Genomic DNA, 72,089 nt, shown 5'->3' with positions numbered 1-72,089 from the left:
GATAGATCAACACAACCAAACCAAGTACTAACATAGCATGCACACTGTTACCATCACACTATGAAAGGAGGAATAGATCACATCAATACCATCATAGTAATAGTTAACTTCATAATCTACAAGAGATCACAATCATAGCATAAACCAAGTACTTCATGATGCACACACTGCCAACATTACATCATGGAGGAGGAATAGACTACTTTAATAACATCACTAGAGTAGCACATAGATGAATTGTGATGCAAAACTAATATGAATCTCAATCATGTAAGGCAGCTCATGAGATCATTGTATTGAAGTACATAGGAGAGAGATTAACCACATAGCTACAGGTACAGCCCCGAGCCTCGATGGAGAACTACTCCCTCCTCATGGGAGACAACAGCGGTGATGAAGATGGCGGTGGAGATGGCAGCGGTGTCGATGGAGAAGCCTTCCGGGGGCACTTCCCCGTCCCGGCGGCGTGCCAGAACAGAGACTCCTGTCCCCCAGATCTTGGCTTCGCGATGGCGGCGGCTTTGGAAGGTTTTCCGTATCGTGGCTTTTCCGTCTCGAGGTTTTAGGTCGAGGGGGCTTAAATAGGCGAAGAGGCGGCGTCAGAGGGTCGAAGAGGCGGTGAGATGATAGGGCGGCGCGGCCAGGGCCTGGGCCGCGCCGGCCTACCTCCTGGGCCCACCAGGGCTCCCCTCTGGGACTCTCGGGTGTTCTGGAAGCTTCGTGGAAAAATAGGATGCTGGGCGTTGATTTTGTCCGATTCCGAGAATATCTCCTTACTAGGATTTCTGAAACCAAAAACAGCAGAAAACAGCAACTGGCCCTTCGGCATCTCGTCAATAGGTTAGTTCCGGAAAACGCATAAATATGACATAAAGTATGCATAAAACATGTAGATATCATCAATAATGTGGCATGGAACATAAGAAATTATCGATACGTCGGAGACGTATCAGATATGTCTAAGTATAGATTTCCATGGTATTGCCAGAGGTGGAGAAAGTCATGGTGACTATGATCGGAGGTTTGTAATGAGAAAGAGGTGTATTGCCTGTGAATAAGACTTGCGGCATAGGTTCTTCATGGGTGTCGTGTGTTTGGTGACTTGCAACATCGACCTTGAAAAAAGAGGGTGGAAGCACAGTGGACTGCATTTTTGTGGTTCTCCTCGAGTACCGAGTCGCAATTTGTAGGGTGAAAGCCCAAGGTCTGACATTCGTTGGTTGTACCTGGCAATGACCTTATTGGAAGCATTGTTTTGTGAACTCGTATTTCTCCAGGGTGAAAAACCCATATCTTCAATTGGGTGACGACAACTCTTGTGCATTATTTCTTTCTTGGAGGCGTTGCTTTTATAGAACTTCTTATGTAGTCCAGGTGTTGTTTCTTCGGTGGTGGTTACAGTGATGTTGTTGCGAGTGTTTTATTACCGTGCCAGTGTCTTTGTTTTATATTTCTCTTTTTATTTTTTAATGGTTGTGTGTATTCTTGATGTTTTTAAACATCTTGCCGATGCAGTGTCTTGGTGCAATTGGTATCTTCTTCATATCAATTTATTTCCTTTATAAAAAAACACTCGGCAAACATAGGTGCCACGTGGCACCGCCGTCTCCGTCCATCCTTTTTCTTTTCTTCTGAGTACCCAAATTTAGCATGCTTGTGTACCGGTGAAGAACATATGTAGAGCTATCAGTTATATACTGAGTTGTCCATATAAATATGGTTGTAGCATGATACGCTCCTACGTATCGATAATTTCTTATGTTCCATGCCACATTATTGATGATATCTACATGTTTTATGCACACTTTATGTCATATTCGTGCATTTTCTGGAACTAACCTATTAACAAGATGCCGAAGTGCCGATTCTTTGTTTTGCTGTTTTTGGTTTCAGAAATCCTAGTAAAGAAATATTCTCGGAATTGGACGAAATCAACGCCCAGGGTCCTATTTTGCCACGAAGCTTCCAGAAGACCGAAGAGGAGACGAAGTGGGGCCACGAGGTGGCCAGACTATAGGGCGGCGCGGCCCAAGCCCTGGCTGCGCCGACCTATAGTGTGGTCCCCTCGTGTGGCCCCCTGACCTGCCCTTCCGCCTACAAATAGCCTCCGTCGTGAAACCCCCAGTACCGAGAGCCACGATACGGAAAACCTTCCAGAGACGCCGCCGCCGCCAATCCCATCTCGGGGGATTCAGGAGATCGCCTCCGGCACCCTGCCGGAGAGGGGAATCATCTCCCGGAGGACTCTACGCCGCCATGGTCGCCTCCGGAGTGATGTGTGAGTAGTCTACCCCTGGACTATGGGTCCATAGCAGTAGCTAGATGGTTGTCTTCTCCCCATTGTGCTTAATTGTCGGGTCTTGTGAGCTGCCGAACATGATCAAGATCATCTATCTGTAATTCTATATGTTGCGTTTGTTGGGATCCGATGAATAGAGAATACTATGTTATGTTGATTATCAATTCATGTCTATGCGTTGTTTATGATCTTGCATGCTCTCCGTTATTAGTAGATGCTCTGGCCAAGTTGATGCTAGTAACTCCAAGAGGGAGTATTTATGCTCGATAGTGGGTTCATGTCTCCGTGAATCTGGGGGAGTGACAAGAACCTCTAAGATTATGGATGTGCTGTTGCCACTAGGGATAAAACATTGGTGCTATGTTCGAGGATGTAGTTACTGATTATATTACGCGCAATACTTAATGCAATTGTCTGTTGTTAGCAACTTAATACTGGAGGGGGTTCGGATGATAACCTGAAGGTGGACTTTTTAGGCATAGATGCATGCTGGATAGCGGTCTATGTACTTTGTCGTAATGCCCAATTAAATCTCACTATACTCATCATAATATGTATGTGCATGGTCATGCCCTCTTTATTTGTCAATTGCCCAACTGTAATTTGTTCACCCAACATGCTGTTTATCTTATGGGAGAGACACCTCTAGTGAACTGTGGACCCCGGTCCAATTCTCTATACTGAAATACAATCTACTGCAATACTATTCTATTGTTTTCTGCAAACAATCATCATCCACACTATACATCTAATCCTTTGTTACAGCAAGCCGGTGAGATTGACAACCTCGCTGTTACGTTGGGGCAAAGTACTTGGTTTGTGTTGTGCAGGTTCCACGTTGGCGCCGGAATCCCTGGTGTTGCGCCGCACTACATCTCGCCACCATCAACCTTCAACGTGCTTCTTGGCTCCTACTGGTTCGATAAACCTTGGTTTCATACTGAGGGAAAACTTGCCGCTGTACGCATCACACCTTCCTCTTGGGGTTCCCAACGGACGTGTGCTGTACACGCCATCAAGCAATTTTTCCGCGCCGTTCTTGGGAGATCAAGACACGCTGCAAGGGGAGTCTCCACATCCCAATCTCTTTACTTTGTTTTTGTCTTGCTTAGTTTTATTTACTACTTTCTTTGCTGCACTAAATCAAAATACAAAAAAAAATTAGTTGCTAGTTTTACTTTATTTGCTATCTTGTTTGCTATATCAAAAACACAAAAAAATTAGTTACTTGCATTTACTTTATCTAGTTTGCTTTATTTACTGTTGCTAAAATGGGTACTCCTGAAAATACTAAGTTGTGTGACTTCACAACCACAAATAATAATGATTTCTTATGCACACCTATTGCTCCACCTGCTACTACAGCAGAATTCTTTGAAATTAAACCTGCTTTACTAAATCTTGTTATGCGAGAGCAATTTTCTGGTGTTAGTTCTGATGATGCTGCTGCCCATCTTAATAATTTTGTTGAACTATGTGAAATGCAAAAATATAAAGATGTAGATGGTGACATTATAAAATTAAAATTGTTCCCTTTCTCATTAAGAGGAAGAGCTAAAGATTGGTTGCTATCTCTGCCTAAGAATAGTATTGATTCATGGACTAAATGCAAGGATGCTTTTATTGGTAGATATTATCCCCCTGCTAAAATTATATCTTTGAGGAGTAGCATAATGAATTTTAAACAATTAGATACTGAGCATGTTGCACAAGCATGGAAAAGAATGAAATCTTTGGTTAAAAATTGCCCAACCCATGGACTGACTACTTGGATGATCATCCAAACCTTTTATGCATGACTGAATTTTTCTTCGTGGAACCTATTGGATTCAGCTGCTGGAGGTACCTTTATGTCCATCACTCTTGGTGAAGCAACAAAGCTTCTTGATAATATGATGATCAATTACTCTGAATGGCACACGGAAAGAGCTCCACAAGGTAAGAAGGTAAATTCTGTCGAAGAAACCTCTTCCTTGAGTGATAAAATTGATGCTATTATGTCTATGCTTGTGAATGATAGGACAAATGTTGATCCTAATAATGTTCCGTTAGCTTCATTGGTTGCACAAGAAGAACATGTTGATGTAAACTTCATTAAAAATAATAATTTCAACAACAATGCTTACCGGAACAATTCTAGTAACAACTATAGGCCATATCCTTATAATAATGGCAACGGCTACGGTAATTCTTATGGGAATTCTTACAACAATAATAGGAACACACCCCCTGGACTTGAAGCCATGCTTAAAGAATTTATTAGTACACAAACTGCTTTTAACAAATCTGTTGAAGAAAAGCTTGGGAAAATTGATATACTTGCTTCTAAAGTTGATAGTCTTGCTGCTGATGTTGATCTTTTGAAATCAAAAGTTATGCCTAATGAGAATCATCATAATAAAATTGTTACTACAGCAAATGCCATCCAAGTTAGAATTAATGAGAATATAAGATTGATGGCCGAATTGCGTGCTAGGTGGGAAAGAGAAGAAAATGAAAAAGAAGAGAATATAGCTAAAGTTTGGACTATTACCACCACTAGTAATGCTAATGCTACACAAGTTGCTGCACCTCCTACTAATAACAATAAAAGAATTGGTGTTAGCAATGTTACCACTTCTAATGCAAAGCGCGAGAAACTGCTAAAACTGCTGAAACTGCCTGTGATAAAACTGCTGAAATTTTTTCCAACATTGGGGATGATGATCCCATTGCTTTAGATTATAATGGTTTGAATTTTGATGATTGCCACATCTCTGAAGTTATAAAGTTCTTGCAAAAACTTGCTAAAAGTCCTAATGCTAGTGCTATAAATTTGGCTTTCACGCAACATATTACAAATGCTCTCATAAAAGCTAGAGAAGAGAAACTAGAGCGCGAAGCCTCTATTCCTAGAAAGCTAGAGGATGGTTGGGAGCCCATCATTAAGATGAAGGTTAAAGATTTTGATTGTAATGCTTTATGTGATCTTGGTGCAAGTATTTCTGTTATGCCTAAGAAAATCTATAATATGCTTGACTTGCCACCGCTGAAAAATTGTTATTTGGATGTTAATCTTGCTGATCATTCTACAAAGAAACCTTTGGGGAAAGTTGATAATGTTCGCATTACCGTTAACAATAACCTTGTCCCCATTGATTTTGTTGTCTTGGATATTGAATGCAATGCATCTTGTCCCATTATATTGGGAAGACCTTTTCTTCGAACTGTTGGTGCTATCATTGATATGAAGGAAGGTAATATAAAATATCAATTTCCTCTCAAGAAAGGTATGGAACACTTCCCTAGAAAGAGAATGAAGTTACCTTTTGATTCTATTATTAGAACAAATTATGATGTTGACACTTCGTCTCTTGATAATACTTGATACACACTTTCTGCGCCTAGCTGAAAGGCGTTAAAGAAAAGCGCTTATGGGAGACAACCCATGGTTTTACTACAGTACTTTGTTTTTATTTTGTGTCTTGGAAGTTGTTTACTACTGTAGCAACCTCTCCTTATCTTAGTTTAGTGTTTTGTTGTGCCAAGTAAAGTCGTTGATAGTAAAGTTCATACTAGATTTGGATTACTGCACAGAAACAGATTTCTTTGCTGTCACGAATCTGGGCAAAATTCTCTGTAGGTAACTCAGAAAATTATGCCAATTTGCGTGAGTGATCCCCAGATATGTACGCAACTTTCATTCAATTTGAGCATTTTCATTTGAGTAAGTCTGGTGCCTCGATAAAATTCATCAATACGAACTGTTCTGTTTTTGACAGATTCTGCCTTTTATTTCGCATTGCCAGTTTTGTTATGTTCGATGGATATTTCGATTCCATTGACTTTCAGTGGCTTTGTGCAATATCCAGAAGTGTTAAGAATGATCATGTCACATCTGAACATGTATATTTTGATTGTGCACTAACCCTCTAATGAGTTGTTCTAAGTTTGGTGTGGAGGAAGTTTTCAAAGATCAAGAGAGGGAGATGATACAACATGATCAAGGAGAGTTAAAGCTCTAAGCTTGGGGATGCCCCGGTGGTTCACCCCTGCATATATCAAGAAGACTCAAGTGTCTAAGCTTGGGGATGCCCAAGGCATCCCCTTCTTCATCGACAACATTATCAGGTTCCTCCCCTGAAACTATATTTTTATTCCATCACATCTTATGTGCTTTTCTTGGAGCGTCGGTTTGTTTTTGTTTCTGTTTTGTTTGAATAAAATGGATCCTAGCATTCACTTTGTGGGAGAGAGACATGCTCCGCTGTAGCATATGGACAAGTATGTCCTTAGGCTCTACTCATAATATTCATGGCGAAGTTTCTTCTTCGTTAAATTGTTATATGGTTGGAATTGGAAAATGATACATGTAGTAATTTGCTATAATGTCTTGGATAATGTGATACTTGGCAATTTTTGTGCTCATGTTTAAGCTCTTGCATCATATGCTTTGCACCCATTAATGAAGAAATACATAGAGCATGCTAAAATTTGGTTTGCATATTTGGTTTCTCTAAGGTCTAGATAATTTTTAGTATTGAGTTTGAACAACAAGGAAGACGGTGTAGAGTCTTATAATGTTTTCAATATGTCTTTTATGTGAGTTTTGCTGCGCCGCTTCATCCTTGTGTTTGTTTCAAATAACCTTGCTAGCCTAAACCTTGTATCGAGAGGGAATATTTCTCATGCATCCAAAATACTTGAGCCAACCACTATGCCATTTGTGTCCACCATACCTACCTACTACATGGTATTTCTCCGCCATTCCAAAGTAAATTGCTTGAGTGCTACCTTTAAATTTCCATTCTCCACCTTTACAATATATAGCTCATGGGACAAATAGCTTAAAAACTATTGTGGTATTGAATATGTACTTATGCACTTTATCTCTTATTAAGTTGCTTGTTTAGCGATAACCATGTTCACTGGGGACGCCATCAACTACTCTTTGTTGAATATCATGTGAGTTGCTATGCATGTTCGTCTTGTCTGAAGTAAGGGCGATCTACCACCTTATGGTTAGAGCATGCATATTGTTAGAGAAGAACATTGGGCCGCTAACTAAAGCCATGATCCATGGTGGAAGTTTCAGTTTTGGACATATATCCTCAATCTCAAATGAGAAAATTAATTGTTGCTACATGCTTATGCATAAAAGAGGAGTCCATTATCTGTTGTCTATGTTGTCCCGGTATGGATGTCTAAGTTGAGAATAATCAATAGCGAGAAATCCAATGCGAGCTTTCTCCTTAGACCTTTGTACAGGCGGCATAGAGGTACCCCTTTGTGACACTTGGTTAAAACATGTGCATTGCGATAATCCCGGTAGTCCAAGCTAATTAGGACAAGGTGCGGGCACTATTAGTATACTATGCATGAGGCTTGCAACTTGTAAGATATAATTTACATGATACATATGCTTTATTACTACCGTTGACAAAATTGTTTCTTGTTTTCAAAATCAAAGCTCTAGCACAAATATAGCAATCGATGCTTTCCTCTTTGAAGGACCATTCTTTTACTTTTATGTTGAGTCAGTTCACCTATTTCTCTCCATCTCAAGAAGCAAACACTTGTGTGAACTGTGCATTCATTCCTACATACTTGCATATTGCACTTATTATATTACTCTATGTTGACAATATCCATGAGATATACATGTTACAAGTTGAAAGCAACCGCTGAAACTTAATCTTCCTTTGTGTTACTTCAATGCCTTTACTTTGAATTATTGCTTTATGAGTTAAATCTTATGCAAGACTTATTGATGCTTGTCTTGAAGTACTATTCATGAAAAGTCTTTGCTATATGATTCACTTGTTTACTCATGTCATATACATTGTTTTGATCGCTGCATTCACTACATATGCTTTACAAATAGTATGATCAAGATTATGATGGCATGTCACTCCAGAAATTATCTTTGTTTATCGTTTACCTGCTCGGGACGAGCAGGAACTAAGCTTGGGGATGCTGATACGTCTCCTACGTATCGATAATTTCTTATGTTCCATGCCACATTATTGATGATATCTACATGTTTTATGCACACTTTATGTCATATTCGTGCATTTTCTGGAACTAACCTATTAACAAGATGCCGAAGTGCCGATTCTTTGTTTTCTGCTGTTTTTGGTTTCAGAAATCCTAGTAAAGAAATATTCTCGGAATTGGACGAAATCAACGCCCAGGGTCCTATTTTGCCACGAAGCTTCCAGAAGACCGAAGAGGAGACGAAGTGGGGCCACGAGGTGGCCAGACTATAGGGCGGCGCGGCCCAAGCCTTGGCCGCGCCGACCTATAGTGTGGGCCCCTCGTGTGGCCCCCTGACCTGCCCTTCCGCCTACAAATAGGCTCCGTCGCGAAACCCCCAGTACCGAGAGCCACGGTACGGAAAACCTTCCAGAGACGCCGCCGCCGCCAATCCCATCTCGGGGGATTCAGGAGATCGCCTCCGGCACCCTGCCGGAGAGGGGGATCATCTCCCGGAGGACTCTACGCCGCCATGGTCGCCTCCGGAGTGATGTGTGAGTAGTCTACCCCTGGACTATGGGTCCATAGCAGTAGCTAGATGGTTGTCTTCTCCCCATTGTGCTTAATTGTCGGGTCTTGTGAGCTGCCGAACATGATCAAGATCATCTATCTGTAATTCTATATGTTGCGTTTGTTGGGATCCGATGAATAGAGAATACTATGTTATGTTGATTATCAATTCATGTCTATGTGTTGTTTATGATCTTGCATGCTCTCCGTTATTAGTAGATGCTCTGGCCAAGTTGATGCTAGTAACTCCAAGAGGGAGTATTTATGCTCGATAGTGGGTTCATGTCTCCGTGAATCTGGAGGAGTGACAAGAACCTCTAAGATTATGGATGTGCTGTTGCCACTAGGGATAAAACATTGGTGCTATGTTCGAGGATGTAGTTACTGATTACATTACGCGCAATACTTAATGCAATTGTCTGTTGTTAGCAACTTAATACTGGAGGGGGTTCGGATGATAACCTGAAGGTGGACTTTTTAGGCATAGATGCATGCTGGATAGCGGTCTATGTACTTTGTCGTAATGCCCAATTAAATCTCACTATACTCATCATAATATGTATGTGCATGGTCATGCCCTCTTTATTTATCAATTGCCCAACTGTAATTTGTTCACCCAACATGCTGTTTATCTTATGGGAGAGACACCTCTAGTGAACTGTGGACCCCGGTCCAATTCTCTATACTGAAATACAATCTACTGCAATACTGTTCTACTGTTTTCTGCAAACAATCATCATCCACACTATACATCTAATCCTTTGTTACAGCAAGCCGGTGAGATTGACAACCTCGCTGTTACGTTGGGGCAAAGTACTTGGTTTGTGTTGTGCAGGTTCCACGTTGGCGCCGGAATCCCTGGTGTTGCGCCGCACTACATCTCGCCGCCATCAACCTTCAACGTGCTTCTTGGCTCCTACTGGTTCGATAAACCTTGGTTTCATACTGAGGGAAAACTTGCCGCTGTACACATCACACCTTCCTCTTGGGGTTCCCAACGGACGTGTGCTGTACACGCCATCATAGCATCAATAAATGATCTAGGATGGGATGAAACACGAATCAGTACAACTAAGTTGATATTGTGGGATGGAATGAAAAGCAAATGAGTACAACTAAGTTGATATTGTGGGATGAAATCCCACTCACTAATGGCGCGTTTGGTACCACGCAACCCCGCTAACCTGGCCTGGGGGAGACAAATATGGGTCATTTAGATTTCTGGGCACCCCCGCGTTGTAGCCAGCACCAGTTTTAAAGCAGCCTCTGACATGCTGAAAGTATAGAGATGGTAAACCTAGAGGGGGGTGAATAGGTTTATACAGATTTTAATTCTTTCTTTGAAATATTAGGCTTTGCGGAATATAAAGGTGAGCCTAAATGCAAACTAGGTGAAACAACCTATATGAGGATACAACTAACTCGAGCACGAAGGCTCTCACAGGAAGTTAAATCACAAGTAAGGAGTTCGGTTAGAGATAACCGATAGCACGCAGAGACGAGGATGTATTCCCGTGTTCCCTTCCTTTGCAAGAAGGTACGTCACGTTTGGAGGGGTGGAGGTCCCACGAAGGATTCCCCACACCACGAAGGCTCACCCTATTCTCCGGAGCCTATCCCACGAAGGAATAGCTCACTCACTTGTGGTAGACTTTGAGGTAGCCTCCAAACCTTCACAATCTTGCCCGGAGCAAATCCACAGCCCGGATGCTTCCGGACTCCTCTTGCCCACCTAGGGTTTCCAAGGAACCCTAGGAAGCAAGCTTCTCGATGAATACAAGGGGGAATGAGATTTGGCTTGGTAGAACAGTAGATCGGGTCATCCTCTAACATTTCCCCGGAGGGATTTGAGTTTGGGTGGAGGAGGAGGGATATCTGAGGCTTTTGGTGTTTCTAGCAATGGAGCATGAGAGAGAGAGCTCAAGAACAACTTGTAGTATAGTGCCTAACTGTTCAGAGGTAGGAGAAGGGCTATTTATAGTGTTCTTCGAAATATGGCCGTTGGTCACTTGCCACATCATCCTTTCTCCCGACAAACCCGGTCAACCGGACCACAGACCGGATCGTCCGGTGTAGAGGCCGGTCGGACCGGATCAGGGACCGGACCAGCTGGTCCAAACCGGTCGGCAGGCCGGACCCCGACCGGGGTCACTTTGCGACGTCCAGGAGCTCCTCCGGTTGGCGCCCGGTCGGCACGCCAGGCCCGCCGGTCTGTAGGCCGGCTGACCGGGCAGCAGACCGGATCAGTTCGGCGCATGTTTGGCGCCCGGTTGGCGCCCGGTTGACCGGTCTGCACACCGGACTGGCCGGTTGGGAGGCCGGCCGACCGGGCAGCAAACCGGATTTCTGCTGTAGACCCCTTTTTGATTGTTGTTGAAGTGGGGGGTCTCCTTTAGCCTTCTTGTTCCTTTGATACACCATTTATGCCTCTTTGCCTAATACCTGAGATTATCCTTATAAACGTATTAGGTCAAATACTCTAGCACGGTGTCATTGTTACCAAAATAATGGATAAGGGTAAAATACCCTTACAATCTCCCCCTTTTTGGTATACGATGACAAACCGAGTTAGAGTCACATATAGATATTATGATAAGCTCTAAACCTTGATTCCATATAAGATACTACGACAGCTCCCCCATAATGTGTGCACTTGGAGAATTTGCGTTTGAATGCAAAGTGCACCATTTGTGGAATATGAGAAGCTCCCCCAATATCTTTAGGAAACAAGCATGGTATGGACAAATATATCAAGATATATAAGCATAAAGCATGATCATCCTAATAGAGTGATTAAGCATACAAATAGTTGTCCATACACGTTCATACATGAATTATTCGAAGTAGCAAATGGTTCTTGAGAAATCAAAGCAAATAAGCACAAGCCATATAAGAATCAAATAAAGCAACACCCATGGCTTGTGACCATCAAAGAACCCCGTGGTCCTAGACTCTACTCCCTTCTCCCCCTTTGGCATCGGAACACCAAAAAGGCAAAGAAAAGAGGAGAGATGCTAGCGCACCCATCAATAGAACTCATGCCCAGTGGAGTAGGAGCTCTCGCCATCATCACGCGCAGCCGCATTCGCATCACCTTCATCCTCATCACCATCATCATCAGTAGGAGTAGGAGCACGAGCATTCCGAGGAGGAGGGCCACCATGAGCATACAGGGATAGGTCGAAGTTTTGGAGCATCTCATCAGTAATGGGAGGCATCTCACAAGCAGGTGCAACCACATGCTCCATCTCAAGGCCAGAAGGAGGAACAGGAACATTCCGTGCAGTCATGAACTCATTCTGTCTCCTCCGTGTCTCCTGGTTCAAAGCAAGACTCTGATGTACAACATCATTGGTATTCTTGCACATTTGCCACATGCTGGAGAAGAAGCAAGCGGCACCATTTCATCATCCTCTTGAGCGGCATGCTTATCCTTCCTCTTACCAGCAACTATCTTGGTTCTTCCCCTAGCGGAGCTGCCAGTGTCAGTGGTCTGAGGTGCTTTAGTGGGCATGCGGCCACTAGAACGACGGGGTGGAGGCTCAGTTGGCCTTCCTCTCTTGGCAATATTGCCACGTTATCCACCGCTCCAACTATCTGTGAATAAGAAAATAGAGCGAGGATAGCAGTGGGGTAAGTGTACATGTCATCAATAAGAGGGAAGCCAAAAAGCATAGCATATATCCAAGTGTTTTGATGAGATTGTGCGAAAACTGGGCGATCCGGCGCACAGGCCGGTCCAACCGGGCGGCAGACCGGACGAGCCGGTTGTCAATCCGGTTGACCGGGTGGCACGCCGGGCCGGCCGGTTGAGAGGCCGGTTGACCGGGCTGGTGACCAGATCTGTCGATTTGTGAGGTGTTGCCCAGAATTTCTACCACAAAATCATGCAAAAACTCATAAACTTTAATATAGACTATAGCAATAGAGTGGAATATGTGCATTGTGCTGTGAGACACTCTAATGGCATGAGGACTTACAAATCCTAACCCTAACCCTAAAATTTCCTCAAATATTCTCAAAGATGTGCAATGTGTGATGAGGACTAGGAAATAGAGAGAAAGAAAGAACAAATTACCCGAAGACATGGTCCTCCTTGATCAAGAGAGCAAGAAGAACACTAGGTAGGGCTGGAAAACCAAAAACTCCAAGATCTCCCAAAATAGCTTGAGAGGGACCAAATCCTTTGGTGGAGATGTTCCAAGGGACCCGATCTATGGTTTGGTGGAGTTTGGGAGGATTCTCGTGGTGGGAAGGGCCTAGAACATGGTGGAGGTGGTGGAGGCGGCGGCCATGGAGGTTGTGGAGATGGGGGATAATGAGGAAGAAGACCCCAAGGGGTATCCTCTCCCAACACATAACCAGCCGCATGGCCGATCAGGCGCCCGGTCGACCGGGCCTGGCGCCGGCTGGTCCGGCCCAGAGGCCGGTCCAACCGGGCTAGAGACCGGCCAGGGACAATCTGCCCAGTTTTGTCTCTTTTTGCCTCGTTTTGCCCCTATTCATTGTGTAAATGTGTATGAATGCTCAGATGATGACATGTACATATAGATAGATAGATGATGATGAGATGAGCATAGACATGGGGTTGGAAACACAAAGTTCTCTAGGCATACCCATTGGAGAGAAAATCCAAACAAGATGTAAATAGAAACAATGGGCATGATTCGAAATATGTATCAAGAATCATAAGTTATTTTGAAATGATTTTTTGCAATAAGATCATTTGGCCTTATATAGTCAAATCAAGTTGTAATAGAGGCTCAATGAGGGGCGGGGGATTACTCCCCCTATGTGAAAGCGCAAATGTCATGAGACCTCGAAGAGACATGCTTGGGTCCATATAATGACATTGGGTCTATTTATGTTGCACACATATGTATGCATCATACCAAGACATGGTAGGATGACTATCCCCATATGTGCTATACCTCTAAGCTAGAGAACAAGATAAATGCAAGAATATAGTGCAAGAAGTTAATCAATCCAAGTTTTTAGGATCAAGAATACCAAGTTCTCCTCTCAAGTTAACAAACTGGGCTTCATCCAAAGGCTTAGTGAAAATATCCGCCAATTGGTAGGTTGTTCCCACATGAGTGAGATCAATATCCTTATTGGAAACATGGTCACGTAGGAAGTGATGGCGAATGTCAATATGTTTGGTGCGACAATGTTGAACCGGGTTATTGGCGATCTTAATTGCACTTTCATTGTCACAAAGAAGAGGCACCGTACCAAGAGACACACCATAGTCTTTCAAGGTTTGCTTCATCCATAACAATTGAGTGCAACAAGATTCCGCAGATATGTATTCGGCTTCGGCGGTGGATAGAGCGGTGGAGTTTTGTTTCTTGGATGACCAACTCACCAATGACCGGCCAATAAATTGGAAAGCCCCGGAAGTAGACTTCCGGTCAACCTTATCACCGGCCCAATCGGAATCCGAATAGCCAATGAGTTCAAAGGTTGACCCCTTTGGATACCATAGCCCGAGAGTAGGAGTGAGAACAAGGTATCTTAGAATCTGTTTGACCGCCATTAAATGGCTCTCCTTAGGAGCGGATTGAAAACGAGCACACATCCCTACACTTAGCATGATATCCGGCCTAGAGGCACAAAGGTAGAGCAAGGATCCTATCATGGAGCGGTATACCTTTATGTCCACATCCTTCTCACCGTCACATGAGCCAAGTTGCCCCTTTACGGGCATGGGTGTCTACATTGGGCTTGCATTGGTCATGTTGAATTTCTTGAGCATGTCCTTCACATACTTTTCTTGAGAGATGAAGGTGCCTTTTGCAAGTTGCCTCACTTGGAAGCCTAAGAAGAACTTAAACTCTCCCATCATGGACATCTCAAATTTCCTAGTCATCAATAGCTCAAAAGCTTTGTTATGATTGGGGTTAGTTCCACCAAAGATAATATCATCAACATATATTTGACATATAAATAGGCCACCCCCTTTAACCCGCTTGGTGAAAAGGGTGGAATCGACCGTACCCATGCAAAACCCATCATGTAGTAAGAAATCCCTAAGGAACTCATACCAAGCACGTGGAGCTTGCTTGAGACCGTAGAGTGCCTTATGGAGTAAATACACGTGGTTGGGTCGGCATGGGTCTTCGAAACCCGAGGGTTGAGCCACATATGCGGTTTCTTTTAGGGGACCATTCAAAAATGCACTTTTCACATCCATTTGATATAGTTTGAAATTGTGGAAAGATGCAAATGCAAGCAAAAGACGAATAGCTTCAAGACGGGCTACCGGCGCAAAGGTATCCTCAAAATCCCTACCTTCTATTTGAGCAAACCCTTGCGCCACTAACCTTGCTTTGTTTCATATGACAATGTGATACGTCTCCAACGTATCTATAATTTCTGATGTTCCATGCTTGTTTTATGACAATATCTACATGTTTTGTTCACACTTTATATCATTTTTCGCGTTTTCCGGAACTAACCTATTGACGAGATGCCGAAGGGCCAGTTGCTGTTTTCTGCTGTTTTTGGTTTCAGAAAACCTACAAAGGAAATATTCTCGCAATCGGACGAAATCAACGCCCAATATATTATATTTCCCGGAAGCTTCCAGAGCACCGAAGAGGGGCCAGAGGGGAGCCAGGGGGGCCCCACCCCACAGGGCGGCGCGGCCAAGGGGGGGCGCGCCCCCCTATGGTGTGGCTACCCCGCAGCCCCTCCGACTCCGCCTCTTCACCTATTTAAAGCCTCCTGACCTAAATCCTCGACACTGATTGACGAAACCAGAGAAAACCTTCCAGAGCCGCCGCCATCACGAAACTCCAATTCGGGGGACAGAAGTCTCTGTTCCGGCACCCTGCCGGGACGGGGAATTGCCCCCGGAGTCATCTCCACCGCCGTATCCACCGCCATCTTCACCGCCATCGCTGTCTCCATGATGAGGAGGGAGTAATCCACCTCCGGGGTTGAGGGCTCCTGCTGTAGCTATGTGGTTCATCTCTCTCTTTATGTGATCTAGTTGAATATCATCTATGTGCAACTCTAGTGATGTTATTAAAGTACTCTATTCCTCCTCCATGATGTAATGGTGACAGTGTGTGAATCATGTAGTACTTGGCGTAGTTTATGATTATGATCTCTTGTAGATTATGAAGTTAACTATTACTATGATGGTATTAATGTGATCTATCCCTCCTTTCATAGTATGAAGGTGACAGTGTGCATGCTATGTTAGTACTTGGTGTAGTTATATTGATCTATCATGCACTCTAAGGTTATTTAAATATGAATATCGAATGTTGTGGAGCTTGTTAACTCCGGCATTGAGGTGCTCTTGTAGCCCTACACAACTAGTGGTGTTCATCATCCAACAAGAGAGTGTAGAGTGGTTCTATTATGTGATCATTGTTGAGAGTGTCCACTAGTGAAAGCAGGATCCCTAGGCCTTGCTTCCAAGCATCGAATCTCCGTTTGTTTACTGTTTTGTTGCATGTTTACTCGCTGCCATATTTTATTCAGATTGCTATTACCACTCATACTCATCCGTATTACTTGTATCTCACTATCTCTTCGCCGAACTAGTGCACCTATACATCTGACAAGTGTATTAGGTGTGTTGGGGATACAAGAGACTTCTTGCATTGTGATCGCAGGGTTGCTTGAGAGGGATATCTTTGACCTCTTCCTCCCTGAGTTCGATAAACCTTGGGTGATCCACTTAAGGGAAAACTTGCTGCTGTTCTACAAACCTCTGCTCTTGGAGGCCCAACACTGTCTACAAGAAAAGAAGCGTGAGTAGACATCAAGCTATTTTCTGGCACCGTTGCCGGGGAGGAAAGGTAAAAGGCACTCACACTCCGGATCTCGGCTACTAAGCTATTTTCCGGCGCCGCTGTAAGTGCTCGAAGCTATTTCCTTTAGATCCTGCAATTGCATCTTTTTGTTTCTTGTTTTACACTAGTTTGGCATAATGGAAGGCAACAGTGAGCTTTTAAAATTATTTCCTGAGTTAAGACATGGATGGTTTGATGCGAAAATTAAAAAAACCATGGAACATATTAGTATGAATACTTTGAACACCATTGTTGCTAATGATATGGAAAATTCTAAGCTTGGGGAAGCTGGTTTTGATGAGCATGATCTTTTTAGTCCCCCGAGCATGGAGGAGAAAATTTACTTTGATGATACTTTGCCTCCTATTTATGATGATTACAATGATAGTAGTCTTTTGGTGCCGCCTGTTATGGAGGATAAATTTGATTATGATTACAATATGCCTCCTATATATGATGATGAGAATAATAATGATAGCTACTTTGTTGAATTCGCTCCCACTATTACTAATAAAATTGACTATGCTTATGTGGAGAGTAATAATTTTATGCATGAGACTCATGATAAGAATGCTTTATGTGATAGTTATATTGTTGAGTTTGCTCATGATGCTACTAAAAGTTATTATGAGAGAGGAAAATATGGTTGTAGAAATTTTCATGTTACTAAAACACCTCTCTATGTGCTGAAATTTTTGAAGCTGCACTTGTTTTATCTTTCTATGCTTGTTGCATTATGCTTCATGAATTTGTTTATTTACAAGATTCCTTTGCATAGGAAGTGAGTTAGACTTAAATTTGTTTTTAATTTGCTTTTTGATGCTCTCTTTTGCTTCAACTCTTATTTCTTGGGAGTGCATCGTTAAAATTACTGAGCCCATCTTAATGGCTATAAAGAAAGCACTTCTTGGGAGATAACCCATGTGTTTATTTTGCTACAGTACTTTTGTTTTATATTTGTGTCTTGGAAGTTGTTACTACTGTAGCAACCTCTCCTTATCTTATTTTATTGCATTGTTGTGCCAAGTAAAGTCTTTGATAGAAAGGTTGATACTAGATTTGGATTACTGCGCAGAAACAGATTTCTGTCTGTCACGAATTTGGGCAGGATTATCTGTAGGTAACTCAGAAAAATCTGCCAATTTTTGTGTGTGATCCTCAGATATGTACGCAACTTTCATTAAATTTGAGCATTTTCATTTGAGCAAGTCTGGTGCCTCTTAGAAATTCGTCTTTACGGACTGTTCTGTTTTGACAGATTCTGCCTTTTATTTCGCATTGCTTCTTTTGCTATGTTGGATGGATTTCTTTGTTCCATTAACTTCCAGTAGCTTTGAGCAATGTCCAGAAGTGTTAAGAATGATTGTGTCACCTCTGAACATGTGAGTTTTTGATTATGCACTAACCCTCTAATGAGTTTGTTTCGAGTTTGGTGTGGAGGAAGTTTTCAAGGGTCAAGAGAGGAGGATGATACAATATGATCAAGAAGAGTGAAAGCTCTAAGCTTGGGGATGCCCCGGTGGTTCACCCCTGCATATTTCAAGAAGACTCAAGCGTCTAAGCTTGGGGATGCCCAAGGCATCCCCTTCTTCATCGACAAATTATCAGGTTCCTCCCTTGAAACTATATTTTTATTCGGTCACATCCTATGTACTTTACTTGGAGCGTATGTATGTTTTTGTTTTGTTTGAATAAATGCATGCTTGTGTGGGAGAGAGACACGCTTCGCTGGTTCATATGAACACATGTGTTCTTAGCTTTTAATTTTCATGGCGAAGGTTGAAACCGCTTCGTTAATTGTTATATGGTTGGAAACGAGAAATGCTACATGTGGTAATTGGTATGATGTCTTGAATAACTTGATACTTGGCAATTTTGTGCTCATTATTAAGCTCTTGCATCATATGCTTTCCACCTATTAATGAAGAACTACATAGAGGTGGTTAAAATTTGGTTTGCATGATTGGTCTCTCTAAGGTCTAGATATTTTCTAGTAAAGGTGTTTGAACAACAAGGAAGATGGTGTAGAGTCTTATAATGCTTGCAATATGTCTTTTATGTGAGTTTTGCTGTACCGGTTCATACTTGTGTTTGTTTCAAATTGCCTTGCTAGCCTAAACCTTGTATCGAGAGGGAATACTTCTCATGCATCCCAAATCCTTGAGCCAAACACTATGCCACTTGTGTCCACCATACCTACCTACTACATGGTATTTCTCCGCCATTCCAAAGTAAATTGCTTGAGTGCTACCTTTAAAATTTCCATCCTTTATCTTTACAATATATAGCTCATGGGACAAATAGCCTAAAAACTATTGTGGTATTGAATATGTACTTATGCATTTTATTTCTTATAAGTTGCTTGTTGAGCGATAACCATGTTCTTGGGGACGCCATCAACTACTCTTTGTTGAATATCATGTGAGTTGCTATGCATGTTCGTCTTGTCTGAAGTAAGGGTGATTTACCATGAGTTGAATGGTTTGAGCATGCATATTATTAGAGAAGAACATTGGGCCGCTAACTAAAGCCATGATCCATGGTGGAAGTTTCAGTTTTGGACAACTATCCTCAATCTCTTATGAGAAAAATTAATTGTTGTTGAATGCTTAAGCATTAAAGAGGAGTCCATTATCTGTTGTCTATGTTGTTCCGGTATGGATGTCTAAGTTGAGAATAATCAAAAGCGAGAAATCCAATGCGAGCTTTCTCCTTAGACCTTTGTACAGGCGGCATAGAGGTACCCCTTTGTGATACTTGGTTAAAACATATGTATTGCGGTGATAATCCAGGTAATCCGAGCTAATTAGGACAAGGTGTGGGCACTATTAGTATACTATGCATGAGGCTTGCAACTTGTAGGAAATAATTTACATGATACATATGCTCTATTACTACCGTTGACAAAATTGTTTCTTGTTTTCAAAATCAAAGCTCTAGCACAAATATAGCAATCGATGCTTCCCTCGTCGAAGGGCCATTCTTTTACTTTTATGTTGAGTCAGTTCACCTATTTCTCTCCATCTCAAGAAGCAAACACTTGTGTGAACTGTGCATTGATTCTTACATACTTGTTTATTGCACTTGTTATATTGCTTTGCACTGACAACTATCCATGAGATATATATGTTACAAGTTGAAAGCAACCGCTGAAACTTAATCTTCCTTTGTGTTGCTTCAATACCTTTACTTTGAATCTATTGCTTTATGAGTTAACTCTTATGCAAGACTTATTGATGCTTGTCTTGAAAGTACTATTCATGAAAAGTCTTTGCTATATGATTCAGTTGTTTAATCATTGTCTTTACCATTGCTTTGAATCGCTGCATTCATCTCATATGCTTTACAATAGTATGATCAAGATTATGTTGGTAGCATGTCACTTCAGAAATTATTCTTTTATCGTTTACCTACTCGAGGACGAGTAGGAACTAAGCTTGGGGATGCTGATACGTCTCCAACGTATCTATAATTTCTGATGTTCCATGCTTGTTTTATGACAATATCTACATGTTTTGTTCACACTTTATATCGTTTTGACGCGTTTTCCGGAACTAACCTATTGACGAGATGCCGAAGGGCCAGTTGCTGTTTTCTGCTGTTTTTGGTTTCAGAAATCGTACAAAGGAAATATTCTCGGAATCGGACGAAATCAACGCCCAATATCTTATATTTCCCGGAAGCTTCCAGAGCACCGAAGAGGGGCCAGAGGGGAGCCAGGGGGCCCCACCCCACAGGGAGGCGCGGCCAAGGGGGGGGCGCCCCCCTATGGTGTGGCTGCCCCGCAGCCCCTCCGACTCCGCCTCTTTGCCTATTTAAAGCCTCCTGACCTAAATCCTCGACACCGATTGATGAAACCAGAGAAAACTTTCCAGAGCCGCCGCCATCGCGAAGCTCCAATTCGGGGGACAGAAGTCTCTATTCCGGCACCCTGCCGGGACGGGGAATTGCCCCTGGAGTCATCTCCACCGCCGTCTCCACCGCCATCTTCACCGCCATCGCTGTCTCCATGATGAGGAGGGAGTAATCCACCTCCGGGGCTGAGGGCTCCGCTGTAGCTATGTGGTTCATCTCTCTCTTTATGTGATCTAGTTGAATATCATCTATGTGCTACTCTACTGATGTTATTAAAGTACTCTATTCCTCCTCCATGATGTAATGGTGACAGTGTGTGCATCATGTAGTACTTGGCGTAGTTTATGATTACGATCTCTTGTAGATTATGAAGTTAACTATTACTATGATGGTATTAATGTGATCTATCCCTCCTTTCATAGTATGAAGGTGACAGTGTGCATGCTATGTTAGTACTTGGTGTAGTTATATTGATCTATCATGCACTCTAAGGTTATTTAAATATGAATATCGAATGTTGTGGAGCTTGTTAACTCCGGCATTTAGGTGCTCTTGTAGCCCTACACAACTAGTGGTGTTCATCATCCAACAAGAGAGTGTAGAGTGGTTCCATTATGTGATCATTGTTGAGAGTGTCCACTAGTGAAAGCAGGATCCCTAGGCCTTGCTTCCAAGCATCGAATCTCCGTTTGTTTACTGTTTGGTTGCATGTTTACTCACTGCCATATTTTATTCAGATTGCTATTACCACTCATACTCATCCATATTACTTGTATCTCACTATCTCTTCGCCGAACTAGTGCACCTATACATCTGACAAGTGTATTAGGTGTGTTGGGGACACAAGAGACTTCTTGCATTGTGATCGCAGGGTTGCTTGAGAGGGATATCTTTGACCTCTTCCTCCCTGAGTTCGATAAACCTTGGGTGATCCACTTAAGGGAAAACTTGCTGCTGTTCTACAAACCTCTGCTCTTGGAGGCCCAACACTGTCTACAAGAAAAGAAGCGTGAGTAGACATCACAATGCCATTCTCATCTTGCTTGTTCTTGAATACCCATTTGGTCCCAATAACATTGATGCGATGATCCTTGGATCTCTCAACTATAGACCATACTTCATTACGAGTGAAACACTCCAATTCTTCTTGCATGGCAATTACCCAATCCGGATCAACCAAGGCTGCATGTACCTTGAGTGGTTCAAAACTAGACACAAAAGCATGGTGTTGACAATAAGTGATAAGTAATGCATGGTGTCTACGAGTTACCACTCCTCTTGAGATGCTACCAAGGACTTGATATACTTTCATGTCACTTGCCCTTGTAGCGCCTTGATCTTCCGAATGGTTCCTTCATGATCAATGAATTCATCTCTTGCTAGTGCTTGATCATGAGGGATCACTTGAGCTTGATCATGAGTTGAGGATGTTTCTTGATCATCATCATGATCTTGCTCTGTGGAATGAGGACTTTCTTCTTGTTCTTCGGAATGTGACTCATCTTGAGTGGAGGATGGTTCTTGTGTTGCACTTGATGGTTCGGCTTGAGTTGAGCTAGGCTCCACTTGAGCCGTGCTTGATACATCTACTCCATCATCTTGATCATCATTATGAACTTCCATGGGCCGGATGTGTCCAATGCCCATATGCTTGATGGCACTAGATGGATCATCATTATTACCAGCAACACATGGAACAACTTGCTCCACTTGGGAGCCATTATCCTCCAAGAACACCACGTCACAAGATACTTCAATAGTACCAGTGGACCGGTTGTAGTATCTATAGGCGTGAGAGTTCTCTGCATATCCAACAAATATACCCTCTATGGTTCTAGTTTCAAATTTACCGAGCTTTCCTTTGTTGTTCTTAACAAGACATTTGCATCCAAAGACACGAATGTACATGACATTAGGCTTGTTACCGGTAAGAAGCTCGTATGGAGTTTTGTTGTGGAGGGGGCGGAGGAAGAGCCGATTGGAGTAGTGGACGGCCGTAGAGATGGCTTCTCCCCAAAAGTTGTGGGGTGAGTTGAATTCACTCAACATGGTTCTTGCCATCTCAACGATAGTCCAGTTCTTCCTTTCAACAACACCATTTTGTTGAGGGGTGTATGGCGCCGAAAACTCATGCTTGATGCCCTCATCGTCAACAAACTCTTGCATGGTGTAGTTCTTGAACTCGGTGCCATTGTCGGTCCTAATCGCCTTGATCTCGGATTCATACATACATTGATCTTTCTTGGCGAAGGTGATGAACTCTCTATGGCTCTCGTCCTTAGACTTAAGGAGAAAGACCCAAGAGTATCTTGAGTAATCATCAACAATGACAAGTCCATACTTGCTCCCACCAAGAGTATCATAATGTGATGGTCCAAAGATATCCAAATGAAGGAGCTCCAAAGGCCTAGATGTGGTAACAATACTCTTGATAGGATGTTTCTTCTTGAGTTGCTTTCCGGCTACACATGCACTGCAAACACGATCTTTCTCAAAAGAAATGCCGGTTAGTCCCACAATGTGCTCACCCTTTAGGAGTTGTTTAAGATTTCTCATGTTAACATGACCAAGGCGGTGATGCCACAACCAACCTTCGTCATGCTTGGCCGCCATTAGACATGTGGAGGGAGAGGAGCTCTCTTTCGAGAGGTCAACCACGTAAAGGTTGTTCTCCACATATCCAACAAGGACCAATTTGAGATTGTCACTGCTAAAGACTTTCACACAATAATTAGTAAAATATGAATTGTAACCGGCATCGGCAAGATGATATATAGAAAGTAAGTTATAGCCAAGGGATTCAACAAGCATAACCGTCTCAAGGCACAAGTCCTTAGAGATTGCCACCTTACCATACCCAAGTACCTTTCCCTTTGAGTTGTCACCAAAGGTGATGCTTGACTTCTTGTTGATATCTTCAATGAATTGATCAAGCACACCTCTTCCTCCGGTCATATGATTGGTGCATCCACTATCAAACACCCATTTTGGACCACCGGAGGAGTACCCCTACAAAATCAAGTAGAGGATTTAGGAACCCATCGATTAATGGGTACATTCCTTTGCAATGGCAACAATATCTTTTGGTACCCAAATTGAGTACTCTCTATAAGCATAGCCATTAGGAGGGCCAACATAGTTAGCATAGACATCACCATAATAATCAACAAATAATGCATAGTGATCGTTTGGCCCCGTGCGGTCACCACTAGTGGCTTTGCCCTTTGAGGCTTTGCCATTATTAGTGACATTCTTGTTCTTATCTTGAGCGGGTTTCTCCTTCTTGTAGTTGTTCTTCTTGTGAGACTTGGGAACATATCCAAGTCCAAACTTTTGATTGTTTGACCTTTGCTTACTCAAGAGGTCATCCAATCCCATCTTGTTCTTGGCGGTGGTGAACTTTGCAAGTTCCTTTGTTAACCTAACATTTTCCTCAAGAATAGATGATTGCTCACAAGAAGATTCATTAGGATGATAGTCGAGACCATATTTGGTCACCAAGGATTCAAGATATGCATTGGTCTCAACATGCAAAGAGAGTTCCTCTTGTAAACGAACATGTTCCTCAACAAGTTTAGCATGCTCACTAGTAAAGGAAGTGGAGGAACAAGCAAGCTTTTCAACAACAATGGGATCCTTCATTGATCCAAGAGCCTTTTTGTAGGTTTCTTGGAGTAGGTCATGGTTCTCTCCAAGTTTCTTGAGCTCATCCTTAACAAGCTTGTTAGCCTTTTCAAGGTGGTCAAGATCCCTAGTGAGAGAAGCATGAGCAACTTCAAGCTCCTCCTTTGAGGCATTGAGCTCTTGAGTCAATGATTGAGCCCTATCAATAGTTTCTAGGTCCTTAACTTTATCAAGTTCATAAGTTTCAATTTGTTGCTTAAGGCCTTGAGATATGCACCTTTCGGTTTTTAGCTCTTGTCTTAGGAGATTGAATCTCCGTTCCTTTTCATTCAAATGATATTCTAATTCCTCAATGGACTCATCCTTTTCCTTGAGTGAGTCCATCAAGAAATCAAACTTGACAAGAGCTTTACCATGAAGGGTGCATCTAACATCATAAAGTTCCGTAAGCACAATTAATTCTTCTTGATTTTCGTTTTCATCATCAAGAACACTAGATAGGGAAGGTGGCGGTTCCATTACCTTGGTTTCCCTTGCCATAAGACAAGAGCCAACGATTGTAGAGGAGGGAGAGTCATCGGAGTCATCATATTGAGTTGTTCTTGCCATGAAGGAAGAGCCAACATCATTCTCCGTGGAGTAATCCTTGGAGTAGTCATATGTGAAGAGTGACCCGGGCTTAGAGAAAGCCAAACCGGCCACTCCGGCCTCCTTCTCCTCATCTTCCTCTTCTTCATCGGACAAGTACTCGGCCCCAACAAAAGCTCTTCCCTTGTTCTTCTTGTATTGATCGCTGATTGGGTTTGGTTTCAATCTTGGCTTGACCTCTTTGATGAACTTTGGCTTGTCTACCCTTTTCTCATAAGGGCACTCATTTGCAAAGTGGCTATCTTCATCACAATTGTAGCAAGTTCTCTTCTTCTTCTTGTCATTGAGGAGCATTGGGAACTTTGCCTTGTACTTCTTGGCAAAGAAGGCAAAGTCGGTAGCAATGTCACTAGTTGAAGTCATCTCTTCATCTTCTTCAATTTCATAGTCTTCTTTGCTTCCATGATCGGCCCTAGATTTGAGGGCAAGGTTGTGTGGCGCTTCATGGTTGTGTGAGGCTTCATCAACACGGTTCATTGCCATGAGCCTCTTTCCCGTTTTGGCCATGTTTTCATTGGCGGCCACATAGGAGACTAGATCATCGGAGTTGAGATCGGCACTCTTGGTCATGATTTGCAAGTTGAGTGCAAGGTTGGTGTCTTCTTGATTGACGGCAATCATAGCAATGACCTTGGACTTTATGAATTCTTCATTCATCTCGAAGCCATCATTGTACTTCTCAACTCCAAGTCCCTTGACCCTTACTCTAAGAGCACCAAGCCTTGCATAAGCATCGGCCACGGATTCTCCTTCTCGAATCATGAACTGATGGGCCTCTTGCTTTGCGGTCTCATAAAGAGCTGATTGGATCAAATCGGTTCCCTCTTGGAGTACTATGATTCGATCCCACAACTCTTTAGCGGAGTCTATGTCATTTACTTGATCAAGGAGCTTGCGGTTGATGCCACTCCTAATCTTGTCACGTGCGGAGGCATTGAGTTGACGGTTGTAGAATTCGGTGGAGGTCAACCGAATGGGATCTTCTGGCTCCCGGTATCCATGAACAATGATGTCCCATAACTCCACACTGCAGCTGCGAATATGAGATTCCATAGAAGATTTCTCATACGTCTCAAACGTATCTATAATTTCTTATGTTCCATGCTACTTTTATGATGATACTCACATGTTTTATACACACTTTATGTCATTATTATGCATTTTCCGGAACTAACCAATTAACAAGATGCCACAGTGCCAGTTCCTGTTTTCTGTTGTTTTTGGTTCCAGAAAGGTGGTTTGGGCAATATTCTCGGAATTCGACGAAACGAAAGCCCAAGGCCTTATTTTCCCAGGAAAGTTCCAGAACACCGAAGGAGAGCCGGAGGAGGGTCAAGGGGGACCCACACCATAGGGGGGCGCGGGTCCCACCCTGGCCGCGCCGCCATGTGGTGAGGGAGCCCTGGCGCCCTTCCGACTCCGCCTCTTCGCCTGTATAAGCCCTCGTGACCTAAAAACCCAACACCAATTGACGAAACTCCAGAAAGACTCCAGGGGCGCCGCCGCCATCGCGAAACTCCGTTTCGGGGGACAGAAGTCTCTGTTCCGGCACGCCGCCGGGACGGGGAATTGCCCCCGGAGTCATCTCCATCGACACCACCACTATCTTCATCGCCATCGCTGTCTCCCATGATGAGGAGGGGGTAGTTCTCCCCCGAGGCTGAGGGCTCTACCGGTAGCTATGTGGTTCATCTCTCTCCCATGGTGTGATCTTTATGTGATCATGAGCTTTGTATCACTATTAATCTATGTGCTACTCTAGTGATGTTATTAAAGTGGTCTATTCCTCCTCCATGATGTAATGTTGACAGTGTGTGCATCATGTAGTACTTGGCGTAGGTTATGATTGTAATCTCTTGTAGATTATGAAGTTAACTATTACTATGATAGTATTGATGCGATCTATTCCCCCTTTCATAGCTATTGTTGACAGTGTGTATGCTATGTTAGTACTCGGTCTAAATTGCAACGGTCTATTATGCACTCTAGAGGTTACTTAATATGAACTCCGGATGTTGTGGAGCTTGTTTACTCCGGCTTGAGGTGTGCTTTTGTAGCCCTACAAAATGAATGGTGTTTGTTATCCAACAAGAGAGTGTAGAAAGTAGCATTTATTTATTCAGTTATGTGATCAATGTTGAGAGTGTCCACTGACACGCGTACAGCACGCGACCTTTGGGAACCCCAAGTGGAAGGTGTGATGCGTACAGCAGTAAGTTTCCCTCAGTTAGAAACCAAGGTTTATCGAACCAGTAGGAGTCAAGAAGCACGTTGAAGGTTGATGGCGGCGAGATGTAGTGCGGCGCAACACCAGGGATTCCGGCGCCAACGTGGAACCTGCACAACACAAACCAAGTACTTTGCCCCAACGAAACAGTGAGGTTGTCAATCTCACCGGCTTGCTGTAACAAAGGATTAGATGTATAGTGTGGATGATGATTGTTTGCAGAAAACAGTAGAACAGTATTGCAGTAGATTGTATTTCAGTAAAGAGAATTGGACCGGGGTCCACAGTTCACAAGAGGTGTCTCTCCCATAAGATAAACAGCATGTTGGGTGAACAAATTACAGTTGGGCAATTGACAAATAAAGAGGGCATGACCATGCACATACATATTATGATGAGTATTGTGAGATTTAATTGGGCATTACGACAAAGTACATAGACCGCTATCCAGCATGCATCTATGCCTAAAAAGTCCACCTTCAGGTTATCATCCGAACCCCTTCCAGTATTAAGTTGCTAACAACAGACAATTGCATTAAGTATTGCGCGTAATGTAATCAGTAACTACATCCTCGAACATACCACCAATGTTTTATCCCTAGTGGCAACAGCACATCCATAATCTTAGAGATTTCTGTCACTTCCCCAGATTCACGGAGACATGAACCCACTATCGAGCATAAATACTCCCTCTTGGAGTTACAAGCATCTACTTGGCCAGAGCATCTACTAGTAACGGAGAGCATGCAAAATCATAAACAACACATAGACATAACTTTGATAATCAACATAACAAGTATTCTCTATTCATCGGATCCCAACAAACACAACATATAGAATTACAGATAGATGATCTTGATCATGTTCGGCAGCTCACAAGACCCGACAATTAAGCACAATGGGGAGAAGACAACCATCTAGCTACTGCTATGGACCCATAGTCTAGGGGTAGGCTACTCACACATCACTCCGGAGGCGACCATGGCGGCGTAGAGTCCTCCGGGAGATGATTCCCCTCTCCGGCAGGGTGCCGAAGGTGATCTCCTGAATCCCCCGAGATGGGATTGGCGGCGGCGGCGTCTCTGGAAGGTTTTCCGTATCGTGGCTCTCGGTACTGGGGGTTTCGCGACGAAGGCTATTTGTAGGCGGAAGGGCAGGTCAAGGGGCGTCACGAGGGGCCCAGATGACAGGGCCGCGCGGCCAAGACCTAGTCCGCGCCGCCCTGTAGTCTGGCCGCCTCGTGGCCCCACTTCGTTGACTCTTCGGTCTTCTGGAAGCTTCGTGGCAAAATAGGACCCTGGGCGTTGATTTCGTCCAATTCCGAGAATTTTTCCTTACTAGGATTTCTGAAACCAAAAACAGCAGAAAACAGCAACTGGCACTTCGGCATCTTGTTAATAGGTTAGTTCCAGAAAATGCACGAATATGACTGATACGCGTTCAACACGCGTCCGTTGGGAACCCCAAGAGGAAGGTGTGATGCGTACAGCGGCAAGTTTCCCTCAGTATGAAACCAAGGTTATCGAACCAGTAGGAGCCAAGAAGCACGTTGAAGGTTGATGGCGGCGGGATATAGTGCGGCGCAACACCAGAGATTCCGGCGCCAACGTGGAACCTGCATAACACAACCAAAGTACTTTGCCCCAACGAAACAGTGAGGTTGTCAATCTCACCGGCTTGCTGTAACAAAGGATTAACCGTATTGTGTGGAAGATGATTGTTTGCAGAAAACAGTAGAACAAGTATTGCAGTAGATTGTATTTCAGTAAAGAGAATTGGACCGGGGTCCACAGTTCACTAGAGGTGTCTCTCCCATAAGATAAACAGCCTGTTGGGTGAACAAATTACAGTTGGGCAATTGACAAATAAAGAGGGCATGACCATGCACATACATATCATGATGAGTATAGTGAGATTTAATTGGGCATTACGACAAAGTACATAGACCGCCATCCAACTGCATCTATGCCTAAAAAGTCCACCTTCAGGTTATCATCCGAACCCCCTCCAGTATTAAGTTGCAAAGCAACAGACAATTGCATTAAGTATGGTGCGTAATGTAATCAACAACTACATCCTTAGACATAGCATCAATGTTTTATCCCTAGTGGCAATAGCACAACACAACCTTAGAACTTTCTATCACTGTCCCAGGTGTCAATGCAGGCATGAACCCACTATCGAGCATAAATACTCCCTCTTGGAGTTACAAGCATCTACTTGGCCAGAGCATCTACTAGTAACGGAGAGCATGCAAGATCATAAACAACACATAGATATAACTTTGATAATCAACATAACAAGTATTCTCTATTCATCGGATCCCAACAAACGCAACATATAGAATTACAGATAGATGATCTTGATCATGTTAGGCAGCTCACAAGATCCGACAATGATAGTACAATGGGGAGAAGACAACCATCTAGCTACTGCTATGGACCCATAGTCCAGGGGTAGACTACTCACACATCACTCCGGAGGCGACCATGGCGGCGTAGAGTCCTCCGGGAGATGAATCCCCTCTCCGGAAGGGTGCCGGAGGCGATCTCCTGGATCCCCCGAGATGGGATCGGCGGCGGCGGCGTCTCTGGAAGGTTTTCCGTATCGTGGTTCTCGGTACTGGGGGTTTCGCAACGGAGGCTATTTGTAGGCGGAAGGGCAGGTCAAGAGGCGGCACGGGGGCCCCACACCATAGGGCCGCGCGGCCAAGGGGGGGCCGCGCCGCCCTAGGGTGTGGCCCCCTCGTGGCCCCTCTTTGTCTCCTCTTCGGACTTCTGGAAGCTTCGTGGCAAAATAGGACCCTGGGCGTTGATTTCGTCCAATTCCGAGAATATTTCGTTACTAGGATTTCTGAAACCAAAAACAGAAGAAAACAGCAACTGGCACTTCGGCATCTTGTTAATAGGTTAGTTCCAGAAAATGCACGAATATGACATAAAGTGTGCATAAAACATGTAGATAACATCAATAATGTGGCATGGAACATAAGAAATTATCGATACGTCGGAGACGTATCAGCATCCCCAAGCTTAGTTCTGCTCGTCCCGAGCAGGTAAAATGATAACACAGATAATTTCTGGAGTGACACGCCATCATAACCTTGATCATACTATTTGTAAAGCATATGTAGTGAATGCAGCGATCAAAACAATGTATATGACATGAGTAAACAAGTGAATCATAAAGCAAAGACTTTTCATGAATAGCACTTCAAGACAAGCATCAATAAGTCTTGCATAAGAATTAACTCATAAAGCAATAATTCAAAGTAAAGGCATTGAAGCAACACAAAAGAAGATTAAGTTTCAGCGGTTGCTTTCAACTCATAACATGAATATCTCATGGATATTGTCAACATAGAGTAATATAATAAGTGCAATAAGCAAGTATGTAGGAATCAATGCACAGTTCACACAAGTGTTTGCTTCTTGAGGTGGAGAGAAATAGGTGAACTGACTCAACATTGAAAGTAAAAGAATTGTCCTCCATAGAGGAAAAGCATCGATTGCTATATTTGTGCTAGAGCTTTGATTTTGAAAACATGAAACAATTTTGTCAACGGTAGTAATAAAGCATATGTATCATGTAAATTATATCTTATAAGTTGCAAGCCTCATGCATAGTGTACTAATAGTGCCCGCACCTTGTCCTAATTAGCTTGGACTACCGGATCATCACAATGCACATGTTTTAACCAAGTGTCACAAAGGGGTACCTCTATGCCGCCTGTACAAAGGTCTAAGGAGAAAGCTCGCATTGGATTTCTCGCTATTGATTATTCTCAACTTAGACATCCATACCGGGACAACATAGACAACAGATAATGGACTCCTCTTTTATGCATAAGCATGTAACAACAATTAATAATTTTCTCATTTGAGATTGAGGATATATGTCCAAAACTGAAACTTCCACCATGGATCATGGCTTTAGTTAGCGGCCCAATGCTCTTCTCTAACAATATGCATGCTTAACCATAGGGTGGTAGATCTCTCTTACTTCAGACAAGACGGACATGCATAGCAACTCACATGAAATTCAACAAAGAGTAGTTGATGGCGTCCCCAGTGAACATGGTTATCGCACAACAAGCAACTTAATAAGAGATAAAGTGCATAATTACATATTCAATACCACAATAGTTTTTAAGCTATTTGTCCCATGAGCTATATATTGCAAAGGTGAATGATGGAATTTTAAAGGTAGCACTCAAGCAATTTACTTTGGAATGGCGGAAAATACCATGTAGTAGGTAGGTATGGTGGACACAAATGGCATAGTGGTTGGCTCAAGTATTTTGGATGCATGAGAAGTATTCCCTCTCGATACAAGGTTTAGGCTAGCAAGGCTTATTTGAAACAAACACAAGGATGAACCGGTGCAGCAAAACTCACATAAAAGACATATTGTAAACATTATAAGACTCTACACCATCTTCCTTGTTGTTCAAACTCAATACTAGAAATTATCTAGACCTTAGAGAAACCAAATATGGAAACCAAATTTTAGCATGCTCTATGTATTTCTTCATTAATGGGTGCAAAGCATATGATGCAAGAGCTTAATCATGAGCACAACAATTGCCAAGTATCACATTACCCAAGACATTAATAGCAATTACTACATGTATCATTTTCCAATTCCAACCATATAACAATTTAACGAAGAAGAAACTTCGCCATGAATACTATGAGTAGAAACCAAGGACATACTTGTCCATATGCTACAGCGGAGCGTGTCTCTCTCCCATAAAGTGAATGCTAGGATCCATTTTATTCAAACAAAACAAAAAAACAAAAACAAACCGACGCTCCAAGAAAAGCACATAAGATGTGATGGAATAAAAATATAGTTTCAGGGGAGGAACCTGATAATGTTGTCGATGAAGAAGGGGATGCCTTGGGCATCCCCAAGCTTAGACGCTTGAGTCTTCTTGATATATGCAGGGGTGAACCACCGGGGCATCCCCAAGCTTAGAGCTTTCACTCTCCTTGATCATGTTGCATCATACTCCTCTCTTGATCCTTGAAAACTTCCTCCACACCAAACTCGAAACAACTCATTAGAGGGTTAGTGCACAATAAAAATTAACATATTCAGAGGTGACACAATCATTCTTAACACTTCTGGACATTGCATAAAGCTACTGGACATTAATGGATCAAAGAAATTCATCCAACATAGCAAAAGAGGCAATGCGAAATAAAAGGCAGAATCTGTCAAAACAGAACAGTTCGTATTGACGAATTTTAAAATGGCACCAGACTTGCTCAAATGAAAATGCTCAAATTGAATGAAAGTTGCGTACATATCTGAGGATCACTCACGTAAATTGGCATAATTTTCTGAGTTACCTACAGAGAAAACAGCCCAGATTCGTGACAGCAAAGAAATCTGTTTCTGCGCAGTAATCCAAATCTAGTATGAACTTTTCTATCAACGACTTTACTTGGCACAATAAAACACTAAACTAAGATAAGGAGAGGTTGCTACAGTAGTAAACAACTTCCAAGACACAAAATAAAAACAAAGTACTGTAGGTAAAAACATGGGTTGTCTCCCATAAGCGCTTTTCTTTAACGCCTTTCAGCTAGGCGCAGAAAGTGTGTATCAAGTATTATCAAGAGACGAAGTGTCAACATCATAATTTGTTCTCATAATAGAATCAAAGGGTAACTTCATTCTCTTTCTAGGGAAGTGTTCCATACCTTTCTTGAGAGGAAATTGATATTTTATATTACCTTCCTTCATATCAATGATAGCACCAACAGTTCGAAGAAAAGGTCTTCCCAATATAATGGGACAAGATGCATTGCATTCAATATCCAAGACAACAAAATCAACGGGGACAAGGTTATTGTTAACGGTAATGCGAACATTATCAACTTTACCCAAAGGTTTCTTTGTAGAATGATCAGCAAGATTAACATCCAAATAACAATTTTTCAATGGTGGCAAGTCAAGCATATCATAAATTTTCTTAGGCATAACAGAAATACTTGCACCAAGATCACATAAAGCATTACAATCAAAATCTTTAACCTTCATCTTAATGATGGGCTCCCAACCATCCTCTAGCTTTTTAGGAATAGAGGCTTCGCGCTCTAGTTTCTCTTCTCTAGCTTTTATGAGAGCATTTGTAACATGATGTGTGAAAGCCAAATTTATAGCACTAGCATTAGGACTTTTAGCAAGTTTTTGCAAGAACTTTATAACTTCAGAGATGTGGCAATCATAAAAATTCAAACCATTATAATCTAAAGCAATGGGATCATCATCCCCAATGTTGGGAAAAATTTCAGCAGCTTTATCACAGGCAGTTTTAGTAGCTTTAGCAGCAGTTTCTCGCGCTTTGCATTAGAAGTGGAAACATTGCTAACACCAATTCTTTTATTATTAATAGTAGGAGGTGCAGCAACATGTGTAGCATTAGCATTACTAGTGGTGGTAATAGTCCAAACTTTAACTATATTCTTCTCTTTAGCTAGTTTTTCATTTTCTTCTCTATCCCACCTAGCACGCAGTTCAGCCATTAATCTTATATTCTCATTAATTCTAACTTGAATGGCATTTGCTGTAGTAACAATTTTATTATGATGATTCTCATTAGGCATAACTTTCGATTTCAAAAGATCAACATCAGCAGCAAGACTATCGACTTTAGAAGCAAGTATATCAATTTTCCCAAGCTTTTCTTCAACAGATTTGTTAAAAGCAGTTTGCGTACTAATAAATTCTTTAAGCATGGCTTCAAGTCCAGGGGGTGAACTCCTATTATTGTTGTAAGAATTCCCATAAGAATTACCATAGCCGTTGCCATTATTATAAGGATATGGCCTATAGTTGTTACTAGAATTGTTCCAGTAAGCATTGTTGTTGAAATTATTATTTTTAATGAAATTCACATCAACATGTTCTTCTTGTGCAACCAATGAAGCTAACGGAACATTATTAGGATCAATATTAGTCCTATCATTCACAAGCATAGACATAATAGCATCAATCTTATCACTCAAGGAAGAGGTTTCTTCGACAGAATTTACCTTCTTACCTTGTAGAGCTCTTTCCGTGTGCCATTCAGAGTAGTTGATCATCATATTATCAAGAAGCTTTGTTGCTTCACCAAGAGTGATGGACATAAAGGTACCTCCAGCAGCTGAATCCAATAAATTCCGCGAAGAAAAATTTAGTCCTGCATAGAAGGTTTGGATGATCATCCAAGTAGTCAGTCCATGGGTTGGGCAATTTTTAACCAGAGATTTCATTCTTTCCCAAGCTTGAGCAACATGTTCAGTATCTAATTGTTTAAAATTCATTATGCTACTCCTCAAAGATATAATTTTAGCAGGGGGATAATATCTACCAATAAAAGCATCCTTGCATTTAGTCCATGAATCAATACTATTCTTAGGCAGAGATAGCAACCAATCTTTAGCTCTTCCTCTTAATGAGAAAGGGAACAATTTTAATTTTATAATGTCACCATCTACATCCTTATACTTTTGCATTTCACATAGTTCAACAAAGTTATTAAGATGGGCAGCAGCATCATCAGAACTAATACCAGAAAATTGCTCTCGCATAACAAGATTCAGTAAAGCAGGTTTAATTTCAAAGAATTCTGCTGTAGTAGCAGGTGGAGCAATAGGTGTGCATAAGAAATCATTATTATTTGTGGTTGTGAAGTCACACAACTTAGTATTTTCAGGGTTGGCCATTTTAGCAACAGCAAATAAAGCAAACTAGATAAAGTAAATGCAAGTAAACTAATTTTTTTGTGTTTTTGATATAGCAAACAAGATAGCAAATAAAGTAAAACTAGCAACTAATTTTTTTGTATTTTGATTTAGTGCAGCAAATAAAGTAGTAAATAAAACTAAGCAAGACAAAAACAAAGTAAAGAGATTGAGAAGTGGAGACTCCCCTTGCAGCGTGTCTTGATCTCCCCGGCAACGGCGCCAGAAAAAGCTGCTTGATACGCGTTCAACACGCGTCCGTTGGGAACCCCAAGAGGAAGGTGTGATGCGTACAGCGGCAAGTTTCCCTCAGTATGAAACCAAGGTTATCGAACCAGTAGGAGCCAAGAAGCACGTTGAAGGTTGATGGCGGCGGGATGTAGTGCGGCGCAACACCAGAGATTCCGGCGCCAACGTGGAACCTGCACAACACAACCAAAGTACTTTGCCCCAACGAAACAGTGAGGTTGTCAATCTCACCGGCTTGCTGTAACAAAGGATTAACCGTATTGTGTGGAAGATGATTGTTTGCAGAAAACAGTAGAACAAGTATTGCAGTAGATTGTATTTCAGTAAAGAGAATTGGACCGGGGTCCATAGTTCACTAGAGGTGTCTCTCCCATAAGATAAACAGCATGTTGGGTGAACAAATTACAGTTGGGCAATTGACAAATAAAGAGGGCATGACCATGCACATACATATCATGATGAGTATAGTGAGATTTAATTGGGCATTATGACAAAGTACATAGACCGCCATCCAACTGCATCTATGCCTAAAAGTCCACCTTCAAAGTTATCATCCGAACCCCTCCGGTATTAAGTTGCAAAGCAACGAGACAATTGCATTAAGTATGGTGCGTAATGTAATCAACAACTACATTCTTAGACATAGCATCAATGTTTTATCCCTAGTGGCAACAGCACAACACAACCTTAGAACTTTCTCATCGTCCCCGGTGTCAATGCAGGCATGAACCCACTATCGAGCATAAATACTCCCTCTTGGAGTTACAAGCATCTACTTGGCCAGAGCATCTACTAGTAACGGAGAGCATGCAAGATCATAAACAACACATAGATATAACTTTGATAATCAACATAACAAGTATTCTCTATTCATCGGATCCCAACAAACGCAACATATAGAATTACAGATAGATGATCTTGATCATGTTAGGCAGCTCACAAGATCCGACAATGATAGCACAATGGGGAGAAGACAACCATCTAGCTACTGCTATGGACCCATAGTCCAGGGGTAGACTACTCACACATCACTCCGGAGGCGACCATGGCGGCGTAGAGTCCTCCGGGAGATGAATCCCCTCTCCGGCAGGGTGCCGGAGGCGATCTCCTGGATCCCCCGAGATGGGATCGGCGGCGGCGGTGTCTCTGGAAGGTTTTCCGTATCGTGGTTCTCGGTACTGGGGGTTTCGCAACGGAGGCTATTTGTAGGCGGAAGGGCAGGTCAAGAGGCGGCACGGGGGCCCCACACCACAGGGCCGCACGGCCAAGGGGGGGCCGCGCCGCCCTAGGGTGTGGCCCCCTCGTGGCCCCTCTTCGTCTCCTCTTCGGACTTCTGGAAGCTTCGTGGCAAAATAGGACCCTGGGCGTTGATTTCGTCCAATTCCGAGAATATTTCGTTACTAGGATTTCTGAAACCAAAAACAGCAGAAAACAGCAACTGGCACTTCGGCATCTTGTTAATAGGTTAGTTCCAGAAAATGCACGAATATGACATAAAGTGTGCATAAAACATGTAGATAACATCAATAATGTGGCATGGAACATAAGAAATTATCGATACGTCGGAGACGTATCAATGACATAAAGTGTGCATAAAACATGTAGATATCATCAATAATGTGGCATGAAACATAAGAAATTATCGATACGTCGGAGACGTATCAGCATCCCCAAGCTTAGTTCCTGCTCGTCCCGAGCAGGTAAACGATAAACAAAGATAATTTCTGGAGTGACATGTCATCATAACCTTGATCATACTATTTGTAAGCATATGTAGTGAATGCAGCGATCAAAACAATGTATATGACATGAGTAAACAAGTGAATCATATAGCAAAGACTTTTCATGAATAGTACGTCAAGACAAGCATCAATAAGTCTTGCATAAGAGTTAACTCATAAAGCAATAATTCATAGTAGAGGCATTGAAGCAACACAAAGGAAGATGAAGTTTCAGCGGTTGCTTTCAACTTGTAACATGTATATCTCATGGATATTGTCAACATAGAGTAATATAATAAGTGCAATATGCAAGTATGTAGGAATCAATGCACAGTTCACACAAGTGTTTGCTTCTTGAGATGGAGAGAAATAGGTGAACTGACTCAACATAAAAGTAAAAGAATGGTCCTTCAAAGAGGAAAGCATCGATTGCTATATTTGTGCTAGAGCTTTGATTTTGAAAACAAGAAACAATTTTGTCAACGGTAGTAATAAAGCATATGTATCATGTATATTATATCTTACAAGTTGCAAGCCTCATGCATAGTATACTAATAGTGCCCGCACCTTGTCCTAATTAGCTTGGACTACCGGGATTATCGCAATGCACATGTTTTAACCAAGTGTCACAAAGGGGTACCTCTATGCCGCCTGTACAAAGGTCTAAGGAGAAAGCTCGCATCAGATTTCTCGCTATTGATTATTCTCAACTTAGACATCCATACCGGGACAACATAGACAACAGATAATGGACTCCTCTTTTATGCATAAGCATGTAGCAACAATTAATTTTCTCATTTGAGATTGAGGATATTGTCCAAAACTGAAACTTCCACCATGGATCATGGCTTTAGTTAGCGGCCCAATGTTCTTCTCTAACAATATGCATGCTCTAACCATAAGGTGGTAGATCTCCCTTACTTCAGACAAGACGAACATGCATAGCAACTCACATGATATTCAACAAAGATTAGTTGATGGCGTCCCCAGTGAACATGGTTATCGCACAACAAGCAACTTAATAAGAGATAAAGTGCATAAGTACATATTCAATACCACAATAGTTTTTAAGCTATTTGTCCCATGAGCTATATATTGTAAAGGTGGAGAATGGAAATTTAAAGGTAGCACTCAAGCAATTTACTTTGGAATGGCGGAGAAATACCATGTAGTAGGTAGGTATGGTGAACACAAATGGCATAGTGGTTGGCTCAAGTATTTTGGATGCATGAGAAGTATTCCCTCTCGATACAAGGTTTAGGCTAGCAAGGCTATTTGAAACAAACACAAGGATGAAGCGGTGCAGCAAAACTCACATAAAAGACATATTGAAAACATTATAAGACTCTACACCGTCTTCCTTGTTGTTCAAACTCAATACTAGAAATTATCTAGACCTTAGAGAGACCAAATATGCAAACCAAATTTTAGCATGCTCTATGTATTTCTTCATTAATGGGTGCAAATTATATGATGCAAGAGCTTAATCATGACCACAACAATTGCCAAGTATCACATTATCCAAGACATTTTAGCAATTACTACATGTATCATTTTCCAATTCCAACCATATAACAATTTAACGAAGAAGAAACTTCGCCATGAATACTATGAGTAGAGCCTAAGGACATACTTGTCCATATGCTACAGCGGAGCGTGTCTCTCTCCCATACAATGAATGCTAGGATCCATTTTATTCAAACAAAACAAAAACAAAAACAAACCGACGCTCCAAGCAAAGCACATAAGCTATGATGGAATAAAAATATAGTTTCAGGGGAGGAACCTGATAGTATTGTCGATGAAGAAGGGGATGCCTTGGGCATCCCCAAGCTTAGACGCTTGAGTCTTCTTGATATATGCAGGGGTGAACCACCGGGGCATCCCCAAGCTTAGAGCTTTCACTCTCCTTGATCATGTTGTATCATCTCCCTCTCTTGATCCTTGAAAACTTCCTCCACACCAAACTTAGAACAACTCATTAGAGGGTTAGTGCACAATCAAAATATACATGTTCAGAGGTGACATAATCATTCTTAACACTTCTGGACATTGCACAAAGCTACTGAAAGTCAATGGAATCGAAATATCCATTGAACATAACAAAACTGGCAATGCGAAATAAAAGGCAGAATCTGTCAAAAACAGAACAGTTCGTATTGACGAATTTTATTGAGGCACTAGACTTGCTCAAATGAAAATGCTCAAATTTAATGAAAGTTGCGTACATATCTGAGGATCACTCACGTAAATTGGCATAATTTTCTGAGTTACCTACAGAGAATTTTGCCCAGATTCGTGACAGCAAAGAAATCTGTTTCTGTGCAGTAATTCAAATCTAGTATGAACTTTACTATCAATGACTTTACTTGGCACAACAAAACACTAAACTAAGATAAGGAGAGGTTGCTAAAGTAGTAAACAACTTCCAAGACACAAAATAAAAACAAAGTACTGTAGTAAAAACATGGGTTGTCTCCCATAAGCGCTTTTCTTTAACGCCTTTCAGCTAGGCGCAGAAAGTGTATATCAAGTATTATCAAGAGACGAAGTGTCAACATCATAATTTGTTCTAATAATAGAATCAAAAGGTAACTTCATTCTCTTTCTAGGGAAGTGTTCCATACCTTTCTTGAGAGGAAATTGATATTTAATATTACCTTCCTTCATATCAATGATAGCACCAACAGTTCGAAGAAAAGGTCTTCCCAATATAATGGGACAAGATGCATTGCATTCAATATCCAAGACAACAAAATCAACGGGGACAAGGTTATTGTTAACGGTAATGCGAACATTATCAACTTTCCCCAAAGGTTTCTTTGTAGAATGATCAGCAAGATTAACATCCAAATAGCAATTTTTCAGTGGTGGCAAGTCAAGCATATTATAGATTTTCTTAGGCATAACAGAAATACTTGCACCAAGATCACATAAAGCATTACAATCAAAATCTTTAACCTTCATCTTAATGATGGGTTCCCAACCATCCTCTAGCTTTCTAGGAATAGAAGCTTCGCGCTCTAGTTTCTCTTCTCTAGCTTTTATGAGAGCATTTGTAATATGTTGCGTGAAAGCCAAATTTATAGCACTAGCATTAGGACTTTTAGCAAGTTTTTGTAAGAACTTTATAACTTCAGAGATGTGGCAATCATAAAAATTCAAACGATTATAATCTAAAGCAACGGGATCATCATCCCCAATGTTGGAAAAAATTTCAGCAGTTTTATCACAGGCAGTTTCAGCTTTTTAGCGCTTTCAGTAGCTTTTCGCGCTTTGCATTAGAAGTGGAAACATTGCTAACACCAATTCTTTTATTATTATTAGTAGGAGGTGCAGCAACTTGTGTAGCATTAGCATTACTAGTGGTGGTAATAGTCCAAACTTTAGCTATATTATCTTCTTTTTCATTTTCTTCTCTTTCCCACCTAGCACGCAATTCGGCCATCAATCTTATATTCTCATTAATTCTAACTTGGATGGCATTTGTTGTAGTAACAATTTTACTATGATGATTTTCATTAGGCATAACTTTTGATTTCAAAAGATCAACATCAGCAGCAAGACTATCGACTTTAGAAGCAAGTATATCAATTTTCCCAAGCTTTTCTTCAACAGATTTGTTAAAAGCAGTTTGTGTACTAATAAATTCTTTAAGCATGGCTTCAAGTCCAGGGGGTGTGTTCCTATTATTGTTGTAAGAATTCCCATAAGAATTACCATAGCCGTTGCCATTATTATAAGGATATGGCCTATAGTTGTTACTAGAATTGTTCCGGTAAGCATTGTTGTTGAAATTATTATTTTTAATGAAGTTTACATCAACATGTTCTTCTTGTGCAACCAATGATGCTAACGGAACATTATTAGGATCAACATTTGTCCTATCATTCACAAGCATAGACATAATAGCATCAATCTTATCACTCAAGGAAGAGGTTTCTTCGACAGAATTTACCTTCTTACCTTGTGGAATTCTTTCCGTGTGCCATTCAGAGTAATTGATCATCATATTATCAAGAAGCTTTGTTGCTTCACCAAGAGTGATGGACATAAATGTACCTCCAGCAGCTGAATCCAATAGGTTCCGCGAAGAAAAATTCAGTCCTGCATAAAAGGTTTGGATGATCATCCAAGTAGTCAGTCCATGGGTTGGGAAATTTTTAACCAAAGATTTCATTCTTTCCCATGCTTGTGCAACATGTTCAGTATCCAATTGTTTAAAATTCATTATGCTACTCCTCAAGGATATAATTTTAGCAGGGGGATAATATCTACCAATAAAAGCATCCTTGCATTTAGTCCATGAATCAATACTATTCTTAGGCAGAGATAGCAACCAATCTTTAGCTCTTCCTCTTAATGAGAAAGGGAACAATTTTAATTTTATAATGTCACCATCTACATCTTTATATTTTTGCATCTCACATAGTTGAACAAAATTTTTGAGATGGGCAGCAGCATCATCAGAACTAACACCAGAAAATTGCTCTCGCATAACAAGATTCAGTAAAGCTGGTTTAATTTAAAAGAATTCTGCTGTAGTAGCAGGTGGAGCAATAGGTGTGCATAAGAAATCATTATTATTTGTGGTTGTGAAGTCACACAACTTAGTATTTTCAGGAGTACCCATTTTAGCAGTAGTAAATAAAACAAACTAGATAAAGTAAATGCGAGTAACTAATTTTTTTGTGTTTTTGATATAGAGTGCAAGATAGTAAATAAAGTAAAACTAGCAACTAATTTTTTTTGTATTTTGATTTAGTGCAGCAAACAAAGTAGTAAATAAAACTAAGCAAGACAAAAACAAAGTAAAGAGATTGGGATGTGGAGACTCCCCTTGCAGCGTGTCTTGATCTCCCCGGCAACGGCGCCAGAAATTTAGCTTGACACGCGTACAGCACGCGACCGTTGGGAACCCCAAGTGGAAGGTGTGATGCGTACAGCAGTAAGTTTCCCTCAGTTAGAAACCAAGGTTTATCGAACCAGTAGGAGTCAAGAAGCACGTTGAAGGTTGATGGCGGCGAGATGTAGTGCGGCGCAACACCAGGGATTCCGGCGCCAACGTGGAACCTGCACAACACAAACCAAGTACTTTGCCCCAACGAAACAGTGAGGTTGTCAATCTCACCGGCTTGCTGTAACAAAGGATTAGATGTATAGTGTGGATGATGATTGTTTGCAGAAAACAGTAGAATAGTATTGCAGTAGATTGTATTTCAGTAAAGAGAATTGGACCGGGGTCCACAGTTCACTAGAGGTGTCTCTCCCATAAGATAAACAGCATGTTGGGTGAACAAATTACAGTTGGGCAATTGACAAATAAAGAGGGCATGACCATGCACATACATATTATGATGAGTATTGTGAGATTTAATTGGGCATTACGACAAAGTACATAGACCGCTATCCAGCATGCATCTATGCCTAAAAAGTCCACCTTCAGGTTATCACCCGAACCCTTCCGATATTAAGTTGCTAACAACAGACAATTGCATTAAGTATTGCGCGTAATGTAATCAGTAACTACATCCTCGAACATAGCACCAATGTTTTATCCCTAGTGGCAACAGCACATCCATAATCTTAGAGATTTCTGTCACTTCCCCAGATTCACGGAGACATGAACCCACTATCGAGCATAAATACTCCCTCTTGGAGTTACAAGCATCTACTTGGCCAGAGCATCTACTAGTAACGGAGAGCATGCAAGATCATAAACAACACATAGACATAACTTTGATAATCAACATAACAAGTATTCTCTATTCATCGGATCCCAACAAACACAACATATAGAATTACAGATAGATGATCTTGATCATGTTCGGCAGCTCACAAGACCCGACAATTAAGCACAATGGGGAGAAGACAACCATCTAGCTACTGCTATGGACCCATAGTCCAGGGGTAGACTACTCACACATCACTCCGGAGGCGACCATGGCGGCGTAGAGTCTTCCGGGAGATGATTCCCCTCTCCGGCAGGGTGCCGGAGGCGATCTCCTGAATCCCCCGAGATGGGATTGGCGGCGGCGGCGTCTCTGGAAGGTTTTCCGTATCGTGGCTCTCGGTACTGGGGGTTTCGCGACGAAGGCTATTTGTAGGCGGAAGGGCAGGTCAAGGGGCGTCACGAGGGGCCCAGATGACAGGGCCGCGCGACCAAGACCTAGGCCGCGCCGCCCTGTAGTCTGGCCGCCTCGTGGCCCCACTTCGTTGACTCTTCGGTCTTCTGGAAGCTTCGTGGCAAAATAGGACCCTGGGCGTTGATTTCGTCCAATTCCGAGAATATTTCCTTACTAGGATTTCTGAAACCAAAAACAGCAGAAAACAGCAACTGGCACTTCGGCATCTTGTTAATAGGTTAGTTCCAGAAAATGCACGAATATGACATAAAGTGTGTATAAAACATGTAGATATCATCAATAATGTGGCATGAAACATAAGAAATTATCGATACGTCGGAGCGTATCATCCACTAGTGAAAGTATGATCCCTAGGCCTTGTTTCTAAGCATTGAAGCACCGTTTCCAACAAGTTCTGTTACATGTTTTCTTGCTGCCATATTTATTTCAGATTGTTATTACCACTCATATTCATCCATATCACTTGCATCTTACTATCTCTTCGCCAAACTAGTGCACCTATACATCTGACAAGTGTATTAGGTTGTTGGGGACATAAGAGACTTCTTGTATCGTAATTGCAGGGTTGCTTGAGAGGGATATCTTTGACCTCTACCTCCCTGATTTCGATAAACATTGGGTGATTCACTTAAGGGAAACTTGCTGCTGTTCTACAAACCTCTGCTCTTGGAGGCCCAACACTGTCTACAGGAATAGAAGCGTGCGTAGACATTAAGCTATTTTCTGGCGCCGTTGCCGGGGAGGTAAGGTAAAAGTTATTCACATCCTCCGACTACTAAGCTATTTCCTAGCACTGTTGCCGGTGTGTGAGTGCTCGAAGTTATTTCCTTTAGATCCTGCAATTATATCTTTTTGTTTCTTGTTTTTTATTTTCACTAGTTAGGCTTAATGGAAAACAACAAAAAAATTAGAGATCTTTATGAACTTTATATTGAATTAGGACAAGATGTGTTTGAAGAGAGAATTAAAAAACCCATGGAACTTTGTTTGCAAAATAGTTGTAGCAATGTTATTAGCATGAACTCTTTGAACTCTATTATTGCTAATGCTATGGAAAATTCTATGCTTGGGGAAGCTGGTTTTGATGAGCATGATATTTTTAGTCCCCCAAGCATGGAGGAGAAAATTTACTTTGATGATACTTTACCTCCTATTTATGATGATTATAATGACAGTGGTATTTTGGTGCCACCTATTATGGAGGATAAATTTTATTATGATTATAATATGCTTCCTACATTTGATGATTATGGTGATGAGAATAATAATGATAGCTACTTTGTTGAATTTGCTCCCACTATAATTAATAAGAATGACTATGCTTATGTTGGGAGTAGTAATTACTTTATGCATGAGACTCATGATAAGAATGCTTTATGTGATAGTTATATTGTTGAGTTTGTTCATGATGCTACTGAAAGTTATTATGAGAGAGGGAAACATGGTTATATGCATCTTAATAATATTAAGTTTCCCCTCTTTATGTTGAGAATCTTGAACTTACTCGTGTTTTATCTTCCTATGCTTGTCACTTTGTTCTACATGAATTTATTTGTGTACAAGATTCCTATGCATAGGAAGAGGGTTAGGCTTAAATTTGTTTCATACTTGCTTTTTGATGCTCTCTTTGCTTCAACTCTCGTACTTATGTGAGCATCATTAAAATTGCTGAGCCCATCTTAATGGCTATAAAGAAAGCACTTCTTGGGAGATAACCCATGTTTTTATTTTTGCTACTATTTTGTTGTGTCTTGGAAGTTTTTACTACTGTAGAAACCTCTCCATATATTTATTTTATTGCATTGTTGTGCCAAGTAAAGTCTTTGATAGTAAGGTTGATACTAGATTTGGATTACTGCGCAGAAACAGATTTCTTACGGTCACGAAATTGAGCAGCCCCGTCTGTAGGTAATTCAGAAAAATCTGCCAATTTACGTGCGTGATCCTCAGATATGTACGTAAGGTTCATTCAATTTGAGCTTTTTTATCTGAGCAAGTTAAGTGCCCCAGAAAAATTCGTCTTTACGGACTGTTCTGTTTTGACAGATTCTGCCTTTTATTTCGTATTGCCTGTTTTGCTATGTTGGATGGATTTCTTTGTTCCATTAACTTTCAGTAGCTTTGAGCAATGTCCAGAAGTGTTAAGAATGATTGTGTCACCTCTGAACATGTGAGTTTTTGATTATGCACTAACCCTCTAATGAGTTTGTTTTGAGTTTGGCGTGGAGGAAGTTTTCAAGGGTCAAGAGAGGAGGATGATATAATATGATCAAGAAGAGTGAAAAGTCTAAGCTTGGGGATACCCCCGTGGTTCATCCCTGCATATTTCAAGAAGACTCAAGCATCTAAGCTTGGGGATGCCCAAGGCATCCCCTTCTTCATCGACAACTTATCAGGTCACCTCTAGTGAAACTATATTTTTATTCCGTCACATCTTATGTACTTTACTTGGAGCGTTTGTGTGCCTTTATTTTCGTTTTGTTATTTTCATTCTCTGAATAAATTCATGCTTATATGGGAGAGAGACACACTCCGCTTTTTCATATGAACACTAGTGTTCTTCGCTTTTACTTTTAATGTTCAATGGCAAAAGTTGAAAGCCGCTTCATTGCTATTTGGTTGGAAACAGAAAATGCTTCATGTGGTAATTGGTATATTGTCTTGAATAATTTGATACTTGGCAATTGTCGTGCTCAATAGACCATGTTTAAGCTCTTGCATCATGTACTTTGCACCTATTAATGAAGAACTACCATAGAGCTTGGTGAAATTTGGTTTGCATGATTGGTCTCTCTAAAGTCTAGATATTTTCTGGTGAGGTGTTTGAACAACAAGGAAGACAGTGTAGAGTCTTATAATGCTTGCAATATGTTCTTATGTAAGTTTTTCTGTACCGGTTCATACTTGTGTTTGCTTCAAACAACCTTGCTAGCCAAATCCTTTTATTGAGAGGGATTACTTCTCGTGCATCCAAAACCTTGAGCCAAAAACTATGCCATTTGTGTCCACCATACCTACCTACTACATGGTATTTCTCTGCCATTCCAAGTAAATACTTCATGTGCTACCTTTAAACAATTCAAAAATTATCTCTTATTTGTGTCAATGTTTTATAGCTCATGAGGAAGTATGTGGTGTTTTATCTTTCAATGTTGGGCAGACTTTCACCAATGGACTAGTGGCTTCATCCGCTTATCCAATAATTTTGCAAAAAGAGTTGGCAATGGGATTTCCAGCCCCAATTAATTAACTTTCATTAATAATTCTCTTCACATATTTTGCCCTGATTCATCAGTAAGCAACTTAATTTTGCAAATAGACACTCCTCCATGGTATGTGAAATGTTGGAAGGCACCCGAGGATTCGGTTAGCCATGGCTTGAGAAAGCAAAGGTTCGGAGGAGTGTCATCTCTAAACAAAACTTAAATAAATAGACACTCCTTCATGGTATGTGAATGATTGGAAGGCACCCGAGGATTCGGTTAGCCATGGCTTGTGAAAGCAAAAGGTTGGAAGGAGTGTCATCCATAAATAAAAAAACTAAACTAAAGTACATGTGTAGACAAAAGAGAAGAGGGATGATCTATCTTGCTGGTAGAGATAACGTCCTTCATGGGAGCCGCTCTTTGAAATTCTGTTTGATGAGGGGGTTAGAGTGCCCACTACCATTCGTTGACAACAACAAACACCTCTCAAAACTTTACTTTTATGCTCTCTATATGATTTCAAAACTTAAAAAGCTCTAGCACATGATTTTATCCCTGCTTCCCTCTGCGAAGGGCCATTCTTTTACTTTTATGTTGAGTCAGTTACCTACTTCTTTCTATCTTAGAAGCAAACACTTGTGTCAACTGTGTGCATTGATTCCTACATACTTGCTTATTTGCATTCATCATATTACTTTGTGTTGACAATTATCCATGAGATATACATGTTGAAGTTGAAAGCAACCGCTGAAACTTATATATTCCTTTGTGTTGCTTCAAAACTTTCTACTAAGAATTTATTGCTTTATGAGTTAATTCCTATGCAAGTCTTATTGATGCTTGTCTTGAAAGTACTATTCATGAAAAGTCTTTGCTATATGATTCAGTTGTTTAGTCATTGTCTTTACCATTGCTTTGAATCACTTCATTCATCTCATATGCTTTACAATAGTATGATCAAGATTATGTAAGTAGCATGTCACTTCAGAAATTATTCTTTTTATCGTTTACCTACTCGAGGGCGAGTAGGAACTAAGCTTGGGAATGCTTGATACGTCTCAAACGTATCTATAATTTCTTATGTTCCATGCTACTTTTATGATGATACTCACATGTTTTATACACACTTTATGTCATTATTATGCATTTTCCGGAACTAACCTATTAACAAGATGCCACAGTGCCAGTTCCTATTTTCTGTTGTTTTTGGTTCCAGAAAGGCGGTTCGGGCAATATTCTCGGAATTCGACGAAACTAAAGCCCAAGGCCTTATTTTCCCCGGAAAGTTCCAGAACACCGAAGGAGAGCCGGAGGAGGGCCAAGGGGGACCCACAACATAGGGGGCGCGGGTCCCACCCTGGCCGCATCGCCATGTCGTGAGGGAGCCCTGGCGCCCTTCCAACTCCGCCTCTTCGCCTATATAAGCCCTCGTGACCTAAAAACCCAACACCAACTGACGAAACTCCAGGAAGACTCCAGGGGCGGCGCCGCCATCGCGAAACTCCGTTTCGGGGGACAGAAGTCTCTGTTCCGGCACGCCGCCGGGACGGGGAATTGCCCCCGGAGTCATCTCCATCGACACCACTGATGACCGACAAGTATAGGAGGTGTATCGTAGTATTTTCGATAAGTAAGAATGTCGATCCCAACGAGGAGCAGAAGGTGTTGACAAGCAGTTTCGATGAAGGATTCACTGTAAATGCTCACAGACAAGTATTCAGGGGGTTTTGATGTAGCAGATGAATAAAGTACGAGTAAGTAAAGTGCGAGAGTAACAATTGCAGCGAGTGGCCCAATCCTTTTTAGCACAAAGGACAAGCCGGTTTGGACCAAACGTTCTTGAGGACACACGGGATTTTAGTCTAGTGCTTTCGCTTCATATAGCTAATTAATCTTCATTGTTTTGCTAAGTGTTGTGCGGGTGAACCTATGCTAATGCACCGCCCTTCCTAGGACTAATACATACTTGTGATTATACCCCTTGCAAGAATCCGCAACTACAAGAAAGTAATTAAGATAAATCTAACCACAGCCTTAAACTCTGAGGTCCTGCTATCCCTCCTGCATCGATATACCAACGGGGGTTTAGGTTTCTGTCACTCCGGCAACCCCGCAATTGGCAAACGAATACAAGATGTATTCCCCTAGGCCCATAAAGGTGAAGTATCTTGTAGTCGACGTTCACATGACACCACTAGAAGAATAACACCACAACTTAAATATCATAACATTGAATATTACTCAACCATAATTCACTACTAACATTTGGACCTCACCCATGTCCTCAAGAACTAAACGAATTACTCCCGAGACATCATATGGAACATGATCAGAGGTGATATGATGATGAATAACAATCTGAACATAAACCTTGGTTCAATGGTTTCACTCAATAGCATCAATAACAAGTAGAAATCAATACCAGGAGAGTTTCCCCTATCAAACAATCAAGATCCAACCCAAATTGTTACAGCGGTGACGATGTGCAGCGGTGGAGACGGCGGTGATGATGATGGAGATGATGACGATGGTGATGGAGATGATGTCCAGCTCGATGACGGTGACGATGGCGTCGATTTCCCCCTCCGGGAGGGAATTTCCCCGGCGGATTTCAGCCTGCCGGAGAGCTCTTTTCTCTCTGGTGTTCTCCGCCCCGCAGAGGCGGCTGTGACTCTTCGCGACTATCCTCCGGGGCTTAGGTTTTCGGGACGAAGATGTACGCGAAGGAGAGGAGGCCAGAGGGGGCTGTGGGGCCCTCCCCACAAGGCGGCGCGGCCAGGCCTTGGCCCGCGCCGGCCTGTGAGGTGGGCCCACGGCGGCCCTCCTCGGCTCCCCCTTCTGGCTCCCTTCGTCTTCTGGAAAAATAGGATTTTTCATATAAATTCCGTCAATTGTTGATCTTCCGAAATATTGCATTCTGACGGCGCTTTTTCCAGCAGAATCCTGACTCGGGTGCGCGATCCTCCAATAATCATGAAACATGCAAAATAGATGAAATAACATAAGTATCATGTCCAAATATGAAATATATCAATGAATAACAGCAAATTATGATATAAAATAGTGATGCAAAATGGACGTATCAACTCCCCCCAAGCTTAGACTTCGCTTGTCCCCAAGCGAAACTGAACTCGGTAAACATGACCACATGTTTATGGAGTGAAGAGTCGATAAATAAAATACGGACAAGAAGCATCATATTCATTCACACAAGACATTCTAGTAAACAACTTCCTCATATAATTCAACTTGAAACAAGTATAAGGTAATCACTAATAAAGGTGCATAAGAAATCATAATTGGTGATGGCAAACTTCGTTCTTGGTCAGAGAACAATTAACAAGTTACACTTATCTATCGAGCAGCACTCTCATGTTAAAGTTTATATGGCATAACTTGCATACTCAATCATAATAATCTCCTCATAATCATTGATAACTTTCAAAGCTATATTCATTCAGATAAAACTTGTACTAAACAAGGAAGAGTAAAAGACATGGTGAAGTAAATCACAATATAGATGGTTTGATCACAACAACTCAAATGCTTGCTTAAGATGGAGAGAAATAGGTTTACTGACTCAACATAAAGTAAAAGACAGGCCCTTCGCAGAGGGAAGCAGGGATTAAATCATGTGCTAGAGCTTTTTCAGTTTTGAAATCATATAAAGAGAGTAAAAGTAACATTTTGAGAGGTGTTTGTTGTTGTCAACGACTGGTAGCGGGTACTCTAACCCCCTTGCCAGACAAACTCTCGAAGAGCGGCTCCCATGAAACATTTTTATTTTTGGGTGGCACTCCTTCCAACCTTTGCTTTCACAAACCATGGCTAACCGAATCCTCGGGTGCCTGCCAACAATCTCATACCATGAAGGAGTGCCTTTTTATTTAGTTTTATTTAGATGACACTCCTCCCCTCCTTTGCTTTCTCAAGCCATGGCTAACCGAATCCTCGGGTGCCTTCCAACAATCACATACCATGGAGGAGTGCCTATTTATAAAATTATGACGGTTAATTAATCGGGGCTGGGAACCCCATTGCCAGCTCTTTATGCAAACTTATTGGATAAGCGGATGAAGCCACTAGTCCATTGGTGAAAGTTGCCCAACAAGATTGAAAGATAAAACACCACATACTTCTTCATGAGCTATAAAACATTGACACAAATAAGGGATGATAAATTTTGAATTGTTTAAAGGTAGCACACGAAGTATTTGCTTGGAATGGTTGGAAATACCATGTAGTAGGTAGTTATGGTGGACACAAATGGCATAGGTTTGGGTTAAAGTTTGGATGCACGAGAAGCATTCCCTCTCAGTACAGGTCTTTGGCTAGCAAGGTTAATTAGCAAGCATAAGAGTTGAGGGAAATAAACAAATATACATGTGATAGAAACAATCATGCATCTTCCTTGTAAGCACAAACAATTTTAACTTCAGAATAATAAGCTATGAGCTAACAAGAAAGGAAGACAATGAAAACAACTACATGTATTTCTCTTTTCTACTTAAACCTCAAAGTGTTATTGCTATTGACCAATGCTAAGTTTCCCAAAACCAAATAGATTAACTCAATGCTCCCAAAGTGATACCAATACTAATAACAAGATCAATCATATAATAGAGATTGCAAACTAAAATAAGATGTGCAATATGTAAATGATAAGACTTCTCATTAATATTTCATAACGATAACTCACACCAAGGGATACATAGACAACCAACTAAAGGAGAGATACTTCCATACTGCAACCCATCTTATATGATAACTTCCCTACTCATGATGTGACACTACTTGATAGTAAAAAGTAAAAGATAGTGATGATGTGATACCGCGACACTCCCCCAAGCTTGGAACAAACCAAGGGGATGCCAATACCGATGATGAATTACTCCTTCGGCGGTGGTGGTGATGAATTCCCATCATCAGACTTCCAAGGAAGAGGCTCTCCATCAACAAACGACATCTTGGTCTCGGGAATCCTAAAACTAGCAGCATAACTTATGTGTTTAAACCTGTTTTCATACTCATAGTTCTGATTCTGAACGTCATAGAGTTGAGCTTGGAGTTTGTTGGTGGTGTCGTGAAGCGAGAGGATGTCGTCCCACAGCCTTGCAGTCTCCTTCTTGTGTGCATCAATAAGTTCAGACACAATCTTGTGGAAGATGTTGTTATCACCAGAATTTGACCGAGTCAGAGGTGGGCCGCGATCAAGATAGATTTGAAGAATATACATGGAAGAAATATGAGGATCGGCCTTTATATGCAAAATATGGGCTAGTTGGCCCGTGTATCTGTAACATAGTAGGTTACGTGTCGTTTTAGTTAGAGTTGGCCTCGTACACGGTGGGGATTATTCCCACGTTAGAAAGTCCCCTGGACTATAAATATGTATCTAGGGTTTATGGAATAAACAACAACCAACGTTCAACCAACCAATCAATCTCGGCGCATCGCCAACTCCTTCGTCTCGAGGGTTTCTACCGGTAAGCATCATGCTGCCTAGATCGCATCTTGCGATCTAGGCAGCATAAGCTTCATGTTGTTCATGCGTTGCTTGTACTGAAGCCTTTTTGATGGCGAGCAACGTAGTTATCATAGATGTGTTAGGGTTAGCATTAGTTCTTCGTATAATATGCTATCGTAGTGCAACCCTTGCATGTCTAGCCGCCCTTACACCTATCTTAGGTGTAGGGGCGGCACCCCGCTTGATCACTATTTAGTAGATCCGATCCGTTACGGTTGCTCCTTGTTCTACAAGGATTAGTTTAATATCTGCAATAGTTAGGCCTTACAAAGGGTTGGAGGATCCAGCGGCACGTAGGGTGTCGTTTGCTAGTCCTAGGCAGGATGTTCCGGGGATCAACCTCGTGTTGGTTTTTAGGCCCTATCTAGGATCGGCTTACGATCACCGTGCGTGGCCGCGAGGCCCAATCGTGAGTAGGATGATCCGATTATGCGGTGAAAACCCTAAATCGTCGTAGATCGCATTAGCTTTATCTTGATCAAGCAGGACCACCATATATTCGTGCACCTCGTACGAATCATGGGTGGATCGGCTCCCTGAGCCGATTCACAGGATAACCTGAGAGCCGATCGAGGCTCGTATTTAATGTTTACGTGTATGCCATGCAGGAAACTAAGCGAGGCATCTCCATCACCTTCCTGACCAGGTATAGGTCAGGTGGCACGCCCTTGCATCAGCATCGGACGTGTGTACCAGTGGCTTTGCGGGCCGTCGCTCGGAGGGACCAAGGCCAGCCGAAGCCCTAGGTTGTTCCCGGCTCTACTGTGTTGCCCGTCGCTGCCCGCCGGTGGGTTTTGACCGCAACACATTCTGGCACGCCCGGTGGGACAAGCTTCGACATCAACCACCTCGCCATCTACATCTGAGATGGCGGACGGCACTCCAGTCACGTACGAGGATCTGACCGACGAGCTCAAGAAGAAGTATGACGAGATCAAAGTCATCCTCGAAGCCGACCTCATCGGCTCTTTCCACAGAACCCGTTCACATGGCATCAGGTGGAAGGGGTTCTCACCTAATGGTGCACTCGATGGGATAGACCTCTCTGCCCCGTCGGAAGAACGCACCAGGTCCCCGCGGCAGAGATCAACTACTTGGTGGCTCACTCGCTACACCGCCACTCCGAGAACCTGGTAAACACGTTGGAGCGTGTCGCTCTTCGCGTGATCCAGGAGATCATGAGGCACCGCACTCGCCGTCAGACCAGCTCTCGGGACGCATCAAGGAGAGTTGCCACTCCAGTCCCGTCCACCGCTGCCATTTGCGTTGGCAGCACCAGAAGTGCCGACTTCACCGGCATTCGTCGTCTACAAGATCGGTGGTGACCCTAGTGACTACCAGTTCTTGCATGAGGCGCCTAAGGAGATCCCTCACGGGTACACGTGCACGTATGTGCCAGATTGCGGTAACTGGGCGCTCACAAACCAGGCCACAACATCAGGGACTTCTGGGAAAACAGGAGGGACGTCAGCGACAGATCTTGAGAAGCAGACGTGGCTAACTAAGTACGCCACCCCGACGAACCTCCAGAGCTCAGCTCCTACAGTTGGCTCAGAGCTGGAAAAGCAAACATGGCTGGCTAAGTACGCCACCCCGGTGAATCTTCAGAGTTCAACTCCTGCAGCCAGCACAGCGGATCAGATCAGCACCATATTGAGAGACCAGTTCGGCATGGTGCCGAAAAGGAGGGCAATCGGCTATTCCAAGCCGTACCCTGACGACTACGAATTGATCCCGCTACCACCTAAATATCGGCTCCCTGATTTCTCCAAATTCAGTGGATCAGATGGTTCCAGCTCCATCGAGCATGTGGGCCGATATTTGGCACAGCTAGGAACGGCCTCAGTGTCGGATCCACTACGCGTGAGGTTCTTCTCACAGTCCCTCACAGGATCGGCTTTCGGGTGGTACACCTCGTTGCCACTAGACTCGATCCGGACTTGGAAGCAGTTGGAAGAACAGTTCCATACGCAGTACCACTCAGAGGTTTCCGAGTCTGGCCTTGCCGATCTAGCACAAATACGTCAGAAGCGTGGAGAAACTGAGACAGAATACATCCAGCACTTCAGGAAGCTTAGGAACCGATGTTATTCGGTTTGTGTGACTGAAAAGGAAGCAGTCGAGTTGGCAGTAGCGGGCCTTGCAACACCGCTCAAGGACATGGCCTCCCAAGTAGACTACCCCTCATTGGCGCACATGGTTCAGAAACTGTCGGCATATGAACAGCGCCACCCGGACCTGTACCAGGACAAATTCAAGCGTGCAGTAGTCCTGGTCAAGGCAGAGGAAGACGAAGTTTCTGCGGGAGACCAAGAGGTAGCAGTGGCTGAATGGACTCGGGGGGCAAACCCCGTGTCCTGCAAATGGGTAAAGCCACCAGGCCCGCCCAGGGGGTTTGATTTTGACGTGACCAAAACTGAGCAAATCTTCGACCTCCTGCTCAAGGAGAAGCAGTTGACGATTCCCGAAGGTCTCAAATTCCCCACGGTACAAGAGCTGAACGGAAAGCCATACTGCAAATGGCATAACTCGCTCTCCCATGCCACCAACGACTGCAGGGTGTGGCGTCAGCAGATCCAAATGGCGATAGAAAAAGGACGTCTGATTTTCAACCAGTACGCCATGAAGGTCGACACCCAACCCTTCCCCGCCGTTAACATGGTGGGATGCACTTACCCTGAAGGTTGCCAGCCAGGATCCTCGTTCAGCATCAACATGGTAGGACCTGGGCACCACTCTGGCAAAGATGGAGACGAGGGCAGCTGCTCTCGTAGCAAGGACACAAAGGAGGCCGCTCCACGCGATCGGCTCCGTCATGATGGCAAGCGCTACATCACAGAGGGAGAAGTGAAGAACCTGAGATATCAGCGACCCCTCTCTGATCACCTCCTCAACAAGTATGTGAGTCAGTATGACCAACGCCGACGATCCAGCGATGATGATGAAAGAGATCGTCTGGCTAGAGAAGCCAGAAGACATCGTCGGCACGATCGCGATGAGGAGGAGTACGAGCGTCGTGCCAAAGGAAAATCAAGGGAGCAAGACGACAACGACAGGCACTGGGACTGCCCCTTCTTCAGACACTGCTGGGATTCAGGAATGAGCCGATTGCCCACAATCGGCAATTGCCCAGAATGCAACCAGAAGAAGAAGGAGGCAGCCAACGTGTCCGTATTCAAGCGCTTAGGGCCTCTCCCGCCACAAAGCAAACGTGCTGAGTCCCCTCGATGGGAAGATCTCGACGATTCAGAAGACGAGGGACAAGAAGAAGAAGAAGACAGGTACCACCGTCCAAGGTGGTGCCCTGATGGACTCAACCGTTCCCAAAAGCGCAGGGTTCAGCGATTGCGCGGCCTGGAGGAAGCCGAAAGGTTATACTTGCATACGCTAAGGAAGGCACGACCTGATCTGGCTGCGAAAGTTCAGCGAACCCTGGACGAAGAGGGTCGTCCACGGAAAATGGAGTGGCGTCCCAAGCAAAGGAAAGCCGATGATGAAACATCGGCTAGCACAAACATGGTGTTCATCCTCCCTTCGGAGTTCAGTGCTCCAGGATTAGACGAGGCACCTGTGGCACAACTTGACTGCGGCCCACGGCCGGTTATCTTTGAGAAGCCACGAGAAAGAAGCTACAGACATCTGAAGGCCCTGTACTTGCGAGGTTATATCGATGGGAGGCCTGTAAATAAGATGCTGGTGGACACCGGAGCGGCAGTCAACATCATGCCGTACTCTATGCTACGTCGGCTGGGACGCTCTAGCTCAGATCTAATCAAGACCAACGTGACATTGAACGATTTCAACGGCCAAGCGTCTGACGCACAAGGTGTTCTGAACGTGGATCTGACCGTAGGAAGGAAAACTATCCCTACGACGTTCTTCATCGTCGATAGTACGAGCACTTATGCTGTTCTGCTAGGAAGGGATTGGATCCACGCCAACTGCTGCATTCCCTCCACAATGCACCAATGCATAATACAGTGGGATGGAGATGAGGTAGAGGTCGTTCAGGCCGATGACTCAGCCGAAATTTCAACGGCTGGCATGAACGCATGGGAAGCAGAAGGCCAAGAACCCCTCTCAGGTATCAATTTGGACGACTGCGAGCGCATCGACGTGACGAAGGGAAGGGTTAAGCTGGTTTTATCCACTGGCCTGACTATGTAGCTGAAGCAAAGCGATGGACAAACGTGGCAAGGCTGATCCTTGTGATCGGCCCCAAAAATCTATGAAGGGACATTACAGAACCTTCAGTCAGCGCTTCAATCAATATGGAGGCCGATCCCAGCAATCGGCCAAAATTATCCTCACCACATGTTCTGCTTGTGTTCATCATTGATCCTACCAGAGCCGACGTACGAATTACAGAGCCGATATTCTGCCATTCCCTGACAGATTCGGCTCGGGGGGCACCTAAACACGATGAACATGTGAACATGTGCAGGAGAACATGTGTGCAGTGAAATATTGGGGCCGATAGGAAAAAAATCGGCCAGTAAAAATTTTTTTATACAGCCGATGCAAGGGTATCGACTTTAGAACTAAGAGACGAAGCCGATGCGCAGCCATCGACTCTAGTATAATTATACTGGATCTCCACCAAATCCAGTTCAGCTGTGGGGCCCTCTGCCGATCCGGGTTCCTGAACCTTCTTGTCGAGGATTTTCAACCCTTGGTACTGGTTCAGCAGTGTTGACAGAAGAAAGGTGATCGGCTTTGTTGCATCCTTTCTGACATTCTCGCCCCGAGTAAGGCTCGGGGGGCAGCAGGTTTGGTGGACGCTCTGTTCAGGAGCCGATTGGGGTACCATCGGCTGATTTTTCATCGCAACCTTCTTCACAAAATGATGAGTGTTTAAAGAAGACCATTAAGTTTGGTTGGAAGAATTCAAAGGCTTCCCTGAAGGCTCTACATTATCCACCAGATTTCAAAATCATCAGTTGAAGAATGGAAGGGAGAATTTTAAAGGACCGATGCGTTGCTATCGGCTCATTACGCATTGGCAAAGGGGACAAATCGGCAAGATCAGTATGAGAGGAAATCAGCTAAATCAAGCTCAAAGGAAATCGGCAAAATCAAATTGGGAAAAGTTCTTCATTGATAGATTTCTTACATAAAGAGCTGATTGCTCTCAAAAGGAAGTACTAGGGGATACATTGCCCCATCTGCTACTACTGGTCCTATATTGGAGGTCCTATCTACGGGCCGTCGCTGCCCTCGTCGTCGCCGTCGTCGCCGCTGTCGGCGCTGCTCCCGGTGGGCTCGTCGTCGCTCCAATGGCTGCCGACCGGGCCCTCATTGTCCTCGTCCTCTTCGTCAGCGTCATCGTCATCGCTGTCGAAGTCGCTGAGGTTCCCCGGCCAGGGGCAGAACCGTTTGGCCGGCGGCTCATCGGAGGAGGGGTCGTCCTCCTCCTCCTCCTCTTCCTGCTCCTCCTCCTCCTCCTCGGAAGAGGTGAAGTCGCAGGAGAAGCGATCGTCATCGCTCTCCTCCTCCGTTTCCCCGTCGGCGAGGAAGCGGAGGTCGCTTTCCCCGTCGGTCAAGGACTTATCGTCCTCAGACCAGACGGAGAAGTCATGGCTGGGCTCCTCCCCAGCTTCGATGGCGCGGCGGGTGTTCGCCGCGTGGACCTCCTCCGGGGTCGGCTCCGGCGTCGGCTCACGGGAAGGGGAGGACTGGCTGGAAAGATCCGATGGAGCAGAGGAGGAAGAAGACATGGTGGCGCAGGAGGGCTTTTGGAGTGCTAATGCGAAGAAGATGCGGAAATAAACTGTGCGGAGCGGTTAAATAAAAGGGGATATAGTGGAAATTCAATGCCACAGCAGTTTCCGAGGAAGTGGTGCCTAAGAGAAAAAAAAAACTGCCAGGTCACGCGGAGAAGTTGAGAAGGAAAGGCATCATGATGACGGATACTGCAACGGTTCTACCACGACATGACCCAACGAAGGAAAAGCAGAGTGATTTTGGAATTACCAATTCCAAAACCAGGGGGGCATGTGTTATCACCAGAATTTGACCGAGTCAGAGGTGGGCCGCGATCAAGATAGATTTGAAGAATATACATGGAAGAAATATGAGGATCGGCCTTTATATGCAAAATATGGGCTAGTTGGCCCGTGTATCTGTAACATAGTAGGTTACGTGTCGTTTTAGTTAGAGTTGGCCTCGTACACGGTGGGGATTATTCCCACGTTAGAAAGTCCCCTGGACTATAAATATGTATCTAGGGTTTATGGAATAAACAACAACCAACGTTCAACCAACCAATCAATCTCGGCGCATCGCCAACTCCTTCGTCTCGAGGGTTTCTACCGGTAAGCATCATGCTGCCTAGATCGCATCTTGCGATCTAGGCAGCATAAGCTTCATGTTGTTCATGCGTTGCTCGTACTGAAGCCTTTTTGATGGCGAGCAACGTAGTTATCATAGATGTGTTAGGGTTAGCATTAGTTCTTCGTATAATATGCTATCGTAGTGCAACCCTTGCATGTCTAGCCGCCCTTACACCTATCTTAGGTGTAGGGGCGGCACCCCGCTTGATCACTATTTAGTAGATCCGATCCGTTACGGTTGCTCCTTGTTCTACAAGGATTAGTTTAATATCTGCAATAGTTAGGCCTTACAAAGGGTTGGAGGATCCAGCGGCACGTAGGGTGTCGTTTGCTAGTCCTAGGCAGGATGTTCCGGGGATCAACCTCGTGTTGGTTTTTAGGCCCTATCTAGGATCGGCTTACGATCACCGTGCGTGGCCGCGAGGCCCAATCGTGAGTAGGATGATCCGATTATGCGGTGAAAACCCTAAATCGTCGTAGATCGCATTAGCTTTATCTTGATCAAGCAGGACCACCATATATTCGTGCACCTCGTACGAATCATGGGTGGATCGGCTCCCTGAGCCGATTCACAGGATAACCTGAGAGCCGATCGAGGCTCGTATTTAATGTTTACGTGTATGCCATGCAGGAAACTAAGCGAGGCATCTCCATCACCTTCCTGACCAGGTATAGGTCAGGTGGCACGCCCTTGCATCAGCATCGGACGTGTGTACCAGTGGCTTTGCGGGCCGTCGCTCAGAGGGACCAGGGCCAGCCGAAGCCCTAGGTTGTTCCCGGCTCTACTGTGTTGCCCGTCGCTGCCCGCCGGTGGGTTTTGACCGCAACAGATGTCCACTTCACGCTCAGCCATCTTCTTGTAGTTGAAGACCTCTTGTTCCAGCTTCTCCATCCTATCTTCCAAGCTTCCTTCTCCTTTAGGACCCTGGATATCTTTGATCTGCAACTCTCCATCAATGATCAGCAACTCCTTGGGGTGCATCTTCAGCTCGTTCATGTACAAGTTGATGACGTCCTCGCAGAAGCTGTCCTTCGGAGTTTTCGACGAAGACATGATGGCTCTAGATCCGAAGCAGATCCTGGCAGAAAACAGCTCGAAACAAAACACGTCGAGAAAACGATATACGGACCTCCAGGGGTCCGGGGGATTATATAGCAGGAATTTTTAGGACATAAGGAAAGTACCAGGTCGAACCAGAGTCGGAAAGGGGCAACGAGGTGGCCACCTCATAGGGCGGCGCGGCCAGGCTGGGGCCCGCGCCGGCCTATGGGGGCACGCCCTCGTGCGTCTCCTCCACTCCGTTTTGATCTCGTAATTTTTCATATTTTCCAAAAACAGCAAAAACATTGTTCGGAAAGTAAATCGTGAACTTTTTATTACCAGTATTGTTACCTATTCAAAGTCGAACTCTGGCGGACTGTCAATTTGACCTTTGATGAGAGCCTCCGGTGTTTCCACTCGAATAACATCAACATCTTCGTTATAAGAATCACCTGAGATATAATGCTGGAGTCTTTGTCCATTCACAACTTGTGTGGCATCGCCTTGGAGAGAGCTAATTTTAATTGCTCCTGAACGATACACCTCCTCAATGACATATGGTCCTTCCCATTTCGAGAGTAATTTCCCTGCAAAGAATCTGAGACGAGACCGATACAATAGGACTTTATCCCCAATATTAAATTCTCTTTTGATAATTCTTCTATCATGCCATTTCTTAACTTTCTCTTTAAAGAGTTTAGCATTTTCATAAGCTTCACTTCTTCATTCATCTAGAGAACTCAATTGCAGCAATCTCTTCTTACCGGCTAGTTTATGATCTTTATTTAGTTCTCTTACAGCCCAGTAAGCTTTGTGCTCTAGTTCTAAAGGTAAATGACAAGCTTTTCCATAAATCATTTTATAAGGTGACATACCCATGGGATTTTTATAAGTAGTTCTATAAGCCCATAGTGCTTCCTTCAATTTACTAGCCCAATTCTTTCTAGTTTTATTAACAGTCTTTTCCAAGATAGATTTAATCTCTCTATTTGATAGTTCTACTTGCCCACTAGTTTGAGGATGATAAGAGGAAGCAATTCTATGATTAATACCATATTTAGCAAGAGTTTTTCTAAAACCACCATGAATAAAATGAGAACCCCCATGCGGTGACCCAGCGTACCACTGCATGGTGTAGTACACAAGTCGTTGACATAACATAAGTGAAACACCGTTCCACCCATATTACATCTATCAGAGTGGTACAACAGAAACATATGCGAGTCCAAGGTATGTCTATAGAAGTACACATGAGCTGTTTACATAAGATCAACACAACCTCCTACTTTACAGTGAGGTAAAACTTCAAATAAAGCTCCAGAAGAACGACTCGTAGTCTATCTTATTGCTAACTCAAGTTTAAGAGCTACTTGGCTTGCTATAGAAATCTAGCTACTTAGGTGCTATGATTTGGGAAAGGTTCCCTTCTATTACTAGTCTAGGTTTCCATAATAACTGATGCATAAGTTAACTCCATTGACTTCTTTGATTGGATTCCTCATCTTGTTGCAGTTGACTCCTTTTGTCTTCGAGTTCCACGGTAGTTTCTCCTTCGTGCATTGCTCTAAGAAGGGGGTTCAAACGAGATAGAATGAGTACGAGCGTACTCAGCAAGTTCATATTAGGAAATAGGTGTATCATGCACTAGCTACAGCCATAGACCAGAAAGTCATAGGCCAATGCAAGTTTTTGTAATCATTTCTTCAAAAGGTTTATTTTATTCTGAAAACTATGCCCGTCAGTCTTCACAGGTTGACTAGAACTTCGTGGAGTTCCTTTCTGCCCGCGTTCGCAGTTCCTTCCCTAACAGGGAGTGACAGTCACAATTCTTGATACCCTCTGCAGAGGTGCGTTACTTTACCCCACAAGAGATCTTAACCATGTTGCCGGCCGAGAGTATGTCCCCGTCCACACTTCCTTTGGTGTGAGGCCCAGTATAAGATCCAAGCCAATCACTGCCTTCTCCGCGACTGCAAACCCACCCTTTTGTCCACCCGCACACCTCCAGTAGACTTTCCCCCGATAATACGGCTTTACTCATGGTGTACTTTGGACAATCCTTCATAGATCGGAAGAGATTAACATCACCAATGGATGGGGATTTAAAAGGATTTCCCAACCTATTATGCGGCTGCCTCCAAGACCCCACCGTCTCTCCGATCCGTTGGCGTGCAGAAGGGAAAAGATACAGCTGACTTCCCCAGAGCCATTATAGATCTTATGGATAACGCGATATGTACGGCGCTAGAATCACTGGACGGCATTGGTAATTTAATCCTAGGGTGATATAACCCATTGCAATGGAACCTCCACCATATCAACACATACCATGGTTCCATTGCCCACCACATAGTCATATTCATAATTGGAAAATAATATTTTACTTTTCAATGCATGAGTGATAAGTATAGTACTTTGCATATAGTTTGATAAAAATAATCAAATGACATGAGCAAGCGATGAACTTGCCTTTCTTGACTGCAAGATTATGCAGGCAAAAGCTTCGATACGTGAGAACTCCAAATGTTGAAATACCATCATCGTCCGGTAAGGACAATGTTTAAAGAACTGGCAAAGATGCTATAATGCATAGTATGAGATGCAATCGTCCCGAGCGTAACCTAACCTCGATGATTTATGATGTATGAGTTGTAAAGATTTCTTTAGGGTTGGTTGTACTTTTAGAATGATTTTCAAACAAGGTTCTTATTAGGGTTTGGTTATATTAGCATCATAATCAAGTGATATAAGACATCATAACAATCCTACACATAAAGAATAGTGGTGAAATAATATATAAAGAACAGTTGTCAATTTTAAGTTCTACAGAACATGGTTGATGATTACTTATACTATACTTCAAAAAGAATAACTTTTGAAGAACATGTTGTTTAAGAAATATTGAGTATTTCAAAGAAGGATTAGGGCTTCTAAGGTTTGATTGATATTTGTACTTCAAAAGAATAACTTTTGAAGAACAGTGTAAATAAGAATATGAACTACTATATATAGGTGCTATGGCTTTCTAGGGTTTACTATTGGATTCCTTTAGTTTCACTAATAGGAACTAGTTTGTTCTTAATTTGGATTGGGTTTCTATATAGCAAGTATTGGTAAGGTTATTATTATGGTTTCCTATATACATCATATCAAAGGATGGTTGTTTAAGATGGTTCTATAAATTAGCTATTAGGGTTTACTATGGTTTTACAACTACTTAACTAAGTAATCTCTAATGGTTGTCCAGCTAAGTGGTTTATCATTTCTTAAGTAGGGTTGAGTGGAATATGAGCATGTGATGTGAAATGCTACACAAGATTGGTATTAGGGTTTATCATTATGGTTCTACTAGGGTTTGGTGGTTGAGGTTAATCCTAATGGTATGGTACATAGGATTGATGATCAATGGTGCTAACAAGTGACAACAGCTAGGGTTTACATTTAGGTGGCACTAGTGGATCATATAGGTTTTAAATTGGAATTAGAGACATGAAATGATAATCTCATGTGAATTGGTTCTATGTTGGTGGATCATGATTTGTATTTGTTGGTCATATAATAAGGTTCTCTAGGTAAGGTGATATTCACATGATCACATGTGATAAGCAACTAGGGTTTTAGAGTTACTACTAAAGTGTAATGATCACATGGATTAAATCCCTAGGGTTTTAGGTTTGCAACTATTATGGATGAACACATGAAATAATGAGATCAATGTCTTACTTAAATTAAAACTAGGGTTTCTAAATTATGGTACAACTCCTAGAATGCTGATTAATAATAATAGAGTTGTGGTTACTAATTACTTGAATCAAAAATTAGTAATGGTTTAACATTTTATTAATTTTTACAAGATTTAATAATTAGGGTAACTCCTATTTTGGTTTAATTAAGAATCAGGGTTTAATAATTGTTATTAGGGTTTAAAATAATTAACTTGTTAACTAAAGATGTTTAAGTAAATAAGTTTTGGATTTACCAAATAATATTGGCTTATAATATTTTCTTGAGATATTACTTATTTAAAGAAAATAGAAAATAGTAATTTGCAATTAGGGTTTATGAATTACCACTAATAATTAAGTTAATACAAATATGGTAAATAAAATTAATCCTAACATTTTACTTAGTTACTAAATAGTTAAAATTTAATTTTTTACACTTAACAATTTATTGAATTCAAATTGTATTTTGAAATAATTGAAATGGCATAATAAATAAGGTTAAAAATAAGTGAAATTTTATTTTGACACACATTTTTGTTTTATATTTTATTTGAATAGAGTTTTTGTGAGCATTTTGATATATTATTCATATTTTTCTAAGTTGAGATGAATTTAATCTATTTCTGTAAAGTTTCAGCTATTTTCTGTAATTTGAAATAACTGGAAAATGCTAAACGTACCGAGACAGTTCTACCCGCAGGGACAGACAGGTGGGGCCGTTGACTGGGTCACTTGCCACGCGGGCAAAGACCAGTCAACAAATGCTGAGGTGGCGGTGCCACGTCGATCTCGCCGGAGAGAACGCCGGTGACGCTCCGGCGAGCGACGGAACGGCCGCTAGGAACCCCCAGAGACAACGTAATTAGGCGCGTTCGAACCAGGGTCCGATGCTGAGCATGTGAGCGTCAACACCACCACTCAAAGGTCACCGGAGCATCGCCGGTGAACTCGTCTGCGGCGGCGCGACTCGGCCAAAATGGAAAACGAGGCTAGGATGCATGCTAGGAAGCGAGATCTGGCTCTATAGACGCGCAAACTCACCGTGAAGCTTCCCAGATGCTCGACGGAGTCTGCCGGAGACGAAGACGACGACAAGCTCCACTTTTCTGCGGGAGGCCGACGAAAGGGAACGGACGATTGGCGATGATTGAGACCTCCTCTCCTCGATTCCTTCCACGAGAATGCTCCCAGAGACACGGCGCTTCTCCTCGACCACGCGGCTGAGGCGGGGGTGGTCTTAATCGGCGGCTAGCCGGAGAACTGGTCGGCAATGGTGGGGTTCCAGTGATATATGGAGAGGGTTAGAGATGCAATGGATGGGCGGCGAAGCTTTAGGGTTTTCAGGGGAAGCTCTTGGCATATTTATAGAGCTTGAGGCCATCAGGATTGACGACGCGACGGCGGCGTCTGGCCGAGATGCACGGCAATGGCGGCGTTAGTTCTGGGCGCGAATCTTGACGTAGTTGGATAGGACGGACGCGAGAGGAGTTGGGCACGGTTCTGAGATGGCATGCGACGTCCAGGTCGTCCTTATCGCCGCCGGGGTCGTGGCCTACTGGCGCAGGCGTGCTGTCGAGCTCGGAGAGATTGACGACGACGACTCTCCTTTGCACGAATTTTAAAGCGAACGAAACGGTATCTGGCTTGGGCTGGGCTGGTGCTGGGCTTCAACGTGGGCTGCTGCGGTCCAGGTAAGCCAGGTAAGCTTCTTCTCTTCTTTTCTATTTTCTGTTTTTATTTCCTGGTTTCTATTTTATGAATTGAATTCAAATTTTGATTCTGTTTTATTTTACAGGTTCTAAAATACTTGAGTATCAAGATAATTTGATAATCATGCCTACTGCATGGTTTTGTTATTTTAAACAAATAGTTTGGTTAGGATTTAATTGAGATCTTGTGAGGCTTAAGTAAATTAGAAATGGTTAGTTATTTATTTTAAATTCCCTTTTTAAATTTAGAAACTAGATCTATTGAAGTGGTTTGAAAATTTATGACCAGTGCTTGGTAAACATGTCATTAAGTTTTGTTATTACTTAACAATATTTATTGTCCCCATGTATTTGATATCATGGTTAAAGTTTAAATTAAATGGTGTTGAGAATGGAATGGTTCATGATTTTATGTGGAGATTTGTTTCTAAGGGTTTAACAAAATGGTTGGATCAACTCTATATTCATTACTCTTGCTCAGCACTTCTATCTTGGATGTGTACTTGTGATCTATGATACACAAGTTAGGGAACAATATTTTAGGTGGATTGGATCCTATGTGAAGAGGTTTAGGGTTTTGATAATGCTTCACTAATTGAAGTATAAATAGGCATGAGGTATGGCAGGGTTCTAATTATAATCCAAGTTAATCCATGGGTTGGAATTCAAATGTAGTTTAGGTTTAAGTAGTGATCACCAATGTGATACACAACTAGGATTAGAATATGAGCATAATGTCTCACTAATGGAACATGGCTCTCATCTACAAGATTAAAGGTAGGTTTAAACAAGTAGAATTTAATACTACTTTAATATTCCCTAGGATAGACATGGATATGGTTAGCATCTATAATCTCTCCCACTTCTAAATGTCTTGTAATAGCCTAAGGTCCTACTCAAGATATGATGATATGATCCTCTAAATATATGGTTTGCCTAGGAATACTACCTTCTAATCTTCTGTAGCTTGTTCTTCAGAATTCTCGATAAACCTGCATCTTGTGGTATGCCTCCACCTCCTAGCTTCTTGATCTTGATCCTAGCTAATTCACATGGAAGGTCTCAAGTGTTTGGTTTCCTTGTAGCATGGTACAAGGTGTCCAAATGGATGAAGGGTGTGGCTCTATTTATAGGCTTGGGCAAGCTCTAGTATCATGACACATAGGTGGTGACTCTTGTGTTGGTTTGATGAGTAAGGTGCTTGGTTGTCATGCCCTCATCCATAGCAATCCTTTGAGCATGAGGTGGCAAAGCTTTGGGGTTCAAGTCATGTAGATATTTTCATCCCATGTGGCATAGAGATTATCCTCTCATATGATTTATTTTTGGATAGCCAAGTGGCATTTGCTACTAAATATCTTGTGGATGGTTTTATTATTGTTGATGAGTCACTATATCATATTGGATTGGATTTATATTATAATATTGGTGAAAAGGTTAAAATTGAAGGTTATTCCTCAAATTTGGATAGTTGTTGTTTGATTTCACCAAGGCATGGTCATATGAGTTTCAAAGTACTCATAGTTAATTTTATTCAAATAGTTTGAACTATAATTCGTAATGTAAATGGATTTAGTTTTATGATATTCCATATATTTAATAATTTATGATTTAGATAAGAATGTGTGGCTTTTATGCACTTTAGACCCTGTGGTTTACCTTATTTATAAGTGAATTTAAATTACACACAAAGGTAGTTGCTAACTTTTAAGTGTTAATAAGTTAGGGTTTGATTCTTAAAGAATGTGTTGTTGTAAATATAATTCCATTTGATCTAATCCATAGATCAAATCATTTCTACCCAAAACAAGGTTTTAACAAAGATCACAGTGAAGTTTATAGCGCTTGACTTGATGATCTACTTCAATTCCAGCAAGTCAAGTGAAACTTCAGTTACTGTGGTAAGTTTTATTTGAAAGCGCGAAAATTCCCCGGATTTTCTATGCATGAATGCAATGCACACTTTGGTGTTCTCTCATTTTATTGCCTCTAAACCTGGGATATTACAGCCTCTCCCCCTTAAACTGAACTTCGTCCCGAAGTTCGAACGCTCTCATGTTTCGGAATGTTGAAATGTCTTGAACAGATCACCATCCTTCAACTCCATGGTGATCACATTAGATATAATTGAATATATCCCTTGTCTAGATCCTTCCCGGAGTCTTTTATGTCTGGCACTGATACTTTGTTCTATTCTATGATTTCTTCCAACACTCTAAGTTTATAGGCTTACTCTCCTAAGATTCTTGGATTAGGACATCTTATTGTGTTAATGGACTTTACTAATGGTTGTGGTGACATCTTCCTATTTGGGTACTTGAAGCTTGGTTCTACCAGCTGCGGTAATCCAGTTGCGGTGTAATATGGCACTACGGTGTACCAGCTACGGTGTCCAAACCTTAATTCTAAAAGATTCATTTAAGGTAGGGTATTGTTTTCCCTTACTACCATAACGAAAGTAATGGTACTTAGTAAGGTGTTTACAATAGGCATGGTCCTGGTTGTTTAGTCCTACGAATGGATTAGATTCATTTAGTCCATCCAATCATGGCTTCTAGTTCATACTAGTTATCTTCCTTTTGGTTTATTTAGGTTCCCTGAGAGGAATCTTTCTAATAGGTTTATGTTTTGGTATGGTCAAACCCTTCGGTATTTTGTTTTCTTAAGCCTTGGTTGTTCTCCGACATCTACTTCACCCAACTTCATTTTTTAATACTTACTTAAGTTTTCTGGGTTTTGAGTAATTACAATTACCCACTCAAGTTAAGGTCTAACCCTTACTTCCTCGAGATATGATCCTCGGCTTCTGGTCTGACAACCTCCTGAGAGTACTCTTATATGGGTTATTCCCAACAACCTTATAAAAATAAGATCGGACTTCCTCTCAGTTCAGACCTTCTTCTTGGTCCATCATACTTCGAATATTATATTTTAATACTTCTCATTCAGCCTTCCTCTCCCCCTTGGAGTTTACTAATGATCTTCCAACTTCCTTTCTTCTAATCATTAAACTCCAAGGTTAGGTAGTTGGTCTAAGTTTGGTTTATATTTTGTACCTTTCTAAAGTCTCACGAAGAATTCTTTGCGGTGTATCCACACAATTGTGGATATCCGATGTGAATCTTCCGACTAAATATTTACCAACTACGGGATACCATTTGTGGAATCCCAGCTACGGAATCCCCTTTCTTTTAGGGTAAAGAAATGTTCAAGTCATGCGGGCTATCTGGTACCAGCTGCAGACTATCTAGCACCAGATGTGGCTTATTGGATACCAGCTGTGGCTATGTTATGGTTCTAGTCAATATCTACCTACCAGCTGTGACTACTTACCTAGTTTTAGTTAAGATATACCTCACTTCACATACTTTCTCTTCATGATTATCCTATATCAGTCATGTCTTATGATACCAGCTGCGACTTCACTTGTCTATTTTCCTTCTTCTAGGGTTTGCTTTGCAAGAAAACCACTTGTTGACACTATGAAAATAGTATTGTAAGTGACTTCACTTGCATTCCCTTCTTCCATAATGAATACAGCTCTACTCCTTCTGCTTCATATTCACTATTTTTCTCACTTCCATGGTACTTTTATGTTGAAGTACTCCTTGATTAAGGATAGAAGTAAGTTTTATTGGTCCTTCCTTTAGAGTATTGTGGTTGCTTCCCACAATTTTACTTCCTTCTTCCAGTGAACCTTCATCTTGTCTTTAAAATCTTCAGAATTCGTCACTTCCTTACACGAATACCATTACCCTCTAGACCTATAACATTAAGTAAGAGCTTGATATTGCAACATGCATTTGCATATCAAAGTCAAACTTCATGTATGGATCTAGTCAATCAATGAAGATTCGAGAAAATCCAAGAAAATCCAGCTTTGTGCATACAATACACATCTTTATATGCCTGAATATAATAATTGGGTAAGACATCCCTAAACATCAGGATCAGATGTGTAGTATATAACACCACATAAAATAGGTTTAGGTTGTGATACTTAGCACAATACGTGAATTTCTACTATTTGTCTCAACATTTATCTTAATTGCACATTTGCAATGAGACAACTTGAAACAAAATGGCCTGGGATAGTTGAAGTTAACCTAGTTTTCTTTGGAAGTACTAACAAAATAGTATACCATATATATGTGCTATTGAGGACTAATTCCTATAATACAATTAGTTCTAACATGTCTACTCTAAACACATGATTGTTTAGAATATACCACCTATAACTCTAGTATTTCTCTATGTGATATGCTCTAAATAAGCCTTCTTTAAATTAAGGACTATGGTTCTAACATTCTTGACTCAGTTTCTAGGATTTTAAGGCCTAAGCTTTCGAACTATTCCCTAAATCCTACTCCTTATCATCCTTTTGTTATCGTACTTATGATGTTCTACTCCATCATACCATGATTCCCAAGTGAATCATATATGAGTACCTAGTTTATTATTGAAAGTAGACTCATGTAACTCCTATCACTCTTCCTTACCTCCCATGATTGACTCATCATGGGTCTAAACTACCTTATAATACTTATCTACATTACTTAACATCAGTCATTTGACATTTTAAATGACTCTTACTTAACTATAACTTGCATTGGTATACTTCTTCCAATAGGATATCTTCCTTATGGTTGTATCCTCTCTTTGGACTACCATGTATTGTATACCAACTGTGGTCTACTACCACCCATTATCTTAAGCTTCAATGGTTTCTATTTGTTTGGAATGAAGCAAGATAACTAACTAATTTTACTTAAGAAGATAGATAAGAAAAATTGACTCAAGTGTGTCAGGATTATTCTCAAGTGAATACCCATCTCAAGTCAGAAGAATAGTTGGTTTGGCTAAGACAACTTCCTATAGACACTACCAAACCTAAAGGTCTCCTTAAAGGGTTTTAATCCTAAGGTCAAAGCATTTGCTCTGATACCAGCTGCGGTGACCCAGCGTACCACTGCATGGTGTAGTACACAAGTCGTTGACATAACATAAGTGAAACACCGTTCCACCCATATTACATCTATCAGAGTGGTACAACAGAAACATATGCGAGTCCAAGGTATGTCTATAGAAGTACACATGAGCTGTTTACATAAGATCAACACAACCTCCTACTTTACAGTGAGGTAAAACTTCAAATAAAGCTCCAGAAGAACGACTCGTAGTCTATCTTATTGCTAACTCAAGTTTAAGAGCTACTTGGCTTGCTATAGAAATCTAGCTACTTAGGTGCTATGATTTGGGAAAGGTTCCCTTCTATTACTAGTCTAGGTTTCCATAATAACTGATGCATAAGTTAACTCCATTGACTTCTTTGATTGGATTCCTCATCTTGTTGCAGTTGACTCCTTTTGTCTTCGAGTTCCACGGTAGTTTCTCCTTCGTGCATTGCTCTAAGAAGGGGGTTCAAACGAGATAGAATGAGTACGAGCGTACTCAGCAAGTTCATATTAGGAAATAGGTGTATCATGCACTAGCTACAGCCATAGACCAGAAAGTCATAGGCCAATGCAAGTTTTTGTAATCATTTCTTCAAAAGGTTTATTTTATTCTGAAAACTATGCCCGTCAGTCTTCACAGGTTGACTAGAACTTCGTGGAGTTCCTTTCCTGCCGCTGTTCGCGATTCCCTTCCTAACAGGAGTGACAGTCACAATTCTTGATACCCTCTGCAGAGGTGCGTTACTTTACCCCACAAGAGATCTTAACCATGTTGCCGGCCGAGAGTATGTCCCCGTCCACACTTCCTTTGGTGTGAGGCCCAGTATAAGATCCAAGCCAATCACTGCCTTCTCCGCGACTGCAAACCCACCCTTTTGTCCACCCGCACACCTCCGATGGACTTTCCCCCGATAATACGGCTTTACTCATGGTGTACTTTGGACAATCCTTCATAGATCGGAAGAGATTAACATCACCAATGGATGGGGATTTAAAAGGATTTCCCAACCTATTGCGGCAGTGCCTCCAGCACCCCACCGTCTCTCCGATCCGTTGGCGTGCAGAAGGGAAAAGATACAGCTGACTTCCCCAGAGCCATTATAGATCTTATGGATAACGCGATATGTACGGCGCTAGAATCACTGGACGGCATTGGTAATTTAATCCTAGGGTGATATAACCCATTGCAATGGAACCTCCACCATATCAACACATACCATGGTTCCATTGCCCACCACATAGTCATATTCATAATTGGAAAATAATATTTTACTTTTCAATGCATGAGTGATAAGTATAGTACTTTGCATATAGTTTGATAAAAATAATCAAATGACATGAGCAAGCGATGAACTTGCCTTTCTTGACTGCAAGATTATGCAGGCAAAAGCTTCGATACGTGAGAACTCCAAATGCTGAAATACCATCATCGTCCGGTAAGGACAATGTTTAAAGAACTGGCAAAGATGCTATAATGCATAGTATGAGATGCAATCGTCCCGAGCGTAACCTAACCTCGATGATTTATGATGTATGAGTTGTAAAGATTTCTTTAGGGTTGGTTGTACTTTTAGAATGATTTTCAAACAAGGTTCTTATTAGGGTTTGGTTATATTAGCATCATAATCAAGTGATATAAGACATCATAACAATCCTACACATAAAGAATAGTGGTGAAATAATATATAAAGAACAGTTGTCAATTTTAAGTTCTACAGAACATGGTTGATGATTACTTATACTATACTTCAAAAAGAATAACTTTTGAAGAACATGTTGTTTAAGAAATATTGAGTATTTCAAAGAAGGATTAGGGCTTCTAAGGTTTGATTGATATTTGTACTTCAAAAGAATAACTTTTGAAGAACAGTGTAAATAAGAATATGAACTACTATATATAGGTGCTATGGCTTTCTAGGGTTTACTATTGGATTCCTTTAGTTTCACTAATAGGAACTAGTTTGTTCTTAATTTGGATTGGGTTTCTATATAGCAAGTATTGGTAAGGTTATTATTATGGTTTCCTATATACATCATATCAAAGGATGGTTGTTTAAGATGGTTCTATAAATTAGCTATTAGGATTTACTATGGTTTTACAACTACTTAACTAAGTAATCTCTAATGGTTGTCCAGCTAAGTGGTTTATCATTTCTTAAGTAGGGTTGAGTGGAATATGAGCATGTGATGTGAAATGCTACACAAGATTGGTATTAGGGTTTATCATTATGGTTCTACTAGGGTTTGGTGGTTGAGGTTAATCCTAATGGTATGGTACATAGGATTGATGATCAATGGTGCTAACAAGTGACAACAGCTAGGGTTTACATTTAGGTGGCACTAGTGGATCATATAGGTTTTAAATTGGAATTAGAGACATGAAATGATAATCTCATGTGAATTGGTTCTATGTTGGTGGATCATGATTTGTATTTGTTGGTCATATAATAAGGTTCTCTAGGTAAGGTGATATTCACATGATCACATGTGATAAGCAACTAGGGTTTTAGAGTTACTACTAAAGTGTAATGATCACATGGATTAAATCCCTAGGGTTTTAGGTTTGCAACTATTATGGATGAACACATGAAATAATGAGATCAATGTCTTACTTAAATTAAAACTAGGGTTTCTAAATTATGGTACAACTCCTAGAATGCTGATTAATAATAATAGAGTTGTGGTTACTAATTACTTGAATCAAAAATTAGTAATGGTTTAACATTTTATTAATTTTTACAAGATTTAA

The sequence above is a fragment of the Lolium perenne genome, chromosome 1 (assembly GCF_019359855.2).
Source record: "Lolium perenne isolate Kyuss_39 chromosome 1, Kyuss_2.0, whole genome shotgun sequence".
Classification (NCBI taxonomy): Eukaryota; Viridiplantae; Streptophyta; class Magnoliopsida; order Poales; family Poaceae; genus Lolium; species Lolium perenne.
The sequence above is the reverse complement of the archived record's forward strand: the minus strand, read 5'-3'. Positions refer to the sequence as shown.